The 69324-nt window shown below is 35.9% G+C and overlaps 11 protein-coding genes, 1 long non-coding RNA gene and 2 pseudogenes across 17 annotated transcripts in view; 8 read left to right on the top strand and 6 right to left on the bottom strand.

The window, feature by feature from the left end:
* Positions 1-704: 704 nt before the first annotated feature.
* On the top strand, positions 705-2635 carry LOC125604431 (T-complex protein 1 subunit delta-like). The gene has a single exon (XM_048774828.1). The coding sequence runs from the start codon at positions 814-816 to the stop codon at positions 2413-2415; it is 1602 nt and encodes a 533-aa protein (XP_048630785.1). The 5' UTR covers positions 705-813; the 3' UTR covers positions 2416-2635.
* A 1026-nt stretch (positions 2636-3661) lies between these two features.
* LOC106436119 (2-oxoglutarate and iron-dependent oxygenase domain-containing protein CP2-like) lies at positions 3662-6170 on the bottom strand. Its single transcript, XM_013877076.3, has 10 exons — positions 6033-6170; positions 5642-5944; positions 5376-5423; positions 5103-5279; positions 4864-5014; positions 4669-4755; positions 4464-4588; positions 4261-4379; positions 4043-4154; positions 3662-3962 (listed from the first exon to the last, which is right to left on the bottom strand). Exons 2-10 carry the CDS (start codon positions 5915-5917, stop codon positions 3927-3929), a joined length of 1131 nt encoding a protein of 376 aa, XP_013732530.2. The 5' UTR covers positions 5918-5944; positions 6033-6170; the 3' UTR covers positions 3662-3926.
* A 2853-nt stretch (positions 6171-9023) lies between these two features.
* On the top strand, positions 9024-12191 carry LOC125604432. Of its 6 annotated transcripts, none has more exons than XR_007336203.1 (7): positions 9027-9442; positions 9928-10352; positions 10450-11181; positions 11396-11556; positions 11669-11718; positions 11801-11931; positions 12011-12191. It is a non-coding gene; the product is annotated as an uncharacterized LOC125604432 (long non-coding RNA). The 6 variants fall into 6 exon arrangements; XR_007336200.1 differs by having other exon boundaries at positions 9030-9442; positions 11795-11931; XR_007336205.1 differs by having other exon boundaries at positions 9036-9442; positions 10701-11181; positions 11795-11931.
* A 1940-nt stretch (positions 12192-14131) lies between these two features.
* Positions 14132-15528, top strand: LOC106436127. Its single transcript, XM_013877085.3, has 2 exons — positions 14132-14487; positions 14841-15528. Exons 1-2 carry the CDS (start codon positions 14323-14325, stop codon positions 15408-15410), a joined length of 735 nt encoding a protein of 244 aa, XP_013732539.2. The 5' UTR covers positions 14132-14322; the 3' UTR covers positions 15411-15528.
* Positions 15529-15703: 175 nt separating this feature from the next.
* On the top strand, positions 15704-20948 carry LOC125604441 (probable lipid phosphate phosphatase 4). Its single transcript, XM_048774834.1, has 7 exons — positions 15704-16699; positions 16959-17196; positions 17286-17373; positions 17502-17611; positions 17954-18047; positions 18132-18380; positions 18459-20948. Exons 2-7 carry the CDS (start codon positions 16981-16983, stop codon positions 18617-18619), a joined length of 918 nt encoding a protein of 305 aa, XP_048630791.1. The 5' UTR covers positions 15704-16699; positions 16959-16980; the 3' UTR covers positions 18620-20948.
* Positions 20949-24542: 3594 nt separating this feature from the next.
* LOC125604443 lies at positions 24543-27220 on the top strand. Its single transcript, XM_048774835.1, has 2 exons — positions 24543-26021; positions 26474-27220. Exons 1-2 carry the CDS (start codon positions 24943-24945, stop codon positions 27153-27155), a joined length of 1761 nt encoding a protein of 586 aa, XP_048630792.1. The 5' UTR covers positions 24543-24942; the 3' UTR covers positions 27156-27220.
* Positions 27221-35404: 8184 nt separating this feature from the next.
* LOC125604437 (glutathione S-transferase T3-like) lies at positions 35405-36328 on the bottom strand. The gene has a single exon (XM_048774831.1). The coding sequence runs from the start codon at positions 36326-36328 to the stop codon at positions 35405-35407; it is 924 nt and encodes a 307-aa protein (XP_048630788.1).
* Positions 36329-39904: 3576 nt separating this feature from the next.
* On the top strand, positions 39905-42198 carry LOC106451946. Its single transcript, XM_013893942.2, has 4 exons — positions 39905-40343; positions 40408-40809; positions 41250-41664; positions 41759-42198. Exons 1-4 carry the CDS (start codon positions 40094-40096, stop codon positions 41958-41960), a joined length of 1269 nt encoding a protein of 422 aa, XP_013749396.2. The 5' UTR covers positions 39905-40093; the 3' UTR covers positions 41961-42198.
* LOC106451947 lies at positions 41993-43535 on the bottom strand. The gene has a single exon (XM_013893944.3). It carries the CDS (start codon positions 42596-42598, stop codon positions 42368-42370), a length of 231 nt encoding a protein of 76 aa, XP_013749398.1. The 5' UTR covers positions 42599-43535; the 3' UTR covers positions 41993-42367.
* On the bottom strand, positions 43149-44668 carry LOC125604438 (annotated as a pseudogene).
* A 5218-nt stretch (positions 44669-49886) lies between these two features.
* LOC125604434 lies at positions 49887-52683 on the bottom strand (annotated as a pseudogene).
* A 6149-nt stretch (positions 52684-58832) lies between these two features.
* On the bottom strand, positions 58833-61806 carry LOC111216075 (putative F-box/LRR-repeat protein At3g18150). The gene is made up of 3 exons (XM_022720361.2): positions 60263-61806; positions 59918-60094; positions 58833-59832 (listed from the first exon to the last, which is right to left on the bottom strand). Exons 1-3 carry the CDS (start codon positions 61172-61174, stop codon positions 59545-59547), a joined length of 1377 nt encoding a protein of 458 aa, XP_022576082.2. The 5' UTR covers positions 61175-61806; the 3' UTR covers positions 58833-59544.
* Positions 61807-64751: 2945 nt separating this feature from the next.
* Positions 64752-65951, top strand: LOC125604439. The gene has a single exon (XM_048774832.1). The coding sequence runs from the start codon at positions 64752-64754 to the stop codon at positions 65949-65951; it is 1200 nt and encodes a 399-aa protein (XP_048630789.1).
* A 494-nt stretch (positions 65952-66445) lies between these two features.
* LOC125604440 overlaps positions 66446-69324 on the top strand; it is a 3621-nt gene continuing 742 nt past the window's right edge. Inside the window, exons 1-2 of the mRNA XM_048774833.1 lie at positions 66446-68135; positions 68319-69324. The exon at positions 68319-69324 is cut by the window's right edge and continues 742 nt beyond it. Coding sequence (XP_048630790.1) covers positions 66446-68135; positions 68319-69324 — 2696 coding nt within the window. The remainder of the gene's footprint in view (positions 68136-68318) is intronic.

A 69324-nucleotide genomic window follows, 5' to 3' on the forward strand; every position in this document is an offset into this window, starting at 1 on the left:
AAACCACCTTTTTAAATCCAAGTGAAAGAAGACAACAGCTTTATCATACTGACGGCTGCAAAAAAACAATAGACCATAAGAGAACAAACAAAAACCTCAGAATCAAAGGATATTTCTCACTTCATTGCAAGACCTTAACAAAAGATATACCTATACAGTCCCATTCTTGATGCAGTTCCTGAGATTTTATGAAAAACCATCACAATTCTCACACACAATCTCTTGTTCATGCTTCGATATGAGAAACGCCGAGAACCTTAAACTCCACAGATTCATCTCACAAGCGGACTGTGAACCACAAGTAAACGGTACACAAAAGTAAGCACTAGGTGGAATCTCATGCTAGAAAACAGCAACCGTCACCATTCGCTGCGAGACGTCGTGATAAGGGTCTTCGGAAGCTGTCTGGAGATAAGCGAAAGAAGTGTCTCGGCCTTCTTCTTTATTCTAACCCAAGAGTTGACATCAACATGTGGGACTCTGCAAATTCTCCGACCACAAACCCTTCCCTGTCTGGTAAACGGGAGTTAAAAAACGATGGCCGAGATTTAACAAGCAGTTAAACCGGACTTCGCTCCGGTTTACTTTTATTTGTTCGGTTATCTCTAAACAATTGGAATTAACTTAGAAAACCGGAGATATATAATGGGCCTTTATGGCTAACAGGCCCATTTATATCAGGAAGATATTAGTTCGTGCAACCAAAGAGCACCGTAAACCCTAGAGCGTCTCTTTCCACTGTAACAAACTGATCTAAACTCATTTCCCTTTGAGATCAAATCAAATCTCGAGCTCTCTCCTCTGTACTCTACAATGGCGGCGGTAACGGCATCGAGACCTCGCGCATCCAAGGCCGAATCCTTCGTCGACAACAAACGTAAAGAAGACATCCGCTCCGCCAACATCAACGCCGGCCGCGCCGTCGCCGACGCCGTCCGCACGAGCCTCGGCCCCAAGGGAATGGACAAGATGATCTCCACCGCGAGCGGCGAGGTCATCATCACCAACGACGGAGCCACGATCCTCAACAAGATGGACGTTCTCCAGCCGGCGGCGAAGATGATGGTGGAGCTTTCCAAATCGCAGGACTCAGCCGCCGGAGACGGGACCACAACGGTCGTCGTACTCGCCGGAGCCTTGCTGAGAGTGTGCCAAACGCTTCTAGGCTCCGGGATCCACCCTACCGTGATCTCGGACGCGCTTCACAAGTCTTGCGCGAAGTCCGTTGATATCCTAACCGCCATGGCCGTCCCCGTGGAGCTAACGGATCGAGATTCGTTAGTTAAATCGGCGAGCACGTCGCTGAACAGTAAGGTTGTTAGCCAGTACTCGACTCTGCTCGCTCCGTTAGCTGTGGATGCGGTTTTATCAGTTATAGATCCGGAGAAGCCGGAGATTGTTGATCTGCGTGATATCAAGATTGTTAAGAAGCTTGGTGGGACTGTTGACGATACGCACACTGTTAACGGTTTGGTGTTTGATAAGAAGGTGAGCCACGCTGCTGGTGGGCCCACGAGGATGGAGAACGCTAAGATCGCTGTGATTCAGTTCCAGATCTCGCCTCCCAAGACTGATATTGAGCAGAGTATTGTTGTTTCTGATTACACTCAGATGGATAGGATCTTGAAGGAAGAGAGGAACTACATCTTGGGGATGATTAAGAAGATCAAGGCCACTGGTTGTAATGTGTTGCTGATTCAGAAGAGTATTTTGAGGGACGCTGTGACTGATTTGTCGCTTCATTATTTGGCTAAGGCTAAGATCATGGTGATTAAGGATGTGGAGAGGGATGAGATTGAGTTCGTGACGAAGACGTTGAACTGCTTGCCGATTGCTAACATAGAGCATTTTAGGGCTGAGAAGCTTGGGTATGCTGATCTCGTTGAAGAAGCGTCGCTTGGAGATGGGAAGATTTTGAAGATCACTGGGATTAAGGACATGGGGAGAACCACCTCTGTTCTTGTCCGTGGATCTAACCAGCTTGTTCTTGATGAAGCTGAGAGGAGTCTGCACGATGCGTTATGTGTTGTTAGGTGTCTGGTGAGCAAGAGGTTTTTGATTGCAGGTGGTGGTGCGCCAGAGATTGAGCTCTCGAGGCAGCTAGGTGCTTGGGCTAAGGTGCTCCATGGGATGGAAGGTTACTGTGTGAAGTCTTTCGCTGAAGCTCTGGAGGTTATTCCTTACACGCTGGCTGAGAATGCAGGTTTGAATCCTATTGCAATTGTGACTGAGCTGAGGAACAAGCATGCTCAAGGGGAAATCAACTCTGGGATCAATGTGAGGAAAGGGCAGATCACTAATATCTTGGAGGAAAACGTGGTGCAGCCTCTGCTTGTGAGCACCAGCGCAATCACTCTTGCAACTGAATGTGTAAGGATGATCTTGAAGATCGATGACATCGTTACTGTGAGGTAGTGTGGTAGTTTCACTCTCAGTACACATCTCTTGCTCTATCTATCTTAAGCTTTGTTTCCTTTTTGGTGTTTTGGTCTGTTTTTGTTTTTGTTGTAATGGTTGAACTTAGACCATCTTTACTTTCATCATGTTCCATTGCAGCTAAGTGGTCTTCTTTGTGGTTTAGTGCTACTTTGTTTCTTTCTAGTGACTTAATATCAAGATTTCTCCTTTTGCTTCATATGTTGATTATGATTTGGTTATAATGCAATGCTAGAAGTAGAACCAGAAATTCATTTGCTTTGATTGTGGGACAAAAAGCAGCCTAAGTGGATAATCAACTAACCATAGACTGGGTCACATTTGTTACAGATTCGTTGTATAGCTTAACACAGTATACAATTGCATGAACATTATTTGCTCCAGCTCATTGGTCTTTCAACAACCAGACCCAATCAAAACATAAATTACTACTTGCTTCTCCACTGTCGACTTGATTCTAGCTAAATCATCTTTTCATTTATTCATATTCTAGTTGCAACCCAATTTCGATTACAACTCAAAAGTAAACAATTACGCTCTGAATGTGGAAAACCCATCAATAATTAATCCATTTTATACGAATAATCTTGAGTAATATAAGTTCAAGGAGCAACCACCGTTTTTTAGTTAACTTGTTCTTTTATTCATGTTACTAGATTCTAAAAACGGCTGTATACAAATGTACCATTACTCAGCTTGAATATAAAAAACTATAATTATTTTTCCACTGATCTACAATGTCACAACTGACAAGGAATTATAAAATAATTTTAAGTAACTTGTATACTCCGTACATTTTTTATTTCTTAATGGGACACATGCAAGATTTCTATTTTCAGCTCATCATATGAGAAACTCTGTCAAAAAACAAAGGATCAACATTGATACATAGAAAGAAATCAACAACACAATCATCAGATCACCCTAAATCAACAACAACCAGGCAGCCACAGAAAAATCTTATCATTTTAAAATAGTCAATGTGATCCCATAGAATCCGTATTGAATGAAGATGAACTGTTAGTTCATCTACAAACATCACGATAGAAAGCTCAATAAAGTCGGTACGATCCCTGGTACTTTTTTCTATTCAATACAGACTACAAAGGTAGTCAGACACTGGCTCACATAAGAGCAGCATAATCCATCACTCTCTAGTAACGAGCTAAATCAACTCTGGAGTATTTAGAGAACAGCAACACCAAATAGTATTAGAGAACACTAATTCTTTAAACGGTTCCTTATGCTAAAAAGTATCAGAAAACGATACAACTTGTTGTGGAAAAGGTGAAACTGAGACTAGATTTCATGTACATAGTTATCAAAGAGTCCAGAAAAGATAAAACCGAAAGCCATTTACCTTAAATGATTTTCTACAAAGGCTCAAGTTTTAAGCCACCTTAAAAATGAGCAATACTAACAAGGCTTGTTCCCAAGTTCTAAAGTCATCCAATCTAAGTTATTGCTTATTTATCTTACTAGCTGTTTCTTCAAGCCTGAGGTGCACGCACTGCTTTAACATATTTCTGCAATAGCACCAAAGAGCAAAAGAATTAGCTAACCTTACAAGAGACAGCAAACATGCTTGATCAATCAAATGCTTTACCTTTCTTATAGCGTCAAACGTCCGTGCTTTCTCCTCTCTCTTTTCACAAGAGCACTCTCCACACCAGCTGGAGAAGTCCTTCTGAAGTCTTTTAAGCTCTCTAAACGAAGAGCTGAGTGGAACAAGAAGGAAAAGTTTGATAAGAAAACAAGTGACTATTCGAAAGAAGTTCCATGTCAGATCAGTCAAGAGGCAAGTTTTTCGATTTGTATACATACCTTCTGCACCATAGAAGCATGTTGACCCTGTGTCCAGATGTTGTAGCTCTGGCACCATGGCGGTGGCGTCCACGGTGAAGTACAGCTTGCCCCGGTACATGACAATAATCAAATATCTCCTGATTTCGTAAGAAAACAGTTGTTTCAATTAGCCATCAGACAGTTATACGAGAAGAAAGCAACTCAAAAAAAAAGAGTAATACATCTGACTTAGTCGCTGTGTTAACATGTTTCTCACACCGTGTGCCTCTGAAAAACAACTCCCCTCCCACAAATTGGTTACCCAAACAAACGTTCAGAGTTACTTCTGAATCATCCACATGAAAGCCTGCAAATTTTTATAAGAACTGCTTATATTCCACTGAATTTAATAAGGATATTTGAAAAATTCTGTAGGAGAGGACTCACCTAAATCAACATCCCTATCTTTACCATACTCAACAACAAACCCATGGTGAGAGTCCAGAGATGCTCCACCAACATCATTGAAGAATACTACAAAACAAAAGATAGTAAGTAAGCTTTTTAGCCCCAACACAGTAACATAACTAACTGCCTTCTTAACTATAGTCTAATGTAATGGATTTCAGTTATATATATTACCTTTTGAAATGGGACGTATGAAACACTCCATGAGTTTGTCAAGCATGGTATCAAGGCCAAAGTCGTCAAGCACAGCACCGTATTTATTCATAGTGTTTGGTCTCATGATTCTGAATTTTGTCTCAGCCACCCACTTTTCAAAATTGTCTATCTGCTTCGTCAAACAGTAGTAGCACATTAACAAAATAGCATAAAAGGGTACAGAGAAATTAAAAAAAGAATGATGCATTGCACATTACCTCGGCTAGCATCATCTCGCAGAAGCTAGGAAGGAGCATGTCAAAGACAAAAACACCAGGAGAAGCTTCAGATATGATGCTTCTGAAACTATCCTCTGTGTTCTCATTAATCGCCTTTAGGAAAGAGGGAACGAAACATAGTCTGGGAACTAGATTATACAGCTCCCTGTGAAGTGGCTGCAGGTGACAAGAAAAAAATTTCAAACTACTCGCTGATGATTGGTTCAGCGAGATAAGGAACACAGTGAAGATAAATAAAAAAAGGATCCACACCTGATAGTTTGATACTATCTTACTCCTATAGTCACTGTGCTTCTGAGCCTGGGGGAAAAGAAAAAAGAACCCACTTTGTTAAACCATAATCGACATGAAAAGTCTTTATATCATCATCATCATCTAACCAGTTTGAATCAACAATGTGATGTAATAAAGGTACGAGAAACTAACACACTAATCATCAAAGAAGCCATGTGGGTCAGCTCCAAAACGATACCCATCCTCAAATTCAGACAAAAAAAGGTCAAAGCTTTGAACTTTACCTTGGACCTCTCTCCACTAGGAAGGTGACTGAGCATAATGTCAGTCATGAACCTAACTCTCTCTTCCCTGTTCGAAACCAGCATGTCCGGAGGCAAGTACTTCTCCAGGTTCTTATAAACCGGATTAGGGAAATCGAGCTGCAGATCCTCGTAATTATCTGGCCTAACCTCGTTGTTAGGGTTTATCCTCAGCTTACGGCACGAAACCGTAGCCCTCGCCGCCGCAGAAACAATCTGGTGAGAGTTGCCTCCGCTAGTTCCGTTACCGTCCACCATTAGTCTCCTGCTGACCACCTCGCCTGTCTGCTTGACGCGTTAAAAGTAAAGTAAGAAACTTTACATTCCAAAAGAGAAACCTCAGAATCTAGAAGAGAATCTGATTTGATTTGACCTTTGTTTTTGGCTTTTGGTCGATCTGGTGAGATCTCTCTGGTTTTTTGGGTTCCCGTTGAAGTTAGGGTTCTCCTGCAATGTTTGATGATTTTTTTATTACCTTTTTTTTTCTTCTCTTTTAACTACGCTCGTAACTTCCCTTCCCACGCTTTTAAAAGAGTTTAATGATTGTTCGGCCCATTTTAAGGCCCATAATATAATTACAATCCGGTTACTCAAATTTCCGGTATATTGATGGATTTTTACTGGATGTGAAACTAGACGGTTTTAGTTACTGGATTATCCGGAACTGTTATGGTCATCCTTATATGTGGGGTTCGGCTAATTTGGGGTTCGCTAATTCCAGTTTAGTTGCAGAGACAATGGCTTTACTGGTGGCAATGCAGAATGCTTGGATAGGAGGATATAGTGATATGATTTTCGAAGGGGACTCAGAAATCTTGGTTACAACGATTAATGATCATCTAACAAATCCAACCATTCAGAATCTTCTTGAAGAAATTAATAGATTGAAGAATAGGCTTTCTACAACAACATTTACTTTTGTCAAACGTAATGGAAATCAAGCCGCGCATGAAATTGTTCGCCATGGTCCAGCAAATTCTATTTTTGAAAATTGTAAAGTTTATCCACCTAAGTGGTTAACTCCAACTTTGTATTCAGATATTATGCTTTCATATTAATAAAATTTAAGTTTGTCGAAAAAAAAAAAGTTAAGACAAAAAAAAATCAAGATAAATTAGGGATTTGTATGTCTTCTTATTCTAGACAGTTTAGGACTGGAAAATCGGGATCTAAAACCGAATTTTGGTTCAAGTTCATTCAGGTTTTGGGTTTTCGGTTTCATGAATTTTAATCTCATTCGGATATTACAAAAGTGTGGATTGGATTCGGTTTGGGTTTACTCTCATTTGTTTCACGTTTAGTTATATGTTCAAGATCCGGTTGAACCAGAAATAGTTTTGGTATCATATATTAATCGGGTTATCGGTTCTAAAATATTACTTTATACTTGATAAACTTAAATACTTTTTTCAATATTTTCAATAATTTGTATATTTAGCTTTCTCATACCATATTATTGTCTTTCAAAATAATTTTGGAAGGCTCGTCTATCAATAGTACGAGATTCATCCTTGAACTATACATAATAATATCAGGCAAATCATGCATGGTTCATGACAAACCAAAGTCTTATACAAACAAAATTCATACATAGTGAAACATAAGCAAATTAAAGTTAACAAGTATCAACTCTATAAACATAAAAACACTATTTAAACTTAAAATAAAAACAACAACATTGTTTAAACTTCAAAATCAATGTTATTCATAATTGAACTTCAGATGCAATTGTCAAAACATAAAACATTAATATTGACCAAATAAATAAATATATTAGATTTAGTATTTGAGTTAATTATTCAGGTAATAAGTAATTATTTTAAATACTTAATAATATCGTAGTGGATTTTGAATACATATTAGGGATTGAGATCGGGTCTAGTACAAGTTTCTTTTTGAAATTTAGAATTTTTTGTATAAAACCTACCCAAAATACCGTAAACACAGGATCCATTCGGTATTTATGTCGGGTTCGGATCGGTTCAAATTTATTTTTATCGGGTTGCATTTCAAATTAGAAACATAAAAAATGATGATTATTTTAAAAAATTTAACCAAATTTTAGTAAGAGAGATTTATCATTTAAAAGTTTTGTTAAACAACTTAATTACATGGCTAATTTATATGAATCAATTAAAAAAATCCAAAATTATTACTTTTTGGCTGGGAATAAAAGAAGGGTGAATTTGCTTACTAACCAAATTTTGACTAGAAATTAAGAAAATAACGTTGATTTTGACGTTATTAAAAAATTAACATTTGCCCCATATTTTATCCGGTAATGCCCTTGTCATTAACAAGTATCCGGTGATAAAAGAAAAAGAGGAGACGTCTTCGTTTGGAGTAGTGGACAGGAGTGAGTCACATTTATTTACAATCACCTTATGTAAAACCAGCCACGTTAAACACTTATTTACTTCATACATTCACTATGTACAATAAAATAAATGGATAAAATAGAAAATTTCATGTGTATTTCATATCGTCAAAATAGTATAGAATTTTAATCCTACATACAACTTCTGAATAGACTTGTGAGTTAAGAATAAATTTGTTAATAACCATAAACCATATTTCAACCATACCCATAACTCCAATCACTTGATCCTAAACCAAAGTACAAAACTAGATCTAACTATAAAACCTAAATACAAATAGAATGGAAGAAAATAATTAATAGTATAGTACATCTTACTGAAATTATAAAATGATTATAATTGCATGAAAAAAAATAATGCTAACCCTAACCTTAATCTCCACTTTTAAAATACTAAACTCTAAACTCAAAATATAAACTCTAAACCCAAATATTAACTCATAATCCCTAAATATGAAAACTACCCCAACCCTAGCTCATAAATACTAAACCCTAAATCTCAAAATTTGTAACTATATATTATTTTTTATGTGCAAGATATAGTATGGATCTACTATAAATAGTATACAATGATGAAGATGTTGTCGATGACATTATTTTCGATGTATGAAGGAGAAGAAAATTGGACCGCATAGTAAACAAATCTTATTAAAATTATTTGTAATCTTTTCCAACATTTGCATGAAATGGCTTTATATTACAAACAATCAAACAAAAAGATAGAGAAGAACAAATATGAAATCTAGAAACATAGCAGATTGTTCTATTTGAAGGAAATAGTATAGAAATATGTGAAATAGAAGATAACATTTTAAATAGTATAGTATTCTAACATGAATAGCTACAATAAATAACATCTTTATATATAAAGAAGACATTGTATCACTCCTGAGGGCTCCACGTCGGATGCCACGTCTGAAATAGGGTCTCCCTCGCACTGACACGTCAGATCCGCAGCGTATCATTTAAGTGTGATCCGGGCTTGGCATTTGGGCTTCATATCATGTCCGTACGAGGCCTGACTACCACAATCTCTTCCTGGAAGAACCCTAATCATCCTCTACGCTCGCCTTCGTGAACTCCGCTCTCCTTCGATCGGCGCAGCTGCGCTCCATCTTCTGTAACGGTTCTTCGATAGTTAATGGACTTTAAACGTCTTAAATCACCACTGCGAAGCTCCCTCCTGCGCCGCACCTCTGCTGCACTTTAGTACTCTCACGATTCATTGATACTCGAATCTGACCTCATCTTTTCCAATGGCTATGGCGAAGGTTTTCTTTTCCGATCTCAAGGCTGGGCGGTGCTCATCCGTTGTGGAAGCGAGACTACTTCGATTCTAGGAGGCTAGGAATGTTAAGCGTGGTGGAGAGCTAATGTGGATGGATCTGCTCATGGTTGATGTCAAAGTAAGTTCCCCATCCTCATTAGATCTGAACGCCTTTGAATAACATTTTTTTTAGAACTGTTGATTATTCATATGTTCTTTGATCTAGAAATATACGAGACTCATTGATCTGATCTGAACGCGTTTGTATAATGTTTTTTAGAACTGTTGATTTTTTCATATGTTCTTTGATCTAGAAATATACTAGACTTACTGATCTGCTCTGGAAATAGTATAGCTGTAAAGTGATTATGCGTTTGATTAATATCTTATAGAAATGTTGATTTTCCCATATGTTATTTGTTCTAGAAATATAGTGTTACTGATTTGATCTAATATTATATGTGAGCCGCAATGTGATTATTATTATTATTATTATTATTGGTTTGGGTTGTCATTGATCATGCTGTTTACTATCTAGGTTTTGGTTCCTGCAATTTAAAGTACTGATGATCCGTTTGAGTTTATACCGTTGTAGCACTGAAATAATTTTTTAATGTGTTTCAGTCGACTGTGATGCAAGTCACGATCAGTGCTGGCCGTCTCCCACAGTTCAACAATTCGAATGACTACAGCACGACACCTGTCCCCTTTCTCTAAACTGTGCGTTCCATTGAAGCAAACTTTGTTTCGTCATCTTCTACCACAAGCTTTTCATCTTCTTCAATATCAAAACTCGATCTGTTCCTCCTACATGTCATCCTCATTAACGAGCTTCTCCGTTGAAGTCTCCCTGGCTCCTCCATCTCGAGTTCTGCTTCTCACGCCGTCTAGGACCTGTCTCGATGATGCTGCCTCTCTGACTCCACCACTGCGTCATTTCCTTTGCGAGCAATTCCATATCTCCTCTTTATCCAAAGCGACTCCATATTTCTTTTCCTTCTCTTTCTGTCACCGGCAATGGTGGTTAAGCTCCTTGGATCTGCTCTGAGGTATTTTACACAGATTTTCGTCGCCTCTTCGTTTCGTGATTGAGATTTTGATTATAATTTTAATATACTTCTCTCTTGTGTTTTCGTGTTTTTTCAGATTGGATATGGTTATATTTGATTATCAATCCTGTGTTTGAGGATCTGTTAGATTCTGATTTGATTTATCTGAACCTTCACTGATATTGACGAGAGTCTAATGTAAATTAAGTCTGTTGCTAGCCTATTTTTATATTGGTTATGAATTATAATGTTTTTGTGTGATTGATTTTGTTTGATCTCAGTGTAGATCTTTAGATTGGTTTCTTTGATTTAGGTTCTGTCATGCTTACTATTGAGTGAACAGAGCAGGAATTCCTATGCTCCAGATTGTATCTCACTTCATAAGAAAAATGGGCTTGATGCCACTGAATATGGATGCAATGGATTGTATGGTATTTGGAAGTGAGTAATCTGAATATGCAAGAAGGCTCTCCCCACTGATGTTAATATCTCAATCCATCCAATTAGACAAGCTAAGTTTACAAGTGTCTTTCTTTCTTTGTCGTTTCTATATATTCTGAGTTTATTTGCATTGCTTAAAATTATACGACTTATTAATGGCATGGTGGAAGTGCGGCTGCTCAGATTTGTCTGGCTTTGAGGTTTTTTGCTGTTGTGGTAGCAAATATAATCTGTTTGGTTCTAACATGGTTTGCATGTAACTCGGTTTTCATATAATTGCTCTGATGAAATGTGTCATGAACTTATTGTCTTGAGCTACCTTTCTAATTATTTTTAGATCACCGAAGTAACTACGGAGCAATGGATTCAGGCTCAGCAGCTTGAACAGGTCTTTAGTTTTTGCTTTAAAGTTGTCGTTCAATGCAATTGGATTTTGGAGTTGTGATAAGTAGTTTAAACCGTAGTACTCATTCATTGCCAAAGTTGATAATTTGTTTTTCCCTACTGCACCTTGGAGAATTCAGTGGTCGTACTTAAAGTCTAAAAGCTTTTACCGTAGCTTAATCATCTTATAAGTCTCTCATTACGATATCTCTATTTAGCTCATTAGTGACATCCAAGGAAAACATTTTCCCAAAGTTCAAGAAGCATTTGATGTTCATTGGGATGGAAAGAAGGCTATCTCTTTGTACAATCATATCTCACATAAGCCATGTCTCAATAAAATAGCTTCTGGGCTGCTGTTACAAGACACCACCACCAGGTTTTGTTTCAAAATCTTTACATCTCATCATGTCTATGATTTAGATCGTACCATGTCTATGATTTAGATCGTATGATAATGCATAACTAAACTTTGCTTTGATTCTTTATAGTTGCAAAGGTTCATCAAACATGAGATGGGAAGAACCGAGATCACACATGGGTAAAATATTTTATATGCTTTTTTTTTTGTTAAAATGTAAATTATATTACAGAAGTAAATGTTTGTTACAAGCTAGGTGCAGAGATCTTCGTTGGCAAAAAAAAGGGAAGCTAAACGTGAAAATCAGTATGAGAAAATTGGATTAGCTATAAGTTAACCAGAATGAAAGGAGACTGGCAGACCTTTGCTGAACCTTTGTGAAGGATGGTCTGGGTAAGCCTGTCACTGTGAGAAAGGTAGTACCATGAGATTTAGCAACGCATAAGTGTAACCTGTTTTCCTCTTTTTCCAGAGAAGATAAGAATGTTCCTTGAGTGACCAGTTTTCTTAGTAAGAAACAAGATTCTTCTGCTGGAGAAAAGGAAGCCAACGATCAATTTTTAAAAAAATTTGTTTAGTTAACATTATTGTGTTGAGAAAAAAAAATTTACATTATTAATTCATATTATATGAATGATATATTTTAAATTCCATCGTAACATATTTGAAAAAAATTAAAATATGCTGAAACATAACATTGTTTGAATCCATTTTCAATATTTGATCAAACCATCCGAACAGCACTCAAAGCAAAAATAATGTTTATCATTCATCGATTGAATGTATGTCAAACATTCGATTAAAGAATCATTAGCACCATTATAAGACTTTATGTAGTTGCGTGAAAGTATTTCAATATCTTAATCTAAGGATTTTAGATCATGGATGAACTAAATATAACAAATATTTATCGTCCTAAAAAAATTAAATATTATGTATAAATGAAATGAAACAACTATAAAAAGTTAGAAATAACTTTTTATACCTAATCGTAAACGTACTTTCATATCCAAGTAAAACAAATATTTTTAAAAAAAATCAAATGTAGCCATTATCATTTTCATCGAATTATTTAAAATGATGAGAAAAAATAACAAAACAAATAATTAAAGTCTATGTTATTTTAATTAATAATAAGTTTATAGTTTCATTACAATTTAAGATACTTTTATATTATTCATTCATTCGCTGCCCGCCCGTAGGGCGGGTTTCCCCTAGTATACTATACGATATAGTATAGTTGGTGATTCCATCTTTTTCATCTCTCTCTTTTTCAGACAAGGCGACATGCACTCACCAGTCCACCATTGTTATTCTTGACCACCAACAGAAACTTATTTGCTTGAAATTATCTTCTTGAATATGAATCGGAAATCGACTTTGCCTTGCAGCCGATGTGGTGCCGTCTTGCTCGAACCTTTCAGAATCCCAGAAACCTCCCCATTCTGTCACAGCACGAGACATGGAAATCTGTCTTCTTCTCTCACCGCCGTGATTCCAAACGGTTGCGTCGTGGATCATACATATTCACCTTTCCCTCTTAATTAATCTATCAAAATTTAGCTTTAATGATATGTGAACAAGAGAAAACCATGATCTATCTTTTACATTAACTAATTATTAATTTTAAATGGTTTTGGTTGCAGGTTGTGTCGGTTGTTTAAAAGAGCACAATTGTATTATTATAGAAAATATGTGTTGTATCGTTGTTAATTAGGTCAAAACCAAGGTTTTGAAAACCGGACCGGACCGGCCGGTCCGACCGGTTCAACCGTGAATCGGTTAACATACTGAGTCCGGGTTGAGTTAAAACCCGGATTGAAATTGAACCGTCAAAACCGATCAAAAACCGGCTAAACCGGCGATTCGGGTCAATAAATAAACCCGGTTCAGTAAATAATAAATGTAACTGCATTAATTTGTGATGTAAAAATGGTACGTTTTTATTGGATTCTAGATTCTTACCATTCCGTTTGAAATCCACAATCGTTTCTTTCCTCTTTTAATTTTTATTAACATTTGTTTCCTTCTTTTGCAAATGTAAATGTTTCTTATTTATATTTGTTTCCTTGTGTTTTCTTGTCCAAAGGAAGATTAGCCTTTGTTTTCTTCTTTTCAATTATACGCACTATATATGTTTATATCCATTGATGGTTCATTTTATTTTAACTTATATATAAAAAAATATAAAGAATAGTGGTCAGGCGCAAAACCAATAGTTAGTGATCATAAAAAAATTATTTAATAATTATTTAATTATATGTTTATTTATTAATACTAAAATATTTCTAAGTGTATTTTCTGGTAATCACATTTCCCCACACACATATATATATATATATATATAACAAAATCTTAAAACCCGGTTGAACCAGTTGAACCGGTTCAACCAGTCACCCAGTAACAATACCGAGTCGATGTCCGATCCGGTTTAAAAACCTTGGTTTTCTTATAAAAACCGACATAGGTCCTACAAAAGCCCAATAAAATGGGGTTTTAGGCCTAAATTTGTTTGAAAACCGAAAAGATGTCGAGTCGAGAGAGAGAGAGAGGAGAGATGCAGATGCCCCCCCCCCCCCCCCCCACCCCAATTGACCTTGGAGTTTGTTTTTTTGTTAGTGTCAACACGTGCGACCCACGTGAAAACTCTCCCTTTCCAGCTTCGTGCTTTGTCTCTTCCTGCGTCTCTCACTCTCTCGTTTTCTCTGCCAAAATCTTTTGACCAACGATCCCTGTCTCATCGGAAACATCGAGTATCTCTCTGCGGCGGAGTAGAATTTAGAAATGTGGAAGGAGGAATCGTTGGATTTAGTACTAGTGCCGGCGGGTCTCGCCGTGATGGTCGGTTACCATGTCTGGCTCGGCTACACCATTATCCACCGTCCCAAGCTCACCGCTATCTCCCTCAACGCTGAATCTCGACGACTATGGGTCTTCGCTATGATGGACGTACGTTTCTCCCTTCTCCTCTTCTTCTTTCGATACAATTGAAAACTGATAAAAGCATAGTTTGTGGATTAGCTAAAACATAGAAAAAATTGAAAAGGGTTTATGAGTAATGATCATGATGAGAACAGTAAAGGTAAATACTTTTAGCTGTTAAGTGATGTAAAGATGTGATCTCCAAAAGTTAGAATCAACTTTTGAGTACAGTTACAAAAAAAAAGAAAAAAAAAACTTAGAGTAGTAGACTGTGGCTTAACCTTGGAGCTAGACAATGGCTTTCACTAGAGTGATTTGTTAGTTCCTTCTAGTTGAGTTTGCTGTTTAAATTTCAGTTTTGGTCATTGTTATTTGTGCAGGATCCGATGAAAAACGGTGTATTGGCAGTACAGACAATCAGGAACAACATAATGGCATCAACCGTTTTAGCCACAACAGCAATCACTCTCTGTTCCATCATCGGCCTCTTCGTAAGCAGCACCTCCGCTTCGGAATCCACAGCGTCGCCTATGATATACGGCAACAAAAGCCCTCTCCTTGCAACCATCAAGAACTTCTCAATCCTCATCTGTTTCCTCATGGCCTTTCTCTGCAACGTCCAGTCCATCAGGTACTACGCTCACGTTAGTTTCCTTGTCACTGTGCCCGTCTCCAGAGGGGAAAAAGAGCACTGCGAGTACGTGGCTAGGAACCTGAACCGAGCTCTCTACTTCTGGTTTCTCGGGTTGAGGGCTTTCTACTTCTCATTCCCTCTATTCCTGTGGAACTTTGGTCCCATCCCCATGTTTGTGTGCTGTTGTATGATGTCTTCGATTTTGTATTTCTTGGACACGACCACTTCTTTTACTAGGCGTCTTCATAGCCAGTCGTTTAGAGAAACTGCTGAGTCGATGGACGGTGAAATCGAGTCAGTGGTTCATGCTCTCTAGATTCTTTGTGTGGGGGGTTGTTCGTTGAGTTTCAAGAGAGATATATTTGCGGAGTGTTTCTGAAATGTGATTGTTTATTTGCGTTTTCATGTAACAATGATGAGAAGATTATCATATGAAACGCTAACACTTACGCAAAACGCAAATAAACAATCGAGAATAATGCTATGGTCTGTACTCTGTAGAATATATTCTATGTAATTTTTGTGGCACTGAAGCTTATTGCAATGCCTGCTAAATGAATCAAAGATGTATCACAATGCAAGTTGGTATATGTTCTCTCAAGTCTTGCATATGACAACCTATATTGGTCTATACATGCGCAACATAAAAGCTCAAAATTACTACAACAAAACGAATCCTTAACTGCGTTCAAGTAGGGGCAAGAAAGCAAGTGCTCACTAATTAAAAATGCATAATTTAAGCAAATCCGAGATGTTTCTATTGGATGTGAGATGCATGCACCATGTAAGTATAATGCAAGTATTATGCATCGATAAAAAAGAAGTATTATGCATAGATAGATGTGACTGTATATAATTTGTGTGTAGGTAAGAGAGAAGATAATATAATCGTGGTGACAGAAGTATAGAGAGCACAAAAGAGTAGCTAGAGATGCAGCAGGCTCTTCCTGCTCTCTATATTCTGTCAAAAACTAGAAACGTTCAAGCAATCAAGCTTAATGTTACTATACAAAGAAAGAACGCATATAACCAGATTTAGTTAGGCGTTATAACATAGTAGTGGAACTGTTACAGTCTTACAGACTATTATGTTATATGCTCAAAATTTTAGAGGCTAAAAACAAATAATTTTTCTTAAGATCGTGGGAGTTATGCCCATATATCTTGTCGAAAGTATTTGAAAATTTTAATTTGAAAAATAAGAAGTTTGAAACCTAGACTCAAAGGAACCAACTTTCTATTAGGCTACCACCACTTTGCAAATAAATGAATATCTTCATTTAGGTATAGTTATTTTTGTTTTAAAGCCACATCCAATGGTGAGAAAAAAAAAGACAAAAAAACAAGGGAAAAACAAAGTAATATAATGTTCTGAAAAAAAAAACTTAATTTTGCGATAAAACATATTTATCGTCGATCTTTCCTCCCCAAAATCACAAAACCGTTCTTTATCAAAAAAAAAAAAAAAAATCACAAAACCATTCACATCTTCAGAAGTTATTGTTTCATTGATTCGTTTGTAAATTGCAACGCAACCGTAATAGAAACATTAATTAGGGTTTTTAAACCTCGATCGTCCATCGTTTCTTTTCGCATTTTTACCAGGTAACCTTTTTATTCCATCATCTTTATGTCTAATTGTTTATTCATGTATGTATGCATGATTAAATTATTTATTTTATTTTTTTCGATAAATAATTCCTTCATTGCGTTGATCGATGATATGAACAAGAAAACAAACAAAATCTAAGTATATTTTCGCTCGTTTTAGAATTTTTTATGCACAACACAATTAAAATTTAGTTCTGAAAAAAAGAAGAATAGATTGTGTATACATATGTTACAATGAAACTGCTGTTTTTAGGTCGATGTAATTAGCCTGCGAGATGGGTAAGATAACGCTTGGATCTCACACGGTAAAGAGCCATGGATGGAAAGTGGCTCGAGAACATCTAATTGACTGGATCATCCTCGTCCTCCTCGGTATCGTCATCATTGTTCTCAACATTATGGAGCCTTTTCATCGCTACATCGGGCCAGACATGTTGACCGATCTAACTTTCCCATTGTATCAGGACACCATCCCTATTTGGGCTGTCCCGGTAAGCACACTTGTTTCAAAAAAAAAGTTTATCTCACTATGCCTTTCATCACAAGAAAGCAGTGCCAATGTAGCTGATTATGTGTGTAGATTATTTGTATATTGGTTCCGATATGCATCTTCACAGTGTACTATTACTTTGGAAGAGATGTTTATGATCTTCATCACGCCATTCTCGGTAAGATCATTTCTACTTATACTGATCATGCTCAAATGTATACTTCGTGTAAAATTGGAATTTTAAACCGAAACCATACATAAATCATTGATCGGCATGATTTAGTAGTATTTGTGTGTTGTGTATAGGTATTGGATTCTCATGTCTTGTAACTGGAGTCACCACTGATTCCATCAAAAACGCGGTCGGTAGGCCACGACCTAACTTCTTCCACCGATGTTTTCCCGATGGTAAAGCGGTATAAAACATCTCCACCAATTCATTACTTCTTAATTTGGACACCAAAGAAGCCCAGCTTGTCTCATATGTCGCATAAAATTTAATGATAGGTTCATGTGTGTTAGGGGCCTCTTTGCAAATCAATAATTAGTATACATAGGATTGTTAATCAAGAGACGTAACCTTTGAGTTAGTGAGGAGCTTAATAGTGTGCAAGAAAATAAAGGAAGATAAAAGCTTAACTAGAACACGAAGAATAAAAGTTAATCTATTGATCAAATAAGATCACTGGGGCTTCTTGTATAGCTCTAATATCATAAAGTTTTTTTTCTTATATTAAACAAAAATGAAAAAAATGCAGAAATTTGATTCGGTTACTAAGGATGTTGTGTGCCACGGACTTAAAAAGATCATCAAAGAAGGTTACAAGAGTTTTCCTAGCGGTCACACTTCCTGTAAGTCTTCTAAAAACATCAAAGTCGTTAAATATAAATCAATTCCGGTTAACTAAACCGGTTAATTACGGTATAAAAATGCAGGGTCCTTCGCCGGTTTAACTTTCCTTGCATGGTACTTATCGGGGAAGATCAAAGTCTTTGACAGAAGAGGACACGTGGCAAAGCTATGCCTTGTGTTCTTACCAATACTCGTCGCAGTTCTCATCGGAATAACACGCGTCGACGACTATTGGCACCATTGGACCGACGTCTTCGCCGGTGCGATCATCGGAATATTTTTCGCTTCTTTATCTTACCTCCACTTTTTCCCTTACCCATACGACGACAATGGTAATAAACTTTTTGTTATCATGTCATTCCTTTCATGAATTGAGGTTAACGATTATAATGATTTTATAAAATTAATAGGATGGGCACCACATGCGTATTTTAGAATGTTGGCCGAGAGTAGTCGTCGTGACACAACGATGACTCGGAGCAGTTCACGAGAGATGTTGGAAAACGACGTTGAGCTTGGCTCTACCTCCATGCCGCACCACCGTAATCGAGGAAGCACTGATTCTGAATGATAATATTCCCTGTGCACATTTTAATTTATTTATGTGTATAATTTATAACTACATGATTATACATGTCTGACCTACTGGTAATTTGATACTACAGCTCAAATGTTACTTTGCCTAAAATATACATTTCAATATGTAGCATATAACTGTTGTTAACCGTGTTCTCAAAGATGTTGTTTGGTTAGCATTGGTTTAGTTTGGTTCATAATTTTCTCTCTGGGTTCTGATTTCAACGTTGGATCCGTATAAATTAAGCAAAGTGTTTCTTCCTTCAAAATATTTGTAATTTTAACCGTTTTTTTGGTCAAACAGAGGTTCTGTGTACTCAAGTTTAGCTTCCAAAACTAATTTTTTTATCTTCCCATAATTTGGAATATCTAGCGGGCCAAGGTACAACCGACTAATCTTATAGGAGCTTGTTTACCAATATCAGACATATCTGAATGTTTGCAATGAAAACTAAATATTCATGTCGTATAACCACACAAACACGTAAATCTACGTTTGATAGTTTCAAACTCAACACATTTTCATGTCCGCCGTACCATTCTACCAAGCTTATGTGGTTAACAAAGTTGAAATACATGAAAACAAACAAAGATAACTATTTAACGTGACGTTAGTTTTAAAGGGTCTCTATTGTGCTACTTTTTTCTTTACGACATCTCTCTATTGGAGGGCCGTCTAGCAACACCGCAAGTGGAGCGGTCGAACAGGACCCAAAATATAAAAACAAAAAAGTTTAATTTTTTAAAAAAGTAGATAGATAAATTATGGTAAGAAACTTTAAAATTTTTGATATAATGTTAAATTTAGAATTTATAATTAAAAAAATTAAACAAAATTATTAAATTTTAAAATTACTTAATAAAATATACGATTAATAATTTTTTTAAATATGGTCTAAAATTAATTTGAGACGATCCTGCTCTATTGTACTACAATTAGTGCTCCATCTTCGGATAAATGAATCTTAATGAAGTGTCATGTTGGGAATCGAACGTGAAACGTCCGGTTGAAGTGAACCGGACACGGTCACCGAAAGTTATCCACATGGGTTTGGTTTTTCATTTTCCCATAAGGTCTAGATTCATCGATCTTCTTCGGAGACGATCCATTTCATTAAACAATATTTTCATCTTTTGATAACCAGTGAACAAAGCAAAACTACATTTGTTATATGACTTATAAAATGCATGCATATGAATCATTTCATATTCATTTTCAACAGAATATGGAGTATTACTTACATGGAAGTTTTTTACAACTTTCCGCAAACAAATTGCAGCTAGCTGTAATGTTGGAAATTGTAAATAATTTAAAGTTAACCATGTTAAATGACAGAAATAAGAATCATATTTTATCAAACACTAGGATCGGCCCGCCCTACGGGCGGAAACATCTGAAAAAACTGTTTTATATAAAAATATATTTTACTTTTATAAATATTTATTCTAAACTGAAAGCAATATTATTAACAAACAAATAATAAATAAAATTTTGAGATTATATTGTTATTTTTAATAAATATATTTTGTTTTAAGATAAAAATAACATTAACATTAAAATTCACTATTTTATATTTTATAGAGAACACAAAATTAATAAGAATAATCCAAAATATGTAATGATATATACTACTTGGTATTAGTTATCTAGTAGCCGGTGCAGCGCAGAAATGAGGTACTTGTTATTTGAGTAATTTTTTTTGTTGAAAGCAATTATTATTTGTTTGTTTGGTTATCATTTACATATAATGAGTGGATGAATTCTTATGGTTGTAAAGAATTTTGTCCGGCAAAAAGTGATTGTGTGAAAGAAAGTTGTATGATCGCAATATGAGTTATTTGTGCATATTCAGAAAAATCTTTTCTGTTGAAATAGAGATGCAGTGGTCAGATTATTTTTATTTTAAAAAAAAAACGTGAGCTTTTAAGAATGTTGTCGGTGCAAAAAAATTATACAGTATTTGTTTTGGTTAACATTTTAGATTTTATATCTTTTACGTATAGATTTGAGTGTTTACTTGCTGTCAAATATGTATTATGAAATTACATCTCTGGTAAAGAAAAGAAGGAGAAGGAAAGGCTTTTTGATGGTTTCCATCTTTAGGTTTGGATTTCTCTTTTAAGGTGCTCATCGTTTGCTTGGTCATCTTTCATTTTGTGATGACTTGAGCTACATCTGTTCATCACATTTGATAAAAAAAAAAAAAAAAAAATTTACAAAAAAAAAAAATATATATGTATTATGAAATTGCTATTATAATTTTTAGCATCCATCTAGGTAGTGTGTTTTCTAGTGAAAATACATTCTCATCTTCGTACTTGCGTGAATTTATTTTTGTGTAGTATTATATATATTTTATTAAATGTATGTATAAGTTTTAAGTTTGATGGTGGTAAAAGCGGAAAAATATATATTTTTTAACTTTTGATATTTGTTTATATTTATATATATATATATATATATATATATATGAGTTTTTATTCTCTGTTAAATATATTTATAAATTTTACTATTTACCATCTATTTCGTTTGTATTTTTTTTTTTAGAGATTTACATTCTTATTTCATATTTTCATGAGATTATATGTGTAGTATTTTATATATTTTATTTAAATATTTGTTAAATTTGTAAGTTTAACGGTGGTATATGTATCTCTAAGAATTGTTTTTAGCTAATCTAGCATGTTCATGTAGATGTTTTTTTGGTCATAAACCAGAAAAAGCTATAAGCCTATTTTACTAAATAATTTTAATAATAATTTTTCTTTTTATAACTAATTTTAGAATAGTTTTAATTTATATGTAAATTTTAATTAGGACTGTAGTTTACACCAAAATCCACATAAGCGTAAAACACAGCGGAAGCAATCTATAAGATTTTTCAGTTTAACTTACTACAAACCTAAACCATTCTAATTTAACCATTCATATTTTGTATCTTTTCAGAATCATTATCTATATACTTTATTTGACATTTTTACGTAATTTATTTACGTAATTTTAAACATAACAGAATGTATTGAAGTTTGGCATAGCTTTTCTATATATAGTTGCTAATGGTGATGACGACCTAAATGCTTTATAAGATATTCTAACGTACACTTTAGTAAGTAGATTTAAATTTTTCTTTAATATTTCATATATATATATATTGGTTTATTTTTTTTCAAAAATCTTGGCTGTAATTTAATTTTATTGATTAAAACATATTAAGAAATTTAAATTTCGGTTCATTTTGAGTTTTTGCTTCCCAGAGTTGTGCGTGTAGTATAAACTCAGATTTTTGAGAAGCTGGCTTTCAGGGACGAAGTAATATGTCTCTTTGGTTAGATGTTTCAGAACATCGTTTCCTTGGCTTGTGTAGATCCTGCTCTTGAGTTGCTCTCGGGCCTACCGTGTTGGTCGTGAACGGTTTGCCTTAATACCTCGAGACTTAACACCGTTGGTTTAAGGATATATACATCATTGCAGTGCTTTTAAGTTCTATATATTACGTTTTATATCAGTTATGAAAGAAGAAAAGCTTTCTATTGCTATTACGTTTTAAAGTTCTATTTCTTTATGAAGGTACCATAAATATATTTACATGACTTTAAAGATCCCAAATACTTTTTTTACATCATGATCTCATTTGTGATAATCTCCCAACCCAGCAATAGTTGGATCCCATTAACAATCACTAATCTTCATACCAAAGCACAATCCAAGATGATACAATATTTCATCATCAAAAAGAGAAAGTTTCATCCATTACTTGTGCCACAGCGAGTGAAGCTCTATGCGTAGGGATCAGATTCATCACCTCTCTCATAGCTTTAACCACTAAAGAGATCTCCTTGCAATGGTTAAACAACATCTTAGTCCTAGTGTGGGGTAGTAACAACCAAAGAAAAAACTAAAGATTGGCCAGGAAAATTTTACCTGCAGCCTCCAATCGTTTTTGGAGCTCTTGGCCAGTAAAATCATTTTCAACCTGAAGAAAAATGGTAGAGAAGGGAACAGAAGATGATTTACCAAACATAAAATATCAGTGAGTGAGACTTATATTATCTGGAATTCAGCGATTATTCTCAACTGAGATTCTTCACCTCCGTCTGATAACGGAAGGGATGCAACCAAAGCATCAAACTTCAACAAAACAAAGTACCACGCCAAGGACTCAAAACAGCAGAATAAAAATAACATGTATTTCACATAATCTTAACTAAATCTGAAGAAAGAAGGAGAGTAACCTGTTTAGCAGCCTTGACAAAATCGGCTCTGAGCTTCTTAGGTTGCTCGCGAAAAGCGGCGGTAGGATCATCGGTAGCCGTAGTTGTAGGAGCAGAAGGTGGTGGATCAGGGTACTTAGGTGAAAGCTGAACCGGAGGGCATCTCTTTGGGGTGTACCTAAAGCATTAAAAGTGATTGCAACTATCAAATTCAATTGTTCTTTCAACTGTGATATTATATCTACGAACTTTTCAATCAATTGGAGCTCACCGTAGCTCCACCCGCACCAATGACGCTTCCAATCACAACCACTCCCGCCGAATCCGAGATTCTATGGCGGTGGTATGAACAGGTTCAGGACTTTGGCGGCTACCCTTGACGCACTGAAGAGTATCATATACCAATGAGCTCTAATCCAATACAGACCATCAACATCTCTCAAGAGCTTTTCGATCCGAGCAGCCATAGAACACTTGAGGGAAGCTTCTCTCTCGCCAATGAATCGATAAAATTTTAGAAAGAAATCTTTCATATTTATAGTAGCAGAATCACACAAATGAATGAATGCGTAGATTCATTGAATGAGAGATCGTGTGATGTGTGAATTTGGAGTTAATTTGAGCTTTTATTGAAGATGCTTGAACCCAGACGATTACTGTAACAATGCTGAAATTCATCCTTGGGTAGAAGAATTCGAATGGACTAAACAATGACGGTGGCTCCTAATTGTTTTTGATGGAAAATTATTAGGACCCAGCAAACACTTGGATCTTCATTGCAGGTTAGCATCAAAAGAATTCATTCATAGGCGGCTATTCTCCGATGTATCGTTTACGGTGTATTGAATTATAAAGGAAAAGATGTGGGCGTTGTTCAAAAAAAAAGGAAAAGATGTGGGCGTTGTTCAAAAAAAAAAGGAAAAGAAGTGGGCTTAAGCTAATCTTTTAAGAAAGCCCATAAAACCAATCGAAAACAATGAAACGTAGAGTTTTGGAGAAGTTGGACACGTGTCAGTCCCTCAGAAAGCGAGTTTCCAGCTGGATAGGCTAGGAGTGAGGCAAACAATTTTATAAAGCACACAAATCTCGACATTATATTATTATGATAAATGTGTATTAACAAAGAAGTTAATTTAGCTCAAATCTATACATTGTTGATCTACATTATTTTGTAATAAAATTTCTTATGAAACGTTAAGATATAAATTCAGTTTAACTTCTTTTCCAGATTCAAATAGAGCAAGATATATTCAGTTTTACTTCTTTACAGATTAAAAAAGAGCAAGTCTTGGATATAATCCAATGAAACATTAACATTTGGAAGAAAAAACCATTAGTATTGATTGGCCTCCGAATTTTAAACAATTAACATATAATTTTATGTCTTTAAGTTATGAAACATTAAGGTTTACAATAAACTATTTATAGCTTTTTAGCAAAAAAAACCTATTTATAGCTTTTTAAATCTCAGTACTGATCCTAAATGCAATGCGTCGATTGAATTATAAGCCACGACTATAATTTATGTATAAACACTTGTCCAGTTTTGGTCCGTTTTGGTGGTTTGTTTTGATTTGATTTTTATTTTCTTTCATTTCATCAGTCAGTTTGTAAAATTAAAAAAAAAATGTAGGTACGAAGACCTTTAAAAAATATATATGTATATGTCAGCGCTATAACCAAATTGTATTTTATTATTAGACGTACAAACCTTTATTTATTTACCAAATGCCGACAAAACTTACAAGATTTTTTATAATGATAACATAGACCAATCTTAAAATCTACAAAAAAAAACTTTAATTTTGATTCGAGCAACCAGCTTTGGAGGTCATAACGTTTAATAAAATATCACGCTGGTACCAAAGCTATACACATGGGGTGTAACCGTGTAAGCGTGAATGCGTGATCGATCCTCGATGTATATATAAAGGAGGAAGAAGAAAAGAAAGCTAAATATTTTCCACTACTAGTTTTCGAGAGGTATATATAATCGTCCTAGTCCAACATGCAGAGAATCTAACGTTTCATCCTTGTTTGTTTTTGTTTTATAATACAAACAGATTAGTCCGAATATTAACAAGTTCATCAACACCAATAGAACATATGGAGACTCCACTTTCATCTATACCGCAACTAGTCCCAAACCTTACTTCAGCTACAATGGTTGATGGATCCCCACGTGCTGTTGCTCTTGATACGGAGCTACTTGCGTCCGTCCCAGACATTAAGCTTCGTCTTATGTGCAGCTTTGGCGGCCACATCATGCCTCGTCCACACGACATGGCCCTAACGTACTCCAGCGGCGAGACACGTCTAGTTGTTGTTGATCGACGCTCTTCACTAGCCTCGCTTCGATCTCGTCTCTCTACTATGCTTCTCAACGGCCGGTCCTTCACACTCAAGTACCAGCTCCCTAACGAAGATCTTGATTCTCTCGTAACCATCACTACCGATGAAGATCTTGAGAACATGATCGAGGAATACGACCGCGCGACGTCATCAGCAACGACGAGGGCAACGCATCGGATACGGTTGTTCCTTTTTGCTAACAAGCTTGAGACGGCTGCTACCATGGGATCTTTGCTTAACAGCGCAAAGTCGGAGACGTGGTTCGTTGATGCTTTGAACCAACCCGGTTTGCTTCCTCGTGGGTTGTCGGATTCTGCCGCTGTGAATAACACCTTGGTGAATCTTGATGAAGAGACCGATGTTCAAGAACTAGAAACTGATGTTGGTGGTGAGAACAACAAGCGAGGAGATTACATCACAAACAATGTGATGTCTCATCAGGAGATGCATATGAGTTCGATGCCTGATTCGCCTATGTTGGACACCACCGGTGGTTCTTCCTCTTCTTCTCCATCCACTGCCAACTTGCCAACGATCCACGTTAGAGTCAGCGAAGAACAGTTTACTCAGATGAGCTTTTCAAACGTCCATACTCAGAGGCCTTTGGAAGATTGCATTGGTTTGATGGAAAATCAACCAATGATGGGGTATAACAATGCACCTATTGATAATGTTACTGCCGTAAGAAATTGTCAGGCTTCATCGGATGACGATCGATCAGATCCCAGTGTGATGGTTGGATACAAAAAGCCACCGTTGCCGATGCAGCCATTGTTGATCCCTCTCCGGGGTGCCGGCGGGTATGGCTTGACATCTCCTGATTCTATTGCAAGGTACTTTCATCTTCTACTGCCACTCTTTATTTACTCGGATATATTGTTTGATATGTATGTCTCTTGGTCTAGTGATGTACAAATATTTTGTGAAATGGGAGTCTCTTTTGTTGTATTAAATAGATAAATGTTATGGACTAGGCATCCAATTTTTTTTCATTCTCATCCATTGTTTCAGCATGTTTTGAATTTTTTGTTCTCTTTGCTCTGTTTTTGCTTTATGATCTTCATATGGGTCTGAATTATAAGCGAACATTAGGCTAAGTAGCTAAAAAGATAGATGACTACTTTGAAAGTATGTTATAGAAACCAAAGGAGAAATTATTTTAAGACGTTCAATGCACAATAATGTTATTTCAAGTTATCTTTCAGTCTTTTACATGTTAGGTTTGTTATTCAAGTCTATTACTAAATACTAATTTTTCATGTTGTTATTGTTATTTTCCATGTAGTGATACTAGCATTTCTTCTGCTACTTCAGTTTCAAAGCCGTTGTACTACCAAGAACAAGCTCCAGCTATCCCAAAAGTCCCGATAACACAGCCTGAAACCACATTGGTCCAAACCAGTCACGGCATACCTCCGCATGAAACCACTCCAGTCCAAACCACACCATTCATCCTGTCTCAGTCAGGTACATACACAACTGTGGACCAACAACACCAACTCCCGGTTCAACAATCTATCTTACACCAAGGTGCTCAGTACATCCCTCATCCATCACAATGCATCCCGGTTTACTCTCATCAGCAGCAAAACTACCCGGTTTACGTAATGTCCGTTCCGCAGTCTCAACAATATGTCCCAGCAAGAACTCCTCCGCTCTACCCAAGACCTGAAGCCGGTCAAAACGTTTACCAAGCTGTTATATCGCAAAACCCTCAGGTTCATCAGATTCAGCAACAGCAATTGCAACAGCCACACCATCAATACATGAGTTACTCTGGAGGTCCTGTGGAGACAATGTATTTCCACGCACAACGTCCTCCTGTTAGCAATGCTATTCCATTAGTTTCTCCGTACCAAAGCATGACACCTGCGGCAGCTGCAGCCGCTCTAGCTGATATGTCCAAGCAGATGACTCTTAATAACGACAAAGAACAACAACATATGGCTGCGTCTCAACCGCTTTAAACACTAAATAGATGTTGCTTATCACGCATAATATAATAATGTCGTAGGCTTTTGCTATATAGTCTTCTAAAGTGTTTTAATTACTGTTAGTGTATTTTTTTCTTGGAAAATAAAATTGTTTGGATGATTTCTATAGTAACTATATCTGTGTTGTAAGAATATGAAAAATTGCTTGTTTAGATTAACTATATAAATGCAACCGTATATATATACCGACCAATTTATTTCTATATTATCCGCACTTTCTAGTCTAGATCAAGAACCAACTTGTTTCTGTATAACTCTGTCCGTCAAAACAGAGTCCCACATTACATATAATCTTATATATACATTTTTTTGGTAACTACAAAACATGCTTACTTACCACATTCAGAAAAGTAACTATACATATAGATGTTCCCGTCTAGACCCAATGTATGTGGAAAGCTCTACTCTTTTCCGGTGGTTTGGATCTTGGAAGTCCATAAGCTGATCTTTTGTTTTGAGGTAGAATATCATGCATTAGAAACTATGAAATACTTGGGACTTCTTTCGGAACTGAGCTAAAAATATTACAAAAGATGTGCCTTGGGCTATATATACCCCACGAAAATCAGCAGAAAGATAATTTACAATGTGGAACTACTAAAAATGGCAAAAGAAGAAAATAACTTTTTTTTAAGAAAGATGTGCGTTTTTTAAAAACGCACCGTTTTGGTCTGAGGGGATTTTGAGAGCGACTAGCGATAGGGTTTTGAGGATGGATTTGGCGGCGCCGCCGGGTTCTCCCGTCTCGCCGGAGGGAGACAGGGGTGGAAAGGAGCTTTGTGACGAGGGCTCTGTAGTCGGGAAATCAGGAAATGTTGCAGATTCGAAGAAAATTCCGAGCTGGGTCTCTGTTGCGCAGGACAAGAGGGTTTTGAAGAAGTATGATGTTGCGGTCTCTCACAAGGATGGTCTGCACTCGGTTGAGATCCCGGATGGGGTTTTTGATAGTTCGACCCCGTTATGGGAAGACTTCATTGTTGGGAAGTTTCTGGATGTATCACCACACGTTGCGAAGGTTCACATGGTTGTGAACAAAATCTGGAAGTACGGGGATGTATCTACAAAGGTGGAAGTTTTTGAAGTGAATGCTACGACAATGAGGTTCAGGGTTTCAAATCCAAAATCAAGGGAGAAGATCTTACGCAGAGGCATGTGGAATATTGTCGGTGTTCCAATGGTGGTGACTAAATGGACGCCAAGATCAGAGGAAGAGAGGCAGGAGGAAGAGGCGACTCCAATGTGGGTACACCTTCATAGAGTTCCTCTGCATATGTACTCCTGGGAGGGGCTCAGCTTCATAACAAGTGCAGTGGGATTCCCTGTAAAGCTACACCCGGAGACGATCGCATGTTCCAACTTTGAAGTAGCCAAAGTCTTTGCTAAGGTTGATGTCTCAAAGGCTCTGCCTAAAGAGATAAAGTTCGCAAAGAACGGTAAGGAGTTTGTGGTGGAATTTCATTTTCCCTGGCTTCCGTCTAAATGTAAGCTCTGTGAAAAATGGGGTCATTCTGAAGAAGTCTGCTTGAGCAAAAGGAAAGCCAATGTCATAGAGAAGGTATATGACGCGGGTTTGGCTAATACTACTCATCAGGAAGTATACGAAGGGATTGAGGCTCAGGCTGTAAATACTGAAGCACCAACGGAAGAGGTGAAATCCAAGGAGGTGGTGACACAACAGGTAGAAGTGAATGTGGAAAGTGGGGAAAAGGAAGCTCAGGAAGTAACAAATAATTGGTCATTGGTTTCTCCAGCGAAAACTGGCAGATCTCCAGGGCGAGTCTCTCAAGACCAACAAGATGATCTTCACATCTCTCCCTCGAAATTTTCAGTACTTAGCATTGATGATGAAGAGGAGGGTGAAGAGGAGGGTGAAATAAAAGAAAAAGAGCTGGAGGGTCAAGTAGGGGAGATACCTGGTGGTAAAAGAAGCGAAGTGGAGGAGAATGAGCAGGAAGTGGTAGGCCAGGAGGAGGCCACTGCCACAGATAAGAATGTCACTAAGCGGGGTCTGAATTCAGCAAAGGGGTTCAAAGAGAAGAAGGCTAAGTCTTTGGATACAAATCCACTGGCAATGAGCACAAGGTCTTCTCGACGTCATCTTTAAAATGTCGAGTTTCTTTTGGAATGTCCGCGGTTTCAACAAAACTTTGAAACATTCCGTGGTTACTAAGTGGCTAAGTAATAAGGATTTGGAGTTTGGGTGTATTTTGGAGACAAGAGTTAAAGAGATAAAGGCAGGAAAGATACTAAGTTCGGTGTTCAAAGACTGGTCTTATATGACTAATTATGAGCACAGTCAGGGAGGTAGGATCTGGTTACTTTGGAGGGACACAGTTTGTATGACACCAGTGTACAAGACGGACCAGTTAATCACTTGTTCGGTGGCGTTGCCTGGTGAGGAAGAGTTCTTTTGTTCGTTTGTATATGCTAGTAATCAAGCGGAAGAAAGGAAGGAGCTTTGGGAAGACTTATGTCATCATCACAATTCTCCAATGTTCCAGAATAAAGCTTGGCTAATTATGGGGGATTTCAACGAGATATTGGATGGAGGGGAGTATTCGGGAGCTGATAGTGGTGTGAGACCTTCAGCTGGTATGAGGGACTTTCAGAACATGGCTCTCCATTGTCATCTGTCAGATATGGGTCATCAGGGGCCATTGCTCACCTGGTGCAATAAGAGAGAAGAAGGGCTGGTTTGCAAGAAGTTAGACAGAGCTCTACTAAATGATGTGGCCTTGCATAGATTTGCAAGTGCTTACTCTGTTTTCGAGTCGGGTGGCTGCTCTGACCATATGCGGTGTATAATCCATATCTTGCAACCTACAGAGAAGTTTCGACGTCCGTTTAAGTATGTAAACGCTATAGGTAGGCTCCCTAATTTCCTACCTATGGTGAAGGAATATTGGGAAACAACTGAGCCTCTGTTTGTCTCCACCTCCGCTATGTTCCGGTTCTCGAAAAAGCTCAAGAACCTAAAGCTGCTTATCAGAGAGTTAGGCAGAGAAAAGTTGGGGAATTTGACCATAAGAACAAAAGAAGCTCATAGTCTGCTCTGTGAAAAACAGAAGAACACACTGATAAATCCGAATGTGGAGGCGATACAGGAAGAAGCTGAAGCTTATGAGAAGTGGCTTCATGTCGCAGAGTTAGAGGAGGATTTCCTCAAGCAGCGGTCTAAACTCCATTGGCTGGACGTGGGAGACCAAAATAACAAGACCTTTTATAATTCGATCAGAGCTCGACAAGCACAAAATACTATGAGGGAGATCCGATGTTCTGATGGTCGAGTTGTGTCAAAGCACATGGAGATCAAGATCGAAGCTGAGAGATACTTTTCTGAGGTGTTGAATCAGACTCCGGCAAGCTATCAAGGCGCTACGGTAGAGGAGATGAAGGACCTACTTAATTATGTATGTTCAACTGAGGATTGTCGAATGTTGGAAGCTGAAGTTACTGAAGAGGAAATCAGGAAGGTCCTTTTCTCCATGCCATCAAATAAATCCCCGGGGCCTGATGGCTTTCCTTGTGAATTTTTCAAGACTACATGGTCGGTGCTAGCTCAAGATTTCACGATAGCGGTTCAGTCTGTTTTCAAGTTGGGGTTCCTACCGAAAGGCATCAATTCCACAGTCCTAGCACTTATCCCAAAGAAAGATGTTGCTGTGGAGATGAGAGATTATAGACCCATTGCGTGTTCCAATGTTGTCTATAAGGTGGTGTCGAAGATCATTGCAAACCGGCTGAAGGACATCTTACCGAAAATGATATCTGACAAACAGTCTGCGTTTGTGAAAGGAAGACTGCTGATGGAAAATGTTTTGTTGGCGTCTGAGCTAGTGAAAGACTACCACAAAGAACGGATCTCCCCACGCTGTGCGATGAAAATCGACATCTCAAAGGCATTTGATTCGGTGCAGTGGTCATATCTTCTGAATCTTTTAGTGGCAATGGGTTTCCCCTCGCGGTTCATCCATTGGATCAAGCTATGTGTCACGACTCCGTCTTTCTCCGTGCAAGTCAATGGAGAGTTAGCGGGTTATTTCCAGAGCTCTCGGGGTTTGAGACAGGGGTGTTCACTCTCCCCATATCTATTTGTTCTGTGTATGAATGTCTTGACACACAAAATCGACAAAGCCGCGAGGGAAAGGAAGTTTCAGCTCCATCCGGGATGTCAATCTCTGGAACTCACGCACCTTTGCTTCGCTGATGACTTAATGGTGTTTGTGGAAGGTTCAAAAGCTTCAGTTGAAGGAGTGTTGGAGATTTTTGATGAATTCGCAGGTTGGTCAGGTCTTAAAATCAGTCTAGAGAAATCTACCATTTTCATGGCGGGTATAGCTGAAGGGGAAAGAGGCAGGATACTTGCAAACTTTCCCTTTGCGGAAGGTGCATTACCAGTCCGCTACTTGGGCTTGCCTCTCATGACGCGGGCCATGTGTAGGCAGGACTTCTTGCCTCTACTTGAAAAGATAAGGGGCCGTATAAGCACCTGGACCAGCAGGTTCCTTTCGTATGCGGGAAGACTTCTTCTGATTAAATCTGTTGTACTCAGCATAGTAAACTTCTGGGCAGCAGTATTTAGACTTACGAGTAAATGTATGAAAGAGATCGAGCAGCTCTGTTCTGCTTTTCTTTGGACAGGACCGGTACTAAAATCTACTGGAGCAAAGGTGGCATGGAAGGATCTCTGTAAGCCGCAACATGAGGGAGGTTTGGGAATCTGGGCTCTGAAAGAAGTAAACAAGGTCTATGGTCTGAAGCTAGTCTGGAGAATGCTGGCTTATGACTCTCTCTGGGGCAGATGGATCAAAGCTAATTTGCTTAAAAAAAAGAGTTTCTGGCAAGTAAATGAAAACACCCAAGTTGGATCTTGGATTTGGAGGAAGATGCTTAAGCTGAGAGGTATAGCTAAAACGTTCTATATGAAAGCAGTGGGGAATGGGCGTCACACATCCTTCTGGTATGATAGGTGGTCTGATATGGGGGTGATGTTTGATCTGCTTGGGGAAAGAGGATTTATAGAATTGGGAATTCGCAGAGAAGCCACTGTGGAGGAGGCTGTTTATAATCCTAGGAGGAGGAAAAAGCACAGAAGAGAGCTCCTTAATGATATTGAAAAGGAGTTGGAGAACGTCAAACGGACACAGTGTAACACAGGAAAGGACGTTGCTTTGTGGAGAAGGAACTCAGGTTATAAACCATCGTTCTCAACCTACGAGACATGGCAACTGACAAGAGAAGCTGGAGAGCTGTGTACTTGGGGGGCTGGTATTTGGTTCTCTCAGGCTACGCCAAAATTCGTTTTCATGGCTTGGCTCGCAATGAGGAACAGGTTAGCGACTATGGATCGTGTTGCTGGTTGGTGTCAAGGTGTAGACACTACGTGCGTTCTATGTAAAAACGCACCAGAATCCAGGAACCACCTCTTCTTTGAATGTCCTTTCTCATCTCAACTTTGGGCACATCTTACAAGAGGTTTTCTGCAGAGATCTTTCTCTACGAATTGGGATGCAGTTGGGAGGCTGATAATTGCTCCAGGCATGGGAAAACAGAAACGGTTCTGTCTCAGATATGCTTTTCAGCTTGCCTTGTACACGCTGTGGAGAGAACGGAACAAGCGGCGTCACGGCGAGAAAGCTATGCCACTGCAAGTGCTGGCCAAACTCACCGAAAAAGCGATCCGAAACAAGCTGAGCTTACTACAATCCAAACGAGCTAAAGGATATGAAGGAGTTTTGCAATACTGGTTTAGCACACGCTTGTAAATATGGTAGACAGTTTTGCTAGGTCATAGATTCCTCTTTGGGTTTCTGTAAAGGGGAAGGTAAAGGAGTAGGAGTAGAAGTTATTTCAAACCAAAGAACCACTTGATGTAAAAAGGCTTTTTTGATGAATAAATTTAGCATTCATTCAAAAAAAAAAAAAGAAATCAGCAGAGAGTCTTCTCGGTCATCCAACACTTTTATCAGTTGAAAGCAATACAATCACAAATACGACATATCTACCACACTCTTTTTTGAATCAAACATTCCATTATATTGCCCCAAAGTTTAAATCTAAAAAGACTGAACCTCTTACGCCTAAAAACCGAACTTCATCATCATGATCATCATATAAACTATAGTCGAAGCCACTTATGTTTTTCATATATTCATGCTAAGATCAATCAAATTGATGGAACCTTTGAGGGCCTATAAGCTGGTTACGTTGGGTCTCTTTACTATTATTATTACTGGAGCAAGGGCTTAGAGCATCGGTATTGGTGGGACTCAACCCACAAGCCCTTAGCATTTTATATTAAGGTTATATGTTAAGGGACCTAAGCTAAGGACATTAACAATTTGGTAGATTATTAGTGGGACTTTCCTAGTCCCTTAGGTTATTATTTAATTAATTTATTATTTTCATAATTTATAACATATAAAAAGAAGTTGTAAATGAAAAATATTTTAAAAAGTTTAACATTAAAATTGAAATCTTAAGAAAATTACAAAGTTGTAAAATAGAAATACAAAACATCATAATTATTAAAAAAACACACAAACATTTATTCCAATACAAATAGAAACTTATAAATTATATGTTATGGGTAAGATGTCCAAATTTAGTCCAAATATTTTCAATCAAATCATTTTTTAAATGCTCATGGACTTGTCTATTCCGAACGCTCGTGCGACGCTCAATTGTACTCACGATAGGTGAAGGCATATTGACGGAAAATGTAGCCACGTCTTCTCTTTCTTCAAATTCACGACCGTTGGCCTGAGTTCCTGATGATCGTTCATCTTCCACAATCATATTATGGAGTATGATACATGCTCTCATAATATTTCCTATTTTTTCTTTATCCCAAATATTAGATGGATTTCTAACAACGGCAAACCTAGCTTGTAATACACCGAATGCACGCTCGACATCTTTTCGCACAGCTTCTTGGGTTTGAGCAAATAATGAATTCTTCTGACCTTGTGGTAGTCGGATAGATTGAATAAAAGTAGCCCATTTCGGATAAATACCGTCGGTGAGATAATATGCCAAATTGTATGGATTACCATTAACATGGAAGTTAACTTGTGGCGCTATTCCGTTAATAATGTCATCAAAAACGGGTGAACGATCGAGAATATTAAGATCGTTCATAGTACCTGGAGCTCCAAAAAACGCATGCCAAATCCAGAGGTCATATGAAGCTACCGCCTCCAAGACAATCGTTGGTTTATCGGTTCCTCGTGAATACATTCCTTTCCAAGCCGTGGGGCAATTCTTCCACTCCCAATGCATACAGTCGATGCTTCCAATCATTCCTGGAAACCCACGTTGTTCTCCAATATATAGTAGTCTTTGCAGATCATCCGGTGTGGGACGTCTTAGGTATTCATCGCCAAACAAGTCGATTATTCCCGCGGCGAAATTGTGCAAACTTCTTCGAGCTGTTGTTTCTCCAATTCGGACATATTCATCAACTGTGTCAGACCCACCACCATACGCCAATTGACGTATTGCTGCGGTACATTTTTGCAGCGGAGTTAGACTCGACCGTCCGGTTGCATCTACTCTGGGTTGAAAGTACTCAACTTCTGTAGACAGACGATGCACAATACGCAAGAATAATGCCTTGTTCATTCGAAACCGTCGCCGGAATATATTGTGCGGGTATGTTGGAGTCTCGCTAAAATAATCATTCCAGAGCTTCTGATGGCCTTCCTCCCGGTGTCTCTCGATAAAAACTCGTGTTTTTCGCTCTTTTGGTTGTGGATTGAAATCAATATATTCGTCACATAAATCTTCAAATATGTCATCTAATTCATCATCATTATCTTTGTGGTAATGATAATGTGAAGAAGAAGCCATAGAAAATTTTAACAAAAGATAAAAAAGTGTTTAGAATTTGAGAGAAGATGAGAGAAGAAGTGTCAATACTTATATGATAAAGAAGAAATGTGTACGAATCCTCCCGTGAATGAATATTGATATTAACTCTTTACTACATCTTGTGACTTATTGGTAGAAAGCATAATAAACATGTGACTTATCAACTCACTTATTGGTACAAAGAATCTCAACTTGTGACTTATGGTTATAAATGAAATAAACATGTGGTAGCTTTGTGCTATTTGGTCACGAGCACAAATAAACCATTATAGTAGTCAGCTTTCATTCTAGTTTTCAGCCATTAAAATTTACAAATGAGTTATGTTACAAATAAGAAACTCGATCATGCGTTATATTAAAGAGTACAAAACCAAAACCATATTAAGGAGCTTATTCTTCACAACAACTTCCGCCTCAGTCAATGGTTCAGTACGGGTAAGGAGACTGTCTAGTATTGCTAGCCTCGACAGTCTCTCCTTCCTCACCAAATCGTCCTTCTTCATTTCCCAAACGGTCGCAATCTCAGCCACAGACTTCCCTTTACCCGTGTTTCTTTGCGCCTTAGCAGCCTTGACACCTTCGGGCCTGCTCTCAACATCAACGAAGCCTTCGGTATTACATGTTTGGGAATTTACGTCCACATTCTTCCTCTTCGAAACGCCAGCAGTCGTGGGTGTGTTGAGGCTGAGCCACTTCTGTTCAAACCTCAACACACACCAAGCGTGTTCAAGTGTGAACTTGTGCGAACAATCAGAGAAGAAAATCTCATGTGCCTTCTTCAGAACGTCAGTGTCACTCTCACCACTACTCATTTGTCGCTCTGCTGCCGAGTATGCGGCACAGAACTTGTTAACATCTTCATTAATTCTGTGCCACCTCTTCTTGCAACAAACGTGCTCCCTCCCACCATCCTCTATTCCATGGGGACTTGCTGCATAATAAGCAGCAATCCGTTTCCAGAAGGCCCCCGACCTCTGCTCATTTGCAACAATTGCATCTTTCGAAGTGTTAAGCCATGCACTGATCAGCACTTCGTCATCTGCTGGATTCCATTTGCGCCTTACACCACGGGCAGCCGGTGTCTGTACTGGTGGCTGTAATGGTGCATCTTGAGATTGTTGTGAGCTGAAAGCCGGAAAAGGCTGTGGTTCTCCGAAGTTAACACTAGAATGAAAACTTTCATAAGGAAAGTTTTCATTGAACACGCTACCTTGTTGACTGTGAAGCAGTCCTACGTAGCTAGAGGAGTTGCTAGGAACATTGTTTGGATCCATAACAGAAACTAAATATAAGATATTTGTTGGAGAAAGACTAATGAGATGATAGAAGATAGAAAAGAGAAGAGATTTAAATAGGAGGAAGTGAAGAATACAAAGTACATAACCGCCTTAATGGCCAACTCCGAACAAGAAATGTCTAATCCCAACTTAATACACAACTAAAAAGCTATCAACTTTCTTTAAAAACATCAGTGGCTTAAATGTCTAACAGAAGACAGAGAAACAATCAGTTCAATGCATTAGAATATTTAGATTTTAATAGACATTACTCTTAAAACTATGGAAAATGCAATGTGTCTAAATTAAAATCTTTACGGATCAAACTCTAAATTATTAGTCTATACGAATCAAATCTATACAAATCAAACTCTAATTTGCAGACAAATCAAACGCTTATGTTCACGGGTTCGAATTTGCAGACAAATCCCTTATATATTAATTGAGGAACATTTGAAAAGATGTAACCTCAATTTTGTATTAATTAAAAGAGGCCCCAATGCATAGGTGGCACTCAATTAGGTAGTCAATTACATTCAATTGAAAAATAAGTAGGTCCACATTCGATTTTTATATGTTGTTAGATACATAAGTTGGTCAAACTATATGATATAATGATATGATATGATATTTTCTTTCCTTAAATAAAACTTACGGAATTACCATAAATGACTAATATATATATGACAATTAATGATTTTAATAATAAAGATTTGATAACAATGTATATCTCCTCCATCATTTTTTGTTTAATTTTATATTATTAAAATAAATTAAACAATCAAATTAGCTATAAAAATAAAATTTAGATTTTTTCGTATATGTTATATTTTGAATTTTTAAAAACGACAATAAATGACTAAAACTATTAAAATTATTATGTTAAAAATTAATGATCAATGGTTTAACATTTTTATTATAAGAAGATACACATGATTTTAAAACCATATGAGTAAAAAATATCATTTAATAATAAATAAATATATATATATATATATATATATATATATATATATATATATATACTATATACCATAAGATTACATAAATATTTTAATATTAAAACTTTCAATGAATTTTCAAGAACATTTATAAATTATAAACTTATTAAAGATTTCAGATTGAAAATTTTGTTATCGATGATTTAAATATTTTGTTATAAAACGATATGAACGATCATAGAACCGTATGATTATAAATTCTTATTTAATAAATAACTATACAAAATATACTATTCCTAGAAAAATAGGTTGGTCCATCTTAACTTATATTACACTTTTTATTAAACTAACTATCGAATTGATAAATAACGTACCAAAAAATGTTTTGCACTTTCCTTAAATAAAAGCTACGAAATTACCTAATATGATTAACGTATATGTGAAAATTAATTATAATGAATAATAAATATTTGATAACAATTTTTGTATCTTAGTTCTTTTTTTAATTTTATATTATTAAAATATATTTAAAAATCACATTAAATATATAATAAAAACATTTATAATTTTTCTTATATGTTATATTTTGAATTTTTCAAAACGTCTATAAATTATTAGAAATTTGAAGATCCCCACTCTGAAAATTTTGTGATCAATAGATTATTTTTTTGTCATAATAAGTTACAAATGATCATAAAATTGTATTAATATGAACTTTTATTTAATATTATAAGAAGATACACATTATTTTAAAACCATATGAGTAAAAAATATCATTTAATAATAAAACATATATATATATAGATTATACTATATACCATAAGATTACATAAATATTTTAATATTAAAACTTTCAATGAATTTTCAAAAACATTTATAAATTATAAACTTATTAAAGATTTCACATTGAAAATTTTGTTATCGATGATTTAAATATTCAGTTATAAAATGATATGAATGATCATAGAACTGTATGATTATAAATTCTCATTTAATAAATGACTATATAAAATATACTATTCTTAGAAAAATAGGTTGGTCCATCTTGACTTACATTATATTTTTTATTAAACTAACTATCGAATTGATAAATAATCTACCAAAATTGTTTTTGCACTTTCCTTAATTAGAAGCTACGAAATTACCTAATATGATTAACGTATATATGAAAATTAATTATTATGAATAATAAATATTTGATAACAATTTTGGTATCTTAGTTCTTTTTTTTTAATTTTATATTATTGAAAGATATTAAAAAATCACATTAAATATATAATAAAAACATTTATATTTTTTCTTATATGTTATATTTTGAATTTTTCAAAATTTTATATTATTAGAAATTTGAATATTCCCACTCTGAAAATTTTGTGATCAATAGATTATTTTTTTGTTATAATAAGTTACAAATGATCATAAAATATAACACATATGAATTTTTATTTAATAAATATTCAAACTAAATAATATATATATATATATATATATATAAACTAATGATTTAAAGCAACAAGATTGGCTGATCAATTTAGTCGTCCAGTTGAAATCTTTCAATAGTATGTGAAAGACTAAAGTCAAAGTAAATATGGATTTAGAATAGTAATTATATTTTACTAACCAAATACCGAAAAAATCGAACCGAACCGAAACCAACCCGATATCCGCATTGAACACCCGTAATCCAAATGAAGCCAAACTATTGTTTCATTCTCCAAAATATAATAAAAATAATAACTTAATCCCGCGCAAGGCGCGGGTCTTATCCTAGTTAAGATTTTAAATGACATGACCTTATGTTCACGGGTTCGAATTAGCAGACAAATCAAACTCTAAACCACTTAAACAATTGATCTCGAACCATAGAAATCTATACGAAACAATCATACATTTGTTCATAGATATATAGACTAAAGCTCCAAACTTATAAATTTGAACAAGCATACAATCAAGACATCGCAATCACAGAAACAATCATACAAGCGATTCATAGAAACAATCATACAAGCGAACCATAGAAGCTGCGGATATCTATACGAGCTCCGAAAAATTCCCGAACCCTAGCAACAATACAATTGTTCTCAAACCAATGAATCTATTTGTTTTTCCCATCGAATCTAACAAACACTCTGATCAATACCATTTTATTCTTCGAATTTCTAGAAAACCCTAAAAAAAATTTCGAAATCAGATCGGACTTGAAAAACATACCTAGTTAAGATTGGGACGATTCTCAATGGTTTTGGGGAGGATTGCTTCTCGTCGTTTTGGAACGGAAGCGAACCGATGTGGATTGGGCTTTGGAGATGGATCGGGGGATGAAACGACGCCGGAATCTGCGACCTCGCCAGCGAAGATAATACCGATCTACAGCTCCAGTGAAAGAGAGAAGACGCAGGGTTGCCTTTCGATTTGAAGAGATGGATTTGGAGATCAAGGCTTCGCCATCGCCATCGAGCTTTCGAAATTTTTTTATTTATTTATGATTTCGGAGTCCTCGAGGAGAAGAACACGCGAACAACACAGATGGAGACAGCCACTCGCGTGCTGCCACGTCGTCAACGGGACGACCCCGAACAGCCCTTACTTAAGGCCCGTCCCACTTTCTTTTAATTTCTTTTTCATTTAAATTAAACCCATTTGAACGTACGGGACGGGCCTAAGGCCCCCGATACCGATGCTCTTAAAAGGGTCCAGTACTCCAGTGTCAAATCCGTAAATTAAACAAACATTTGAGTAAAGAAAAAAAAAATCACATTTTTGTAAGCACTTACAGATAGAGAGAGCTCGACGACCTAAAACCCTAAATCTCGGATCCGCCATGAGAGGAGCTCTCTTCCGAAACGCCTCTCTCTGCGCTCGCAGACTTCTCCTTTCTCCTCGTATCACCACTCCTCAACCCTCCTCCTCCAATGTTCCCTTCCTCGCTCCGATCGCCGCTCCATTTTTCCCCAAATTATTCTCCTCCGAATCCGATTCCTCCGGCGAGAACCCACCTCCTCCGGAATCTTCTTCTCCGATTGAATCCACCAACAAGAAAGATCTCGCTGTAGAAGACGTAGGCAACAAAGGTAAAGCAAAAAGATTGGAACTTTACTCTAAAGATCTTGATATTTGCTCTTTGTGTGGTTTCAGAGCTTAAGGCCCGTATAGAGAAGTACTTCAACGAAGGAAACGAAGACGCTTTGCCCGGAATCATCGAAGCTCTTCTCCAGAGAAGGCTTGTTGACAAGCACGCGGATACGGATGACGAAGTGATGGACGCTCTCCAGAACCAGCCTTTCAAAGACGATGTGAAAGACGAGGACTTTGAATCTGATTTCGAGGAAGCTCACTCTACTGACGACGAGCTCGAGGATCTGTATAATTCCCCGGAGTATGTGAAGAAGAAGATGCAGAACAATGAGTTCTTTAATATGGATGAGAAGAAGTGGGATGTTATTGTTAGAGATGGGATAAGGCATGGGATTTTGAAAGATACTAAGGAGTGTGAAGAGATTCTTGAGGATATGCTTCACTGGGACAAGCTTCTTCCTGGTAATCCATGGATTCACAATCTTTAGACTTAGCATCTTACTTTTGAGGAATTCGATCTTCAGGGGCTAGGCTGATTGATAAACTAATGTGTGTCTTTAGACTTAGTTTCCTTAGCATCTTACATCTTTAGGCTGATTGCTAAACCAATATGCGTCCTTACTAGCTAAAATCATTCTCTAATGGGACTGAGCATTTGTTGTTATCCTTTATATTTGCTAGAATCATAGTAGGAGAACCATCTTTATTGGACTCTTTGAAAGTAATATGATATTGAAGATTCGTGGCTTCTCGGTTAAGCAGGTTCTTTTTATAGAGCCTATTGGTGTGTTCATGTGATGTGATGCATATATAATTAACATTGGGTAAATCATCTGTGAAAAGTTTACCCATCTGTGAAAGGGGTTTAATGAGTATCTTGGTTTGTTCCTGTGATGTATCAGATGACTTGAAGAAGAAAGTTGAAGCAAAGTTTAATGAGCTCGGAGACATGTGTGAACGTGGTGAAATGGAGCCAGAAGCAGCTTATGAGCTGTTTAAGGAATTCGAAGATGAGATGGTGATTCAATATGGGGATCAGATGGAAGCTGCGGGACCTCCCAAGTTTGATGAAACGGATCCTTCCTATAGCAACACCAACTTGGATGACCCTCCTGGTGAAGGCCCAATCCTTAGGTGGCAGTCAAGGATTGTTTTTGCTCCTGGAGGCGATGCTTGGCATCCAAAGAACAGGAAAGTTAAACTGTCTGTTACAGTGAAAGAGCTCGGACTCTCAAAGCATCAGGCTCGTAGGCTAAGGGAGCTCGTGGGGAAAAGATATGATTCAGGGAAAGACGAGCTTACAATCACCAGCGAGAGGTATTGCAACTTTGAACCTTACTAAAAAGTCTTTTCGTTTCAAGACAAGAATGTTGTTATGTGATGAACTGTTGTGCAAACACACATGTCACAGGTTTGAACATCGAGAAGAAAACAGGAAAGACTGTCTGAGGACGCTTTACGGGTTGATAGAGGAAGCTGCGAAAGCTAACAAGATCGCCGAGGACATAAGAACTGCTTATGTGAAACAGAGGCTCCAAGCTAATCCAGCTTTTATGCAGAAACTACAAGCCAAGATCATGAGGTCTAAAGAATCAAATCCCATCAACGCATAGAAGAAAATTCTTCTTGGTTCCTGCTTTTGTTCTCATTTCACCAAAGAATCCAGTTAACCATCAGTTGATCCGGATTCTGGATCCATAAAGAATTGATGGTAGCTTCATATTTTAATTTTGGTTTTGCTTCTCCTCTTGACATGAAACTTGGTCGTGTTGTTGGGGGCTATTAGGACCATGAGACATTCAACGTTTCTTTATGGATTATGATATGAATCTACTCCCCTGGGTTTCAATATGGGATTTGGATTGGTTTACCCGGTTTAGACACAAAAGTTTGCTTTAGTAATACATTCACACAACCAATTCTTATATTTGTGAAAAAAACAAGGAAAGAGCTTTTATACCAAAGCTGACAACAAAAACCACAATACAAAAGTAGTCCACGACGTAGACGAAAGAACTCTTTAATCTCCACAACCACCACCGCAGCCAGCGCAGCCGGCACCTCCGGCATCAGGGGTGTTTCCGGAATAGGCTAGGTCGCTGTCGCTGGATGCTCCGTCGGCACATGAGAGTAACAGAGCCGAGAGGACACAACAGCTGAATAGAGCCAAGAACACAACATGAAAAAGGTAACTAACATGGAGGTGTGTTGTTGTCGCCATGCTCATTATATCTTCTAAATGTCTCGCCATTTCTCTCTCAAGATGTTTTGATGTGGATGAGGTTTGAGTTGTTTAACGTGAACGGGTATTCATCCTACTTATTGTTGATATATTCGTACGTACGTAAGATCATTGACTTTTAATAAAATTAATCGGATGACTATAAGGTTTCTTTGAATATGCCTTGTTTAAGTAATAAAATAAAGAAACACTGCAACAGAAAAGACATTTTAGAAGATTATAATACATCCTAGTGTAGTCCAAAAGACGTTCAACAGAAATCATATCCGTGTAGGTACTACGCGGAAGCTAGAGGTAGTGACAAGACTTCAACCCCCTATTGTGATGTTGGTGGAAGAGGCCCAATGGTGACATCGTTGTTGTGAAGAAGTGTTGCAGTCAGATCTTCAATATAAGACTCAAGGTAACGTTTATCCAACAATAGGACCATCTTGTCTAATTTCTCTGTGTCTTTAAGAACAAGTTCCACGAATGCAGTGACATGCTTTGGTTGTACATACCAACAAGACGTATTCCAATTGAAACCATCTTTAGACGATTTCCAGCATTGATCCGGCTTCTAGGATTGTGATTTCAAGTATAGGTCAAGATGATGCTCCTGTACAAACATAAAATAAGTTAGTAAAACGGTTCCTGGATAGATTTGAACTGGATAATAGCTATAGAAAAAGAGGTTGTGGTAAATATACCAGTATGGCATTGCTGGAAGTCCTTCCACGTACTGTTAACTTCTCTAAATCAGGAGAGTTTTGTAACAGTCTTTCTATGCCAGGAATAACATACTGAGAGATCACTGTATCCAGAGTCAATGATTTGACCTTGAGCATCGGGAAATAAACACCACGAATCTCAGCTAGAGATAAAATCTAACAGAAAAACAAAGAAGATATAGTGAATATTGATTAGTATCAAGCTTATAAGAGCACCATTGGAATCCTTAGCATTTTAATAATATATATATATTTTTTTTTTGAATAGTTAAGGACTCTAATCATAAATGTAGGTCTAATGGTGTTATTCGATATGGAGTCTTTATGAATTTTTTTTTTTTTTTTAGAACTATAGAAAACTCTAAAGAAAACTAATTATTCCATATAGAAAACGTTGACCGTGCAACCTACTGACTTTTAGGCATTAGAGAATGCTATTTATATAATTATGAACCCAAAAAATAACATGTGTACGTACCTCAATAAAGTTTCCACCAAACGTAAGCTTCTCTGCGTTTTGTACCTTCTCTAGCATCTCAAGCACTTTGACTTGGAGTTGGAGAAAATCAGGTTTGGTAAACTCGAAGAAAGGGTTATTAGTTTGGACATAGCAAATATCCAACTTAGCTTCGGTTAGAGAACCGACATCAACCAAAGTACATGATGTCAGAGAGTCTACCAATCTGTGACAATGGATATGTGGTGCCACAATCTGCCTTGGCCCCCGTTTCTTCAGGTTACGGTTTACTTCCAACGTTCTCAGACGTAGGGAATTCCTGAGATCAAGAAACTTTAGTTTCCTGCAGAGATACAATCTCAAGTATTCGAGATTCGGACAACCGGATAGAATCTTAGCCATGGAATCATCGGAGATACTACAACAAGTCAATGATAACTTCTGCAACGACACCCAAGAAGACCCATATCGGCACTCCATAACCATCTTATGAGCGAACTTAATGTTGAGCTGTTTGAAAGAGGAACTGTTGTAGAAGAAATCAAGAAGCTTATACTCTTCATAATACGGTCTACGAACATCAAGGGATAGATTCTCAACGTTGCGTGACATGGCGAACTTGATCCACGTGTCGATGTATGGTATGTTCTTTGTGATTGGTGATATTTAGGAGGTGAAAGCTCTTCATCTTGGGAGCTCTGTAACGAGCTAGGGTTTTGTTTATAGAATCTGCCGTCAGTGTGTTGGCCTTTAAGGAGAGAGAAGGTATCTCGCGCCATACGTATCTCCATCGTTTTGACAAGAGGGATGTTTTGATGGCTAATTCGATAGGAACAAAGCAGAGTATGCGTTGGAGGATCGATTCACAACTGGTAGATTGCGGAACAAGTCTTCAGCTCCTTCTGTCATCATGTCGTCTGCGATATGCTGTATTCTTAGGGCAATGATTTTTTAGGTATATAAAAGCGTTACATGGCCTCCTCTTTATTAATGGGCTTCAGCTTCCAATTGATGAAAAAATAATCACAGTTTAGGGGAGTTGTTATATTACACGTGGTACATAAGAATGAAAGAAGAAATTTCCATTTGCTGGGATTTCTTGAGACTCAAGTAAGTCCGCTGGTTTGAAATTTCCATTTTCTGGGAGTTGTTATTTTTGTTTGAAATTTGCAGGGGAAGAAGGGGATTTGGATAAAGCTACCTCTTGGTTTATAGCTAATCTTGTTGAGTTTGCTGTTATTGTAAGAGATTTTTCTCGATAAACCTTTTCTTGTTCTGTTTTGTTTGTTGACTTTTGGTAATAGACTTGCTTTATGTGTGTTTCAATATTCAGGAAGGGTGGGTGTAGATATCATCAAGCAGAGCCTGTGTACTTGATGCTTGTCTCTTGGATCTCTAATACCCCTGATACTATCCCCGCCAATGCTTCTCACATTGTTGGTGTTGGTGCTCTTGTCCTCAACAAAACCACTAGATATAGAACATATATAAATAGTATAAAGTTATGGACTACTCTGTAAATACGTTACCCTAGAATACTCTCATGTACATGTATATATACTCCTCATATGTTCTAATAATATTCATACTTTCCATAATCCTATATGGTATCAGAGCTTTAGCTCCTAAAACCTAAATTTTCTACGCTCTCAAACATTCTAGCCGTCATGAGTTCATCATCCAACACACAAGCAAATGAGGTGATCTCCCTCAACAACCCAAACTCCATCCTCCACATCAACATGTCGAATGTGTCTAAGCTTACCAACTACTTGATGTGGAGTATCCAAGTTCACGCGTTGCTCGATGGATATGCTCTTGCAAGCCATCTTGATGCGGTTCAGGACATACCCATTGCCACCATCACCGATGGTGATACTGTCACTCCGAATCCAGAGTTTGTTCGCTGGACACGACAAGACAAGCTGATCTACAGCGCCTTGCTGGGTGCTATAACACCTTCCATTCAACCTATGGTCTCTCGCACCACCAACGCGTCTCAGATCTGGGAAAAGCTGGCTGCTACGTATGCAAAGCCGAGCCGTGGCCATATCAAACAACTCAAGGATCAACTTAAGATCAATACCAAGGGCAACAAAACCATTGATGAGTACATACAAGGCGTGATGACCAAGCTGGATCAACTCGCAATCCTTGGGAAACCGTATGATCATGAGGATCAAGTGGAGATCATTCTCACGGGTCTTCCTGATGATTACAAGACTGTTGTGGATCAAATCGAAGGAAAAGACACCCCACCAAGCATCACTGAAGTCCACGAGAGACTCCTCAACCATGAAGCCAAGTTACTTGCGTCAAAAGAAACCGCCTCTGTTGTGATACCGACGTCAGCAAATGCGGTTCAGCATCGTCACCAAAACAACTACCGCTACAACAACTCCAACAACAAGAAACCTGGCAATTCCTACTCCACCAATGAAGCTGGAAACCAGTTCACAAACCCAACCAACCCACGTCCTTTCAAGCCTTACTTGGGCAAGTGTCAACTGTGTCACACTCAAGGACATAGTGCCAGGAGATGTCCACAATTTCAAGGTCTTCAGCAGCAACAGATGACTCCAGCCAATGCCAATCCTTTCAAACCATGGCAACCTCGAGCTAATGTTGTCATGAATGCGCCCTACCCTGCTGCGAACTGGCTGCTTGACTCAGGGGCCACGCATCACATCACATCTGATCTCAACAACATGGCGCTTCACCAACCCTATCATGGTAGTGATGATGTACTCATTGCAGATGGTACAAGTTTACCTATCTCACACTCTGGTTTAGCCACCCTCTCAACCCCATCTCGCAATTTAGCATTACAGAATATCTTATGTGTACCGAATATAGACAAGAATCTCATCTCCGTCTATAAACTATGTAATGCTAATCAAGTTTCCGTTGAATTCTTTCCTGCTTCATTTCAGGTGAAGGATCTCAGCACGGGGGTCCCATTGCTCCAAGGCAGGACTAGAAATCAGCTTTATGAATGGCCGGTTACACTTACTCGAGCAGCAGCCATGATCACTTCATCCAATCCCAAAACATCTCTTCTTTCATGGCACTCTAGACTTGGCCATCCTTCTTTATCTGTTTTAAACTCTATTGTCTCTCAGTTTTCCCTTCCAATTTCATCTTCCCAAAAACAGTTATCTTGTTCTGAATGCATGATTAATAAAAGCCATCGTTTACCATTTACAAATTCTTCTATCTTTTCATCTCGGCCACTTGAATACATCTTCACAGATGTGTGGACTTCACCCATACTTTCAGTTGATAATTTCAAATATTATCTTGTGTTTATTGATCACTACACCAGATACACTTGGTTCTATCCTTTACGCCAAAAGTCCCAAGTAAAAGAAGTGTTCATGGCATATAAGTCTCTTGTTGAAAAGAAGTTCAATCTCTCTATTGGCACTCTCTTTTCTGATAACGGAGGCGAGTATATTGCTCTAAGGAGTTTTCTCTCGCAACATGGCATAGCTCATCTCACATCACCACCCCACACACCTCAGCACAATGGCATGGCTGAGCGCAAACATAGACACATTGTGGAGACTGGTTTGACCTTGTTGTCTACTGCATCAATGCCTAAGATGTACTGGACGTATGCATTTGCGGCTGCGGTTTATTTAATCAACCGACTACCATCTCCAACAATCTCAATGCAGTCACCATACTGCAAGCTCTTTGGAGACAACCCCAACTATGAGAAACTAAAGGTGTTTGGATGCTTGTGTTTTCCCTGGTTAAGACCGTATAACACAAACAAGTTGCAAGATAGATCCACAAGATGTGCTTTTCTTGGCTATTCGTCAACTCAAAGTGCCTACTTCTGTCTTGATCTGAACACAAGTCGCCTTTATACTTCACGCCATGTCCAATTTATTGAGACAGAGTTTCCATTCAAAACAGAACCCCAACAAAAGACACCGACATCTCCTGCTGCATCTCCTGCTGCATCTCCAAACGAACCGCCTGTCTCCTTTATACCACTATCACCAATGGGATCCCCGAGCATGAGCCTTCACTCCAACTCTCAGGTATTACCTTCTAACTCTCAAAACTCTCTCTCTTCTGCAACCTCTGAGCCCACTGCTCATTCTCAAAATGAGTCAACTCCAATGACTCAGCCTCAACCTTCTTCCCCTGAGCCCACTGCTCAAGCACAAAATGAGTCTCAACCCCCGACTCAGCAACAAACCACTGAAACAGTAACCACTACCCTACCTACCGTGCCTACTCAACCTACTGAACCAGAAAACCCAAATACTGAACTACCTCAAAATGTCCACAAAATGCAAACTAGAGCCAAAAACAGAATATCAAAACCCATCCAGAAATTGACTCTTACAGTTGCAGGTGGTACCAAACTTAACAAAGAACCAACGACCATCATTCAAGCTCTCAAAGATGACAAGTGGAGAGCTGCTGCAATGGCTGAATTTGATGCGCATATTGTTAATCATACATGGGACTTAGAACCGCCACAACAAGGACAGAATGTCATCGGCTGTCGCTGGCTTTTTACAACCAAATATCTCTCTGATGGCCGTGAAGAACGTCCTAAAGGTAGACTGGTTGCTAAGGGTTACACACAACAGTATGGAGTTGACTACTCAGAAACTTTCAGCCCCGTCATCAAATCTACTACAATCCGTCTGGTTCTTGAAATTGCAGTCACTAAAGCCTGGCCGATCAAACAACTCGACATCAACAATGCGTTCTTGCAAGGTGATCTTACTGAACTAGTTTATATGGTGCAACCTCCTGGCTTCATTGACAAGGATAAACCACATCATGTCTGTCGTCTACGCAAACCCATTTATGGTCTCAAACAGGCGCCTAGATCATGGTACTTGTCTCTCAAGCAACATCTACTTCACACCGGCTTCACTAACTCGCATGCTGATGCCTCTCTGTTTGTTCATTGCACGCCTCACACACTCACATATGTCTTGGTTTATGTCGATGACATACTAGTAACCGGGAATGATCAGCGCTTTGTTCAACAGGTTCTCACCTCCTTCGCTGACCGCTTCTCCATTAAAGATCCCACAGATCTCCACTATTTCCTTGGGATTGAAGCAAGACGCACACCACAAGGAATCCACTTGATGCAACACAAATATGTAAGAGATCTTCTCCACAAGATGAATATGACAGACGCTAAACCCGTCTCCACTCCACTTCCTGCGCATCCAAAACTCACACTCCGAGGAGGACGACCGTTATCTGATGGATCTCAGTATCGCTCAGTGGTTGGCAGCCTGCATTACCTTGCCTTCACTAGACCAGATATATCATATGCGGTGACAAGACTCTCACAATTCATGCATCAACCTACAGAAGATCATTGGCAAGCAGCGAAACGACTACTGCGGTATCTTGCTGGAACACAAACCCATGGTATCTTCTTCCACCAGAACACTCCTCTCACCTTACATGCATTTTCAGATGCTGATTGGGCTGGTGACACTGATGACTATATGTCGACAAATGGCTACATTATCTATCTGGGTAAGAACCCCATTTCATGGTCATCCAAGAAGCAAAAAGGCATTGCACGTTCCTCCACCGAAGCTGAGTACCGAGCAGTAGCAAACACGGCTGCAGAGGTTACTTGGCTCTGTTCACTTCTTTCGGAGCTTCGCATTGATCTTCATCACCCTCCTGTCATCTACTGTGACAATGTTGGCGCAACTTATCTTTGTGCTAACCCGGTGTTTCATTCTAGAATGAAACATATTGCCTTGGACTACCACTTTACTCGGAATATGATTCAAGCAGGACAGCTCCGGGTCTCTCATGTCTCAACCAGAGATCAACTAGCAGATACACTCACAAAACCACTTCCAAGGAGTCAGTTTCAACATGCTTGTCACAAGATTGGCGTGGCTCCAGCCCCTCCATCTTGAGAGGGCGTATAGAACATATATAAATAGTATAAAGTTATGGACTACTCTGTAAATACGTTACCCTAGAATACTCTCATGTACATGTATATATACTCCTCATATGTTCTAATAATATTCATACTTTCCATAATCCTATACTAGAGAGGCACCCTAATTTTAGTGTCCAGCACATTACTTTGTCAATGATGTTCGTTCTATGAAGAAGAAAAAACATGAGTATGACTTAAACCGTTATGAAATAACGCAATTCAATGAGCGTAGGTCCTCGTTGTCCAGGAAAAGAGCGGTTATTTCAGAGAGATAAAATGTCTGGAAGCTCCCTACTCGTGTTGTTCACGAGGTGATTTTACATCACTTCTTTATTGTTTTTCTGTCATCTTTATTGTCCCATTAGGATCTCTTGCTCCTTGTGTCTGATAGACAGTAACAAGTGAACCGAATTTCATGTGCATCAAACAAAAAGTGTTGCTCAACCTTAGCACCCAAAGAGAAACGTGATAAGGTTTTCAACATATGTAGCGGCTTAAATCTTTAGCTATAATTAAGTCCGGAATATGATATATAGTGTAGGACTGAATGTAGTAAGCTGATTAGAGAGCAACTAGTGAGCACTTGGCTTATAAAAGGTTGGTTGAAATAGAGTCTCTTACTAATCAAGTCTCTCTTATTTGTGATTTAGATAAGAACAGATGCATAAAAGTGTTTATAAAAATCTTCTTTTTTTTTTGACGAAAGGCTTGCTATTAAATAGTAGAAAAGTTACAAGGAAATGGCTCAGCCATAGAGTTCATGTTAAGAAGTTAAGTATACTGTAAATAAAAGCACCACATTTGTTTAAAAGCATAACATAAAAGAAGTCATAGGAAGATAAAGAACTTTTTGAATAATAAGTTCTCGTGAGATCGACGACCATATGGAGTAGTACCTCTTCCACGCCTTACAAAAATCTTGCGCCATAAACGTTCTTTTAACGATTTAGCTTTGTAAGCTAGGGAGTATAATCACTGGTCTATGTGGAAGTGGAAATGAAGTTCTGAATCTCGTTCTTTTTTTTCTTGTACAGTTTATTGAACTATCAGATAATGATTGCTTGTCATACACTTAATAAAAATATCATCCCACGCTAAATCTAGCAAATATTGCATAACTGATTCACATCTAATGAGCTCCACTTATATATGCCCTGAAACTTTTGTAAGACAATCCAAACTCTTCTTCTATTGTGTTCTCAGTAGGCTCGACGTATACAATATTAAATAAAGTACACCAGTTATTAAAAGTATAATTTAAAATAGAAACGTTCAATAAAGGTCTCAAGACTTCAACCACTATGATTCACCACTGTTCTGATACCATCAACTTGGTGGCGCAGAGCACAACATTGACATTTTTGTTGTGAGGAAATGTTGGAACCACCACGTCTTCAATTTCAAACTGAAGGAAACGTTCATCCAACAGTACGAGCATCTTGTCTAGTTTCTTTGTATGTTTAAGCATAAGTTCCACAAATGAAGCCACATGCTCAGATGTTAAATCCACACCACGGTTGTTCAAAGAGGTTGATCTCCAGCATGTATTTAGATTAAAGCCTTGTGATTTCAAGTATTGGTCAAGATACTTCCCCTGCAAAAACATAAATTCGACACAAAAACAGTTCTTGGATATATTTGGACACGATAATAGCTAGAAAAGAGGTTGGTGCATGATGAGAATATACGTACCGGCATGCTGTTGAAATCCCTTGAAAGTGCTGTTAGCGTCTCTAAATCAGGTGAGTTTTGTAACAGTCTTTCTATACCAGGAATAACATACTGACAGATATCTGTATCAAGAGTCAATGTTTTGACCTTGAGCATCGGGAAAGAAACACCACGAATCTCAGCAAGAGATAAAATCTAATAGAAAGAATAAAAAGATAGTTAGTAACGAGCTAATGACATAGACTTTTGTAAACGTTCTTAATCAAACATATAGAAAATCAACTTCTAATGAATACTGATCGCGAAACAACTGCTTGTTAGGCATTAGAGAAGAAAATAATATGAGCCAAAAAACTAATTATATACCTGAATAAAGTTTCCACCAAAAGTAAGCTTCTCTACGTTTTGTATCTTTTCTAGCATCTTTAGCAGCATGGTTTGAAGAAAATCAGCCTAAGTTAGGGTTCACCGAGACATAACAAATATCCAGTTTAGCTTTGGTTAAAGAAGAGACATCGACAAAAGTGCATGATAACTGAGAGTTTAACAATCTGAGAGAATGGATGTGTGGTGCCACAATCTGCGTTGGTCCTGGTACCGACATGTCACGTCTTATTTGTAATGTTCTCAGACGTAGTGATTTGCGGAGATCAAGAACCTTTAGTTCACTGCAGTGACACAATGTTAAGTATTCTAGAATCGGACAACCGGTTAGAATCTTTGCTAAGGATTCATCAGAGAGAGTACAACCACTTAAGGATAACTTCCGTAAGAATTTCCAAGACACGGTGCATTCGGGAACAATCGTATGAAAAAAGATTAACTTAATGTTGAGTTGCCTGAAAGAAGAACTGTTGTAGAAGAAATCTGGAACCTTATACGGATAACTATTAGCCCAGAAATCCAGGGAAAGATTCTCAACGTTGTGTGACATGGCGCACTTGATCCACCGGTTGATGTGTGGAGTGTATTCCCTCCTATAGGTTTTGAGGTGAAAACTCTTCGTCTTGGGAGCTGTGTAGTGACTTAGGGTTTTGTTTACCGAAGCGGCAGTCAGTATAGTGGCATCTAAGGAAAGAGAAGGTATCTCGCACCATACATGCTTCCATCGTCTAGACAAGAGGGATGTTGTGATGGCTACTTTGATCGGTATAAAGCAGAGTATGTGTTGGAGTATCTCATCTGGTAAATTGCTAATCAAGTCTACAGCTGCTTTGATCCTTCTGTCGTCGGCCATCTTCCCTTGCGACATATATTCTTAGGGTAAAGATTAAATAGATAAAAAATTATATAATCTCATTTTTACCTCGTATTATCTCACAGATTTTATATTAATATTGTAATGTAGTTTCATTAAATAGATAAAAAAATTAAAAGAACTGTTTTTTCTCTAAAATAATTTAGGAAGATCTTACTAATATTTTTTGATATCTTCTTGAATTTGACTTATATGCTTAATTAGAAAAACATTACTGAATATGTATACTATCTTTCTAAAATTTAGAAAGATATCGATAAATATCTATAATATCTTCAAAAAGTTTGTTAAGTTTTTTTTTATAAATGTGTACTAAGTATACATCTATACTATTAAAACAGAAAGAATTTTAAAAAATCTACCTATGAAAAGCTATTGAGAAAAAAACCAAAATAACATTAAATCAAGTTTTTGTTCCCAAACTAGTACTCAAGGCCAAAAGTCACAAAAATAGCACTCAATGGGTGGGGTTTAGGGTTTAGAATTTAGGGTTTAGGGTTTAGAGTTTAGGTTTTAGGGTTTAGAGTTGAAAAGTGAGGTTTTGGGGATAAGATTTCAAATTTTGAAAAATAAAAAAATTTAAATTTTTCAAAAGATAAAATGCTATTTTGGTCATTTTAGTTTTTGAGTGCTATTTTTGTGATATAAACTTAGAAATGTGCTATTTTGGAGATTTGCCCAAAGTTATTAGACATTTTCATTAGACTTAACTATTTTTTTGATCTCACCTTATTTTTCTCTAACTATATAATATTTTTAATGAAATCATTTATTACTTCTCATTGTCTAGGAAACTGAATATAAAATGATATTTATGAATATAAAAATAGACTCTATGAATTCGGTAATATTTTATCAAATTAACTTTCCGTAAATTTTTTTTATCGTATTCTTTGAATATGAAAATTTCACAAACCAATATTGCATTCTAATATAGTACTACATAATAATAGAAATGTTATTAGGGCAATTGTCAATAATAACACATTTTGAAGTTTATGTCTCAAAAATGGCACTATAAGGTGAAAGTCACAAAAATGACATTCATTAAAGGGTAAAATATCTCTAATACCCTTGGTTTAAAATTAAATAAACAAACAAAAATAAATAAAATAAAAATAAAAAAAAGAAAAAAAGAAATTTTTTTTATAGTTTCAGATTATATGTTTTCAGATTCGAAATTTTTATTATTTTTTTTTTCGAAATTTTTTTTTATTTTTTTTTCAAATTTTCTTTTTATAATTTAAAAATACTTTTTGAAACTGTTTTTAAAATTTTTATTTTTTATTTTAGTATTTATTTTTTATAAAATTTTAAACCCTAATTCCAAAACCCCACCCCTTAACTCTAAACCCTAAGGTTTGGATTAATTAACCCAAGGGGTATAAGTGTATATTACCTCTTTAATGAAACCTATTTTTGTGACTTTGAGCCTTGAGTGCTACTTTGGGAACATAAACTTTGTTTGGTGCTATCCTAGTCTTTTTCTCTTATATTATTGAATTCTATGTTGTTGTATAAAACATATGTTTCTAAGACAACCTTTATCATAACATATATATTTGTATAAGTTTGTAGACAAGTGTCTGAGCACGATTTATAACATCTGAAATATTCTTTTTATACAAACTTACATGAATATATAGTCATTCTTTTTTACATATAGATTCAGTAATATTCTAAAAGAATGCATTATTGATAAGTGCTAACCTATTTTACCAGCTACAAATTCATATCATGTAAACCCAATTATTATTAATGAAAGTTGATGATGAAATTTAAATAATGTATATAAAATTTATATATAATATTAACTGACTTTTATACAATTTATATATAATCTTACTAGAATTGCAAAATATCCTATATTTATATCAAACCAAATATTTCATATAAAACAACTAATTAAATATAAATTTTAAACACTTAAGTAAATAAAAAATCATAAATTTAAAAATATATTAGAAGTTTCATTCATCTCTTAAAATATTATTGAAGATTATTTATTTTTTTCTACCAGGTCAACGAAATGTCGGGTCACACTTGATTGCGGATTTTTTTGAAGTTTACATGCTTTAAATTAACGAGTTTTCATTAATCTAAACCAGTTTATGTACAAGTCATCATGTTTATCGGTTCGACCACAGATCCAAACTTGATATAAAAGTATTGTTCTCATCTAATTTAAAATAATTTATTTTAAAATAATAGACATTGAGTCTGATCAAATCATATAATGTTTAAAAAAAAAAATCAAACGATTAAAAATATAATTACATTAATAATTTTATTTTTGAGATAATACAATTTTGTCATATAATAATGGATAACAAGACTAAAATACTAATTAATATCATATATTTTTATCTGAAAATTAATTCGCATTTTTAAGCGCGGATTAAAATCTAGTTCTTAATTAATGTTTATTCAGGAAGACCTTCATGAATAAATACTTATAAATACTTTTACTAATCCAGGAAATATAAATATTTTTCAGGATAAGACGAACTTACAAGTTACAATCACCAGCGAGAGGTAAATGCAACCCAGCTTTTATGCAGAAACTACAAGCCAAGATCATGAAGTCTAAAGAATCAAATCCCGTCAACGGATGAAGAAACTTCTTGGTTCATGCTTTTGTTCTCGTTTCACCAATGAATCAAAGTTGATCGTCTCTTTTGGGGCCATCAACTGGTCCGGTTTTCGGATCCATAAAGAATTGATGGTAACTCCATATGTTGTTTTTTGTTTTTCTTCTCCTCTTGTCATGAAACTTGGTCGTGTTGTTGGGGGGTTATTAGGACCATGAGACATTCAACGTTTTTTTATGGATTACAATATGAATCTACTCCCTTGAAATTTGGGTTTCAATATTGGATTTGGATCGGTTTACCGGTTTAGAAAGAAAGTAACTAATTAAAAAACAAAAGATAATGTTCTATGCGTCATAATTATATCTCAACCTTCAAATAAATATGCAATTGTTTTTGTAAATACGATTTATTCAACCAACTAGGTGTCTTGTCCGCATATGCGGGCTTAATCGTTTTATAAATATTTATTAGTTTATTTTTTATTAATTCAAAAACCAGCATAATAACTTATTATTTATGTTTTCAAAAAAATTAAATATGTTCAAATCTAATTAAATATATATGTTTAACTAAAATTTATTAAAGATAACATTGACTTTAACCACTGAATTTATTATAATTGTTTTATAGTTTATTTTTAAATTTTATAATTGAAAAATATGTTTTAAGATAACAACACAATATATAAGAATTATCTTATTTTTTTAAAAATAATATTATTAATAAAAATTTGTTTTTAATTATATAATTAATTATATATAAAATTCATTAATGGTATATAAATATTAACCGATCTAACTTTTAACGTGAAAGCTCGATTCCAAAGATTTACTTCGCAAATAATAGTATAGATTCTTATATTGATGAAAAACAACGAAAGATCTCAATACCAAAGCTGGCCACAAAAACCACAATACAACATATATTCTTATATTTATGAAAAAAACAACGAATGAGCTCTATACAAAAGTAGCCCATTACTTTTGTCTATTTCCACGATGAAGACGAAAGAATTCTTAATCTCCACAGCCACCACCGCAGCCAGCACCTCCGGCATCAGGGATGTTGCCGGAATACGCTAGGTCGCTGTCGCTGGATGCTCCATCTGCACATGAGAGTAACAGAGCCGAGAGGACACAACAGCTGAACAGAGCCAAGAACACAACATGAAGAAGGTAACTAACATGGAACTGTGTTGTTGTTGTCGCCATGGTAATTACATTTCCTAAATGTCTCGCCATTTCTCTCTCCCACAGATGTTTTGGTGTGGATGAGGTTTTTGTTGTTTAACATGAATGGGTATTCATCCTACCTTTTTTAATATATTTACTAGATCTTAACCCGTGCAACCTCGCGGGTGTTCTTTTTCGGTTTTATAAATATATATATTTATTTTAGTTCATTAGTGGTATACAATTTTAACGAATTTAAATGTTTATATACCTATTTCAAATATAACAATTTTATAATTTACATGGTGTAACAATCAATAGTTTAAAACCATCACATGTATTTGTCATTTTTTATTATATATTTATGTTAGTGTATTTGGATTTTGTTATTAAACAAATTAATATATGCATGAAACAACATATTTGAAAATTATTTGTATCAAATTATATTCAATTTTGACCCGCTAACCTTCAAAGCCGTATTTTCTTATAGCAATATTTTTTTACGTTTATTCATTTTAAAAATATATTCTTTATATATACAAAAAATCTAAGATATATCAATTTTTATACATGTATCATATAGTTTGCGAATGTTAAGTGGTTATGTCATCGTATTATATTTTTAGTATAAATATTTTATATTTATGAAAATAAAATTATAAATTTATCAATTTAATATAATTTATCATATTTAATTCAATATAATATTTTTACTTTAACATGAATTATTAGTATTATAAAATAGATAAAATAAGATATAATTTTTGTGTTTCATTTTATAAACGATAATTGAATACATATTAATGAATAATAATAGTTCATTGCTATTTCAAAATTAGTTAAAATATTTACATAAACTTTCTGAAAGTTAAGATATTGTTAAAATATTTTTCAACATATTTGTTAGAATTATATATATATATATAGTTAAAATGAAAAGATATCATAATTAAAATAAATAAAACAATTTTTTATATTATTAGCTTTAATAAAATACATGTTAATTTTTATACATGTATTATATAGTTTGCTAATGTTAACCCTTGTTACTAACATATTATATTCTGAACATAAATACTTCTGAAAATAAAATATATAAATTTAATAATTTAATATAGTTTATCATGATTAGTTCAATATAATAATTTTCTCTTAATATGATTGATTATGATTATATAATAGATAAAATAAGATAAAACTTTTATTCTTCATTTTATAAAATATATTAACTTAAAATCATATTTTAAAACTAATTACGAATTATAAAAAATATTTACATATAATTTTTGAAAATTAAGATCTTGTTAAAATCTTTTAAACAGATTTGTTTGATTTAAAAAAAAAATAGTTATATTTAAAATTAAAAGATATCAAAAGATATTATGACTAAAGTAGTTCAAAGATTATATATATTATTAATATTAATAAAATACATTTAATATATTTTTTAAATGGTTCAAATTAAAAAATCTCACATGAAAGAAGTCATGATTTCTATTTTAATACAACTCATTATATATATATATTGGTTAAATTATTTAAAACAGTTCAGTATTTTGAACTATACAATGGTTTATATTACTACTATGTATAATTTATTAAGGAATCAAATATGAGTTTGTTAACCAATCCGGTTTTATAGGAGTTGATTGTTATATTAGGAATGATATATTATTAAGTCATATTAGTAGGAACAAATGAATCATAACTGATTTCTAATGAGAGTCCATTTTTTAAAATATCACACATGAATCAAGGTTGTGACTTCTGTTTTAATATATAAGATATGATTCACCAACCAATAAGATTTTGTTATTTCATATTCGAAATCTTTTAAAGAAGGAAACAAAATATTTTTTCAAGCTATAAGTTGTATTATATTTTTAAAATAAAAAAGTAAAAAGAAATAAACTAAAAAATATAGTAATTAAAAAATATATTTTTTTAACGTCGTCAGCAAAATAGTAAATCCTAAATCCTAATCCCTAAACCCAAAATCCTAAACCCTTGGGTAAACCCTAAACCCTTGGATAAATCCTAAATTCCAAATCAAAAACACTAAACACTCAAAGGTTTAGGGTTTAGGATTTAGGGTTTAGGGTTTTAGTGTTTAGTGTTTTTGATTTAGAGTTTGGGATTTATCCAAGGGTTTATAGTTTGCCCAAGGGTTTACGGTTTATGATTTAGGGTTTAGGGATTAGGATTTAGTGTTTTGCTGACGACGTTAAAAATTATTTTTTTTTTAAATTCATTTTTCTCTAACTACTTTTTTTCTAATTTCTTTAAATCTTTTTATTTTAAAAACATAATATATCTTGACAATAATTTTTTTTTAAAATATCGAATTTGAAATAATGAAATTCTATTGGTTGATGAACGTAGAGGTTCATCCAAGAATAACTCTATTTGTACCTAAGATCATTGACTTTTAATTAAATTAATCGGGTGACTATAAGGTTTCTTTGAATATGTCTTGTTTGAATAGTAAAATAAAGAAAGACTGCAACAGAAAAGGGGTTCATCAATGTAGTTAGTGTTGGCATGAATCTGAACCACCCCTCTAATTTGTCACATAAGCTACGGTTAACTGTGGAAGCACCGTAGCCTAGTGGTTATTGTTTAAAGGTTTCTACACCCAGGTCTAGGGTTCAAATCCCAGACTATGCAATTTCTTGCAGATTGCACAGGAAATCCAGGTTTCAATTCCCGGAGCAAGCGATTTATTCAACAATTATGCGATTACAGAAGAAAGACTTACAAGGATTTCTCAACATGGTGCAAATAAATCCGGTCAGGCGTGATCTTCATAGGACGGCTCAAATGATGCAGTTAGGCGTAGATCCTCATAAGGCAAGTAGAATTGTCGGTTATCGAATCGTCTTTGAAATCTTTCTCATAATTGTAATATTTAAATAAATCCCCGACAAAAAAAAAAAGCTACGGTTAACTAAAAGCTATTTCACATAAGCTATACGGTTAAAAAAAAAGATAAAGCAAATTTTTGATACTCTTAAAATCTCCACTAAAGGCTTGAAGATTTGTGTGAACAAACAAAAATCTTCTTCTATTCTGTTTTCAATATTAGGAGAGATGTAAACTGACAAGACTTCAACCCCTCTATGATTCACAACTCTTCATGTCATCGGTTTGTTGGTGGAAGAGAGCACAATGGTGACATTGTTGTTGTGAGGAAGTGTTGGAACCACCACGTCTTCAATTTTGAAGTTAAGGAAATGTTCATCCAACAATACAACCATCTTGTCTAGTTTCTCGGTGTTCTTAAGCACAAGTTCCACTAATGAAGCCACATGCTCAGATTTCAAATCCTTACGGTACTTGTTCCAAGAGGCTCCATCTTTTGATCTCCAGCATTTGTTCACGTTAAAGCCTTGTGATTTCAAGTACTTGTCAAGAAACTCCACCTGTATAATAGAAAATACAAAATCGGTTCATGGATATATTCGAACTCGATGATAGCTGTATAAAAGAGGTTAATGGTGAATATACCAGCATGTAGAAGCGAACCCTTCCTTCTACTACGGTTAACTTTTCTAAATCAGGTGAGTTTTGTAACAGTCTTTCTATGCCAGGAATAATATATTGACAGATCTCTGTATCAAGAGTCAATGCTTTGACCTTGAACATCGGGAAAGGAACACCATGAATCTCAGCAAGAGACAAAATCTAACAGAATAAACAATTCAAACGTTGATCGGTAAAAGAACACCAACTGAGTTTTAGGCATTAGAGACATTAGAGAATGCAATATATAATATGAGCCCAAAAACATATATACTTGAGTAAAGTTTTTTGTGACGTTTTTTTAACCATGTGATCTACCAAAAATTTTACCTGAGTAAAGTTTCTCCCAAGCGTAAGCTTCTCTGCGTTCTTTAACTTTTCTAGCATCTTTAGCACCATGCCTTGGAGAAAATCACCATTAAATTCACGGTACAATGAGTTTTTTGTGATGTCACAATTGCATGACTCCAGATTAGCTTCGGTCAAAGAAGCGACATCAACCAAAGTACATGATAACTGAGAGTCATGCAATTTTAGACAATGGATGTGTGGTGCCAAAATCTTCCTTGGCCCCTGAACCGGCAAGTGACGTATTACTTCTAATATTCTCAGACGTAGAAATTTGCTGAGATCAAGAATCTTTAGTTCACCGCATTCATACAATCTTAAGTATTTGAGAACCGGACAACCGGATAGAATCTTAGCTAAGAATTCATCAAAGAGACTACAATTAGTCAAGGATAATTTCTGCAAGGATGTCCAAGATACAGTGTACTCGAGAGAAAAAATCGTATGTCGATCATAGCTTAACGTAATGTCAAGTTGCTTGAAAGAATAAGTGTAGTAGAAGAAATCAGGAAGCTTATATTTATAATAATGATGAAGAAAATCCAGGGATAAATTCTCAACGTCGCGTGACATGGCGCCCTCGATCCAACTATCAATGTGGGGAATGTTCCCCATCATGGTGGTTATAATGAGGTGAAAACTCTTTGTCTTGGTAGCTTTGTAGCGAGTTAGGGTTTCGTTTACCGATGCTGCCGTCAGTGTATCCACATCTAAGGAGATAGAAGGTATCTCACACCATACATGCCTCCATCGTCTAGACAAGAGGGAAGTAGTTATGGCTAGTTTGGTTGGAATAAAGCATAGTATGTTTTGGAGGATCACATCTGGTAAAGTGCTGATCAAGTCTACATCTCCTTCGATTATCTTGTCGTCGGCCATCTTCATCTGGTACATATATTCTTAGAGCTCAACTTTTATGTATATGGCACTCTTAAAAACCATATATAATCTTATCTTTCTCAATCTTAGTGAACCTCATATTATCTCACAGATTTTATATTAGTAGTTTAGTACTGTAATCTAGTTTTATTAAATAGATAACTTTTATTTTTAAACTTAAGCAACTCACATAATGGCATTTGGCAGTAAAATATCTAATGATTTTAATTTCACATAATGAAAACATTTGTTGGTTAATAAATAGTTTCAGATTCTCACGTATTTGTATTTAATTAAGTATATAATTTTTTTATAAAATATTAATTTAATTTGGTTTAAAACTCAGTTAAGATACTTTCAAAATGAAGCTCTTTCTATATTTTATAAAAAAATTATAATACAAAAACGTTAGAATCTGAAACTATTTATTAACCAAAATATGTTGTCATTATGTGAGTAGCTTATGGCAGATTTTAAGCTCTTCATTATGTTAATAAAGAGCTTCATTTTAAAATTATCTTAACTGAGTTTCAAACCAAATTGAATTAATATTTTATAAAAAAATATATAGTTAATTAAATACAAATACGTTAGAATCTAAAACTATTTAATAACCAACAAATGTAAAAAGAAAAATAGCTGAAAAAATTTTTCGTTTCCAAACTAGCTTATAATGGCCAAAATGACCAAATTAAATTTCATTAAAGAGGTATAGCATAATTACGCTTATTTCTACAAACATATTAAATAGCTAAATATTTAAATAAATATTTTTAAACATTTGATTTTTTCTCTTTATTTTGGAAATTATTTTTTATAAAAAAATTTAAAAAAAATTCTTTTAAATAATCTAGGAAACATTAATAAATGTGGTTGATAAATTCTTGATTTTATGTTATATCCTTAATTAGAAAATATTACTGAATAAGTATAATATCTTCATAATATTTAGAAATATATTGATAAATATGTATAATATCTTCATAAAAATTTATTTAAATAAATTTGTTTAAGAAAAAAAAGAGTTGAATTATTTCAAGTATCAAATGTTTCTTGTTAATGAGTAAGGAAAGGTTGAATAGGAATCATTGTGGGTTTATAAAAAAAAAGAAAATTATCTATGCAAGAATCAGTTAAAGAAAGTATTGTAAAGAATGATTTAGGTCATTTGATGGTGATCTTATTTGGTTAGTCAAAATCAACATCACATGACCGTTTATTTATTTGGCTTAGTCTAAGATCACCATCAAATGATGGTTTATTTATTTGGCTTAGTCAAAGATCACCATCAAAGGACATTAAAAGTTTAGGAGAGGTTATTGGGAGATCAATTTGTGTAGAGTTTATGAATTTTGAGAGTTAATAGATTTTAAAAACTTATGTAGATTGTGAAAATTTATATACGTTGACTTATGAAATTTGATCATAACTTTTTTAGATTGATATAAATTCTCAAGAATTTTTATTACATCTTTTCTATCATTTTTTTGTAAAATAAATATAGAATCTATTTATTTTCTAAATTATATAGCATGATTATTTATTTTGTTCTTTCAAATTAAAAATAAAATAATACCGATACATACAAAATTGAAAAAAAAAATTAAATAGCCATTTTAAAAACAAATTGTCACAAAAAGAGCATAAGAAAAAAGAAAATGACTAGAAGAAGTTTCATTAAAAAGGTAAAAGATCATTTTACCCCTTTCTATATAGATGTATAAGTAATAAAAAAAATAAAAAGTTGTTTTATATAATTTTGAATTATATGTTTTCAAATTCGAACATTTTTATTATTTTTCTATTTTTTTACAAAAATATTTTTTCTCAAATTTTCTTTTTAAAATTCGAAAATGTTTTTTGAAACTATTTTTAAAAAATATTTTAAAATAAGATTTTTAAATGTAATTATTAATATTTTTATTAAAACAATAATATTTTTAAAAATAATTATGTATTCAAAAATGTAAAAGTATATAAATGTAGTGAATTATAGTTTTGAACATATAATTTGGATTTAAGGTGCAATAGATATTTGGTAAGAATAATTATTTTGTTTTCTAGTTTTTTACCACAAGGATTTTGAAAATCACATGGATACATATGATATTTTGAAAGTTGAGTCTTATGAGTAAAAATGAATAGAATTCATCTCCCAATAACACTAGATTTAGTTAGAATTAGAGAATCAATAATAACTAAATTTTTTGAATAATAAAAGATTTGAATGGATTTTGAAATTTTTTAAACCAATAACAATGGATAGTAATAAGATTTTTGAAATCCAATAACCAATAACAATGGATTCTTAAAAATTTTAAAATTCATGAGAATGTATTTACCAGTAGCCCCCCCCCCCCCCCCCCCCCTATTCTAAATTAATTGTAAATGCATGACTAGTTTGGATGACAATACACATCTGAAAGCTAAAGAATTTTTCTTTCTTAGCTACAGTTTTAATTAGCGTTAGGGCAAATAAACCGAATCCGAAAATTTGAACTGAACATGATCCGATAAAAGTAAATCTGAACCACTTTGAACCTGAAATAAATAGCGAAAATATTTAGTTCTACAGTATTTTGTGTTATAGGTTTTATCCTAACCGAATCCAAACCCGATCCCAAACCAAAATGGATATCCGAAAAGTCTGAAATATTCAAATCTCAAAAGAACTTGTTCTAAATCTGATGTTGATCCATAATATGTATCCAAAGTACACTAAGATATTATTAAGTACCTAAAATAATCATATATTACATGAATAATTAATCTAAATGCTTTAAGTTTAATATATGTTTTTGATATTTGGTCAATATTGATGTTTTTATATTTTGACAATTGCATTTGAAGTTCAATTATAATAAGTTTATGTCTAAAGTTTAAACAATGTTTCAAAAAATTTAAACAATGTTTCTTAAGTTTATAGAGTTGATAGTTCTTAATTTTATTTTATTTTATTTTATGTTTCATTATGTATGATTTTTGCTCTCTTACAAAGCTTTTATTTTCCATGATATGTCTCATGTTGTCAAATATAGTACAAGGACAAGTCTCGAGGTGTCTCGTATGATTGATAGACGAGTTTCTGAGAATTATTTTAAAAGACAACAATATGGTTTCAGAAAGTTAATACACAAATTCATTGAATAGATTAGAAATATATTGAGTTTAATCGAGTACAAGATAATACTTTTAGAAATCGATAATCTGATTAATATCAGAAACCGAATTTATTTCGGATTTAACCAGATCTTGGACATGTGACTAAGTTCGGACTGAATCCAGACAAAATCCGATCCGGACTTTTACAATATCTGCTGAAATCATGAATCCATAAACTCAAAATTCGAATGAACCAAATCGAATCCCGAGATCCTGATTGCTCAGCCTAGTTTTAATTGAAGGAAGAAAAAAAAACTTTAGTAGACTTTTTAAAGAAAAAGAAAAATAAATGGATTCACTAGGATATTAGTTACAATATATCCGACTGAAAAAACTTTCTCTCTCTACCGCTTCGCAAGGCGATTTCCAGAACTCTCTAGGAGAATTTCGATCGATCGCGAATCCTGTACCAAAATTTCAAGCTTTCATCATGCAATCTGAAAATCAATCTCCTGATCCCAATCAGGACAACTACCAGCAAGCAGATCCTACAAAAATCATATGGAAAGCTCTACAGGATCTCAAGCTTGGAGCAGACAAAGAGAGGTGGATCGTTCATGAGGATGCTCAGAAGAAGTTTGCAAAAGACCATCGCCTCTGTCTGGTAGCTAAAGGTCTTAATCCTTTCCATCAGAATCCAGCGGGGATAAAGGTAGCTCTGCCGAGGATTTGGCAACTTGTTGGGAAGGTGGAGAGACAAATCAATGATGATGGAACCGTTAACTTCTACTATCAAAAGGAGCATCATCTCCACAACGTATTAGAAAAGCAACGTTACACCTACCGAGGGTGGATCGTCGCTCTGGATCGTTGGTCGAATAGAAATCACCCGAGCTTCTTGAGGGAGATCCCTTTCAAAGTAAGAATCTATAATCTTCCTGATATGTATCGTCGCCATGGAATGGTGGAAAGTATTGGATCAAAACTGGGATATGTTGATGAAGTCTCTATCATAGAACCCTCTACTACAAAGGAAGCTGAAGTCTGGGTTAAAATCCTTTTTGATGAAGATGATGTTATTACTCTTGCAAGAACAGTGGAACTTCTGAAGGATCAGCCACCAGTTGAACTTGAATTTCGCTACTTAGGCCTTCAAAAGTTCTGTATGCTCTGTGGAAGTCTAAAGCATGGATATGAAGCTTGTGATGTTTCTCCTCAACTGCAACAAAGGCAATATGAGCTAATGGACATTGGCTCTAATCCTTATGTAACTGCTCAACAAAGAAGTGCGGCAATTGAGGAGTATATTACTTCAAGGGAGGCGGGTCAGTCATCTGGTACTGCTGTAAGTGAGTACATCAATCTGAACCAGAGTCATGATAATAGCGTCCAGACAGATCAGCTCAACAATACAGAAGAACAGGAGCGGACTGTAGGTACGGTTACCCTTGTGCAAGAAGTGTTGCCTACGCCTAGAGGAACAAGTTTCCAGGAAATGCAGCAAAGCCACTTGGAGCAACCCCCGCCTCAACATATGGAGATATTACCTACCCCACCTGAGCAAGGTACAAAGAGGAAGACTCCAGATGATCCTCATTCTCAACATACTTCATCATCAGCGAAAAGACAAGAGACTGAACATCCTGATTATGGTTTGATGGTTCACCTTAAACCATCACAGGCGCCATGAGGATCTTACACTGGAATTGTCAAGGTTTGAGAAGCCCCTTGACAATTCCCCACTTAAAGGACATCAAAAAGTCCTATAATCCAGAAGTAATGCTTCTCGTAGAAACTAAGAATGTAGATATTTTGGTACAAGATTTAGCTAGGGATTTAGGTTATAAGAATTTTTTTGTAATCCCAGCTAATGGTAGTAGCGGCGGTGCGGCTTTCTTTTGGAATGATGGGGTTGGGCTTAGTTTTTTGGGTAACCCCTCTCTGTATAATACTGACATGTGTGTACAAGAAGGCACCAATACTTTTTGGTTGTCTTATATCTATGGAAACCCAGTTGTAAAGTATCGTAATCGCCAATGGCACAGTATTATATCTTTTAAAAATGCAGGCTATCTGGAGAATAAACCGAGGCTGATGTTAGGTGATTTCAATGATATAAAGACAAGACATGAGAAGCAGGGTGGTTTAACTCGGTCAGTTACTTCTTTATCTCCTTTTAATAGAATGCTTTCTACCCTTGGTCTTCATGACATTAAAACCATTGGTGGAAATTTCACTTGGATTGGCAAAAGGTCAAAGTACTCGATTATGTCTAGAATTGATAGAGCAGTAGCTAATAGTGATTGGCTTGAAATGTATCCAACAGCTACTGTGACCCTTTTGCCTTGGATAGGATCTGATCACAGGCCTTTGCTTCTTAACACTGAAGGTACGAAATGGAAGAAGGTCAGCCTCTTCAGATATGACATGAGATGGAGACTACTGCCTGACTTCAATCAAGTCATTGAGCAAGCCTGGAATCAAGACTGTGCCAACGTCACATATGGAGACATTCATGCTATCATCAACAAATGTCGCAAAGCTTTGTCAATCTGGAGGAGCAAGAAGAACACTAATTCACAGAAGGTGATTGAACAACTAAAGATGGACATTCAAAAAGCCTATGAAGCTCCTGCTATTGATTATGTTCATCTCCAAACGCTGAAGGCTCAACTTCAATTACAGTACAGGTTAGAAGAGGAGTATTGGAGAACTAAAAGCAGAATTCTCTGGTTACAAGCAGGCGACAAGAACACGAAGTTTTTTCACGCCAAAACAAAACAGAGACGAAGCTACAATAGAATCCTTCACCTCCACGATGAAGCAGGGAAGCATTACTCCACTGTCAAAGATATCCATTCTCATATCCTCACTTATTTCAGAAATTTATATACAAGAAAAAGAATTATTATAGATCCCCACCTCATGAATGGTATACCTCTGACAGTTACAGAAGATATCAACAAAAGTCTTACCAGACCAGTAACAGAGAAGGAGATAAAAGATGCGGTCTTTGCTATGAATCCCGAGAAAACACCAGGTCCTGATGGCATGACGGCAGCTTTCTACAGACAGCATTGGGAAGTCATCAAACCAGGTGTTCTCTCATACATTAATCTTTTCTTTGAGCAATCCTATCTTGACCCTAGAATTAATGAGACCCATATATGCCTAATACCTAAAATTGAAAATCCCATCACTATCAAGGATTATAGACCCATCAGCCTAGCCAATGTAGCTTATAAAATCATCTCCAAAATATTAGCTGAAAGGTTGAAACCCTGGCTTCACAATATCATCACTGAAAACCAATCAGCTTTTATTCCAGGTCGTCTTATTACAGATAATGTTCTCATAAGCCATGAACTTATGCATTCCCTCCACACAAAAAACTTAAAAAATAAGTTTATGGCTCTTAAGCTTGATATTGCAAAAGCTTTTGATAAGGTTGAGTGGTCCTTTATTGATTTGGTGATGGAGAAAATGGGTTTCTGCAGACAATGGAGAGATTGGATTATGAAGTGCATCTCAACGGTCTCATACTCAGTTTTAATCAATGGAGAGCCATCTAGGACCATCAAGCCCCAACGAGGACTGCGCCAAGGTGATCCTATTTCTCCGTATCTATACATCATCTGCACTGAAGGCTTATCACGTTTAATCAAACAGAACATTCAGGAGAAGAAGATTCATGGGTTTCAAGCTTCAAGAAGTGGCCCTCCTATCTCGCATCTTCTCTTTGCGGACGATTCTCTCCTTTTCTGTAAAGCAACAGAAGAAGAAGCCATTAACATCTCTAAAATCCTCAAGACTTACCAAAAGGCTTCGGGTCAGGAAGTCAACTATAACAAATCGGCTATATCCTTTGGAAAAGGTACTCCTCAGAACCTTCAGGAAAGAATTGTTAATCATCTTGGTATAACAAAAATAGGAGGTTTTGGTCGATATTTAGGCTTGCCTGAATATGTTGGTAGAAATAGGAAAGAGGTTTTCCAATATATAGTCTAAAGGATTGAAAATAAATTAGAAAATTGGTACTCCAAATTCCTATCCCCAGCTGGTAAAGAAGTGTTGCTGAAAGCAGTGATCACTGCTCTCCCTGCTTACACAATGTCTTGTTTCCTGTTACCTAAAGTTCTTATACAGGAAATCACCAAAGCTATGAGGCGCTTCTGGTGGTCGGCCAATAAAGACAAGCATTCAATATCATGGATTGCATGGGACAAAATCACTGCTTCAAAGAAGGAAGGAGGTCTCGGTATTAGGGATATGATGGCTTTTAATAAAGCCTTGCTAGCTAAACAAGTCTGGCGCCTAATTACACAACCTTCTTCATTGCTAGCAAGGGTTTATAAAGCTAAGTACTATCGGAAAACGAACATATTGGACTCCAGGAGTTATCAAACCTCAAGCTTTGCCTGGAGAAGTCTAGTTCAGACCTTTCCTCTAATTACACGAGGGCTGAAATGGATCATAGGAGACGGTCAGAGGACTAGAGTTTGGTTTGATAATTGGCTTCCTGGTCCGCATAATGTTGCTCCTGTTGGTCCTGCTTCCTCTATTTTACCAAATCTGTTGGTCAAGGATCTTCTTGCTCCTTGTCTCACACGCTGGGACATTTCTAAGCTTCGGGCTTTGTTCCATCCTGAATATATCCCTAAAATTTTGAGTATTCGCTTGTCAATTACAGGGGCACATGATACTGCATACTGGATGTATAGCAAGACTGGAGCATATACCGTTAAAACGGGCTATCACATTCAGAAAGCTATTGACAAGGAGAATGCTCATAATCAGGTTCCTTCTGATCCTGTAATAGCTCAGCGTGATAAATATTTGTATAATTTATGGAATCTGAAAATTCCTCCAAAGATAAAACTCTTCTGGTGGAAGTGTATCCATAATGGTCTTCCTGTTGCAGAAAATCTTAATATCAGAGGCTGTAGAGTTTATAGGTACTGTCAACTATGTGGGGAGGAAGTAGAAACGGTGAAACATATGCTTTTTGGCTGTAGAGTTGCTAGAGAAGCTTGGAAACTATCACTGTTGAATACTTGTCCCCA

The sequence above is a fragment of the Brassica napus genome, unplaced genomic scaffold, assembly GCF_020379485.1.
Source record: "Brassica napus cultivar Da-Ae unplaced genomic scaffold, Da-Ae ScsIHWf_550;HRSCAF=826, whole genome shotgun sequence".
Taxonomy (NCBI): Eukaryota; Viridiplantae; Streptophyta; class Magnoliopsida; order Brassicales; family Brassicaceae; genus Brassica; species Brassica napus.

What these genes read in the sequence shown, in the direction of transcription:
- LOC106451946 (XM_013893942.2), top strand. Translation starts at nt 40,094, where the DNA reads ATGAGAGGAGCTCTCTTCCGAAACGCCTCTCTCTGCGCTCGCAGACTT. An exon ending in CTGGGACAAGCTTCTTCCTG is followed by an intron (nt 40,810 to 41,249) that starts GTAATCCATGGA and finishes GTGATGTATCAG; the next exon opens with ATGACTTGAAGAAGAAAGTT. An exon ending in CTTACAATCACCAGCGAGAG is followed by an intron (nt 41,665 to 41,758) that starts GTATTGCAACTT and finishes CACATGTCACAG; the next exon opens with GTTTGAACATCGAGAAGAAA.
- LOC125604437 (XM_048774831.1), bottom strand. Translation starts at nt 36,328, where the DNA reads ATGGATCCAAACAATGTTCCTAGCAACTCCTCTAGCTACGTAGGACTG.
- LOC111216075 (XM_022720361.2), bottom strand. Translation starts at nt 61,174, where the DNA reads ATGTACCAGATGAAGATGGCCGACGACAAGATAATCGAAGGAGATGTA. An exon ending in TTGGGAGAAACTTTACTCAG is followed by an intron (nt 60,095 to 60,262) that starts GTAAAATTTTTG and finishes TTATTCTGTTAG; the next exon opens with ATTTTGTCTCTTGCTGAGAT. An exon ending in GGGTTCGCTTCTACATGCTG is followed by an intron (nt 59,833 to 59,917) that starts GTATATTCACCA and finishes TCTATTATACAG; the next exon opens with GTGGAGTTTCTTGACAAGTA.
- LOC125604431 (XM_048774828.1), top strand. Translation starts at nt 814, where the DNA reads ATGGCGGCGGTAACGGCATCGAGACCTCGCGCATCCAAGGCCGAATCC.
- LOC106436119 (XM_013877076.3), bottom strand. Translation starts at nt 5,917, where the DNA reads ATGGTGGACGGTAACGGAACTAGCGGAGGCAACTCTCACCAGATTGTT. An exon ending in ATGCTTCTATGGTGCAGAAG is followed by an intron (nt 4,155 to 4,260) that starts GTATGTATACAA and finishes TGTTCCACTCAG; the next exon opens with CTCTTCGTTTAGAGAGCTTA. An exon ending in CGTTTGACGCTATAAGAAAG is followed by an intron (nt 3,963 to 4,042) that starts GTAAAGCATTTG and finishes GTGCTATTGCAG; the next exon opens with AAATATGTTAAAGCAGTGCG.
- LOC106436127 (XM_013877085.3), top strand. Translation starts at nt 14,323, where the DNA reads ATGTGGAAGGAGGAATCGTTGGATTTAGTACTAGTGCCGGCGGGTCTC. An exon ending in GGGTCTTCGCTATGATGGAC is followed by an intron (nt 14,488 to 14,840) that starts GTACGTTTCTCC and finishes TTATTTGTGCAG; the next exon opens with GATCCGATGAAAAACGGTGT.
- LOC125604443 (XM_048774835.1), top strand. Translation starts at nt 24,943, where the DNA reads ATGGAGACTCCACTTTCATCTATACCGCAACTAGTCCCAAACCTTACT. An exon ending in TCTCCTGATTCTATTGCAAG is followed by an intron (nt 26,022 to 26,473) that starts GTACTTTCATCT and finishes TTTTCCATGTAG; the next exon opens with TGATACTAGCATTTCTTCTG.
- LOC125604441 (XM_048774834.1), top strand. Translation starts at nt 16,981, where the DNA reads ATGGGTAAGATAACGCTTGGATCTCACACGGTAAAGAGCCATGGATGG. An exon ending in TCCCTATTTGGGCTGTCCCG is followed by an intron (nt 17,197 to 17,285) that starts GTAAGCACACTT and finishes TTATGTGTGTAG; the next exon opens with ATTATTTGTATATTGGTTCC. An exon ending in TCTTCATCACGCCATTCTCG is followed by an intron (nt 17,374 to 17,501) that starts GTAAGATCATTT and finishes TGTTGTGTATAG; the next exon opens with GTATTGGATTCTCATGTCTT.
- LOC106451947 (XM_013893944.3), bottom strand. Translation starts at nt 42,598, where the DNA reads ATGGCGAGACATTTAGAAGATATAATGAGCATGGCGACAACAACACAC.
- LOC125604439 (XM_048774832.1), top strand. Translation starts at nt 64,752, where the DNA reads ATGCAATCTGAAAATCAATCTCCTGATCCCAATCAGGACAACTACCAG.